Genomic DNA, 71,573 nt, shown 5'->3' with positions numbered 1-71,573 from the left:
TGCAATCCTTGCCATACACCACCTGGTCCCATACTTTGCCTCCAGCTCCTGGCGCAGCCAGGGCACCACAGGGTCAAGGAGATGCTCTTCTCTTTGGAAAAGTTCTGCCCACACACTAGGCAGGAGGCCACCCACAGGCTCTGTTCCTGCACCCCCGTGCTCTGCTGTGGGTAGTATCCTCCGTGGAACACGTGAAGGGGACTCCACAAAGGGGCTGTTTTTAACCAGCTGTCCTAGAGTTATTCCTGTCCAGCTGCTGGCATTTGCTGACTCTTCAGAGCTTGTGAAGACACAGTCTATATAGCTGTCTGTCTGCACAGAAAACCTGACACCCTCTGCCTGTTCTCTGCAGAGTGGGCACACTCTTTGCGTCTCTGCCCAACGCATGATGCAGGCCAGGCAGAACTGATGGAGACAGGGCATCACATAAGTGAGGTCATCTCGAGCATCGCGGCAGATGGGGCAGTTCCAGTCTGTTTCTGTGGCCCTGTCTCTGCCTTTTGGCAGTCTGCGTTGAATTAGGAATGAGAAGATGCTCCCCATCCCTGGTGCTGGCACTCCCAAAAGGTGCCACACACTGCAAAATGGAGACACCATAGTCATGAGCTGTCCTGGGAAGGAGGAGGAAGAAGTGCTCAGACCCCTCAAGAAGGACCCTCCCAGTTCCCCAAGCCTGAACACTCATTCTGTGGCTGCCCCAGGGGGACATTTCCCTGCACAACTCACCTCTGTGGTGTTCAGCTGGCTGAGCCAGGTAAGGCTGGGGAAACACTATTGAGGGCTCCTGGATGGGTACTGAGAGCTGCCAGTGGTAGCACCCAGCAGTGGAAAAAGCCTCGCTTGACTCTCCAGACCTCGTGGACATGCTCAACAGGAGTCCAGGCATAATCCAGAGTGCTCTGGCAGCACTCAAATGTACGCAGTAAGGGGCACAAGGAGACAATCCAACATGGTGATGTCACAGTCCACTGCCACTGATCAGCTTCCACTACTCTGTAACATCACAACGGAATGGCCACCTCCGTGGTTTTCAGACCAACACAGCATGTCAGAAGTTGGTCTCCATAGGTGTCCCAGTAATCCCCCAGAGAGGAGGTCTCCAGCCCCTGGACTCTCCCCAACCCTGCAAGTCCCATCAGAGTAGTAGTAGTGCTTTCTCAAGCAGACAGAACAATGGAAGAAGTTCTGAAGAAACACCAGAATCATGCTTATAGAGAAATCATGAGTGAAAGATTGGCTAGGCATTCCTCATGCAAGATGGGGAAACTCCAATAATGCCTAATACAATTTCTGCTTACCAGCACAGGGGCTTTGACTCCAGAAGTGAAAGTCTCTGGTAGTGGGATTGTGATTGCCAGAGTGGCTCCTGGAAGGTCAGACAGTAAAGTTTCCTTAATGCAGTTAGAGTTCAGTTTAAGGAGGGGAAAGAAAAAAACCCTATCTGTTAATTTAAAAATGAGTATTATAAGAAGAGAGAAGGAAAAAAGGGAAAGATATAGCAAATTATGGATAGGAAAAGTAGGTAACACCAAAAGCACTGTTCATATGAACACTACAGGTTTATTTCAAATAAATGAACAAAAACTGAAAAGAAACCAAAGCAAAACCAAACCCAAAATGAACCAAAATGAAAAAACCCAAAACACAGAAAAAGGGTTTATACACAATATTCTTTAAATTTGGAAACTGTTTTCAGACACATTCAGTTTATATAGTGATTGAGCCTTTTGTAGAGAGCAGGAAAAAAATATTAAAGGCAGTTGAAGAAGTATAGGAAAAGACATAATATTAAGCATGTCATGTTTTTGTTTCTGATATTTCTTCAGAGTACCTACCACAGGTAACTTAAAACAGAGAGAAAACCAGTGTAAGAGATACACTGGAAAAATTGTAGCTTTGCAACCTGCTTTTTTTTAGCAAGCAGTAAACACCATAACCGTGCAGCCGTGCTGCATCCTCATGGCCATTGACCCTTGTTGGCTTTACTGATCAAGTGGGCTGCTGTGAGCCCCAGGGTCACTCTGGTAGAGACATCTGAGCCATCTGTAGATGTGACTCAGCCCACAGGCCCTGAATGGCAAGAAGATGTTCCCAGAGGAGGTGAGCTCCCCTGGCCAATAGCCTCACCCAGACAAATATGGGAGCAAGGGTACAGCCCAGAAGGTGGCCGTCACTATCATCCCAGGAAAAAGCAAAGTGCCAGAAAGTAGAGGAGAGAGTAACACACACCAAAGCCCAGCTCTGCAGTGATACCAACTGACTTTGGGCACTCTGCTGGCCCTAGCAATAAAAGATGTCTTTGAGTGCAAAGGCTCTCATGCTTAGCCTGAACTCAATACCAATTCTCCACTTGAGAAGCTTAAAGTCTTGCTGGAACAGATGAGGTACTTCTCACCAGTACTTTTTCTGATGGAAAATGTAGTTTTCTGATAAATCACACATAATCATACAGAATCATCGAGGTTGGAAAAGACCTTCAAGATCATCTAGTCTAATCATCAACACAGCACCACTATAATCACTCCTACACCATATCCCCAAGTGCTATATCCAGATGCCTCTTGAATGCTTCCAGAGGTGACTCCACCACCTTGCTGGACAACTTATTCTAATACCTGACCCCTCTTTCAGTGAAAAAAAATCTTCTAATATCTAAGCTGAACCTCCACTGATGCAACTTAAGGCCATTTCCTCTAGTCCTTTCACTTGAGACATGGCAGAAGAGAAGGATCCCCACCTCACTACAACCTCCTCATAAGACATGTCTTCCTCAGCTCCGTCACTCTCCTTTGGAAACACTCCAGCACTTCATTTTCCTTTTATGAACTGAACACAGTACTCAAAGTGTGGCCTCACCAGTGCTTAGTACAGTGGGACAATCACTGCCCTAGTACTGCTGGCCTGTGCTGTATCCCCTTTCCCCTTCAAATAGGGTTTAAAGCCTGTTCAATCAGCCCTGCCAACTCATGGGCCATAATCCTTCTCCCTCTCTGCGACAGATGGACCCTGTCTGTCCCCAACAGGCCTGGTGCTGTGTAATCCACCCCAGGGTAATAAAACCCAAAATTCCACCTATGACAGCTGCCTCTAAGCCATGTATTAATCAGGCTGCTTTTTCTGTTCTTTTCAGTGTTTGCTGCTGATACTGAAGGAATGGAGGAGAATAAAACCCACTCTTTTGACCAAAAGCCCCAGTGCCCTGAAGTCCTTTTGATTGTCCTTTAATTTCATCACTTGGGCAAATAATACAGGCTAATAGTCAGAGGGTTGTACCAGATCAGGAATTTGCTTATGTCAGGGATTTTCTCGGGGATTACTCATGTGCTTTACCACAGTACCAGGGAGGCAGCAGACTTCGCTGTGGGATGGGCCCAGTTGGCGTATTGGGCCCTTTTTCCCCCTCAGAAAGGAGTGACCTACAACAATTTGTTTTGCACTTGCTCTAAAGGAAAAAGGAATTTTGTTTCAACATTGAAATATTTGGGACAATCCAAATTCGTGTTTAATTTTGGATGAAAAAAACCTCAGTCTTGGCGTCCCAAGGTGCTCCATATTATGGTGTGTTCATGAGGGAGAGATCTCACTTCCAGATGGGTATGACAGAAATAGTCACTCATATCATTCCAAAGTCAAGTATTTCAGGACTTTTTAAACAAATTCAATTACAAATTTTCCTTTTGAGATGAATATTCAGTCTTGATGCTAATCAGATATTGAAATCCTACTTAAGTGCTGTATAAATCATTCTAAATTCCTACTGATCAGAATGAAAGTTCAGTATAATCTAGCTTTTTCACATTTGGTTTTAACATCAGGCTCCATTGTTCAGTGATGTAAAGCAGCTTTTCTTTGTGTCAGAAACATTTTTTTAAAAGCCCCAAATCCAACAAAAAATCCTATTAATTTAACACAATTTTTCTATATCTATGATCTGTATATATTAACTTTTGCTTTGGCTGATTTTTGATGTAGATCATTAAAATTTGTTTTGTAGAACAACTTGTGCATAAAAAGACATCTGCCTGCTTATACAAATGGTAGAACTTTTAGTCCCAGGCTAAGTAAACCCTAGTTTATGCCCTTCTTCTGGGAACCATATAACAGCAGAACAATGAATTATGCTTTCTTTCGTGGTTAACTTTTTCTCTACTAGGCAGGTAAGAAACAACTGAAGTTAGCAATTAGAGAGTAATTAGACAGATTAGCAATAAGTTAGGAGCTTACGAAAACCAAATTTTCAGCCTTCAGCTGTAAAAGTTTAGATGTTGTAAGTGGACACCCTTTACCAGGCCGGGGCAGTTACCTCCACAGAATTTGTGATGGACTGGATTTTACATTTTCAAGGACTGGTATTGCAACTCTGTTTACACTACGAGAGTGCAAATCCTAAATTTCAAGAAATTTTGTGATTAGGTAAGATGAGGAGACAAGAGCACATTCTAAATCAATACTTCATGCTTTAAGAGAGTGGTTCTTCCTAATGCCTTCCAGTGAGTTCTGGATGCTCGTTATTTTCCTGTTTCTTATTCACAGGAACATAGATCATGCTACTGATTTCCACTTGAACATTGGGACATTCACTGTAACTCTTTCAATGCGGCCATCCAGCCAATTACTTATCCATTGACTAGTTCATTCGTCAAACTCATCTGTCTACAATTTAGCTGCAAGAATACTGTGGAAGACTGTGTCAATAGCCTAACAAAAGTCCAGGCAGATGACTTCTGTGACTTTTCCCTTTTCCACTGATGCAGTCATAGCATTGTAGAAGGCTACTGCGTTAGCCAGACATGATAATGTGTTGGGAGACCTTATCATTCTCTACAACTAACTGAAAGAAGACTGTAACAAGGTGGGGCTGAGTTCTTGTCCCAGGCTACCAGTGACAGGACAAGAGGACATAGCATCAAGCTGTTCTAGAGGAAGTTCAGGTTGAACATCAGGAAGAACTTCTTCACGGAAAGGGTTGTTAAACATTGGAACAGACTGCCCAGGGAGATGGTTGAGTCACCATCCCTGGAGGTGTTCAAGAAACAACTGGATGTGGGACTTGGTGCCATGGTCTAGTTGACAAGGTGGTCATCAGTCAACGGTTGGTCCTTTTTTTTCTCCTGGCACCATGCATCTGCAGGGGGGAGTATCTCATGATGACACCACTGAGTGGTAGAAGGTGACATCCCAAGTGTCAGACTGTGACATTACCAGGCATGGATTGTGACATCACATCTCTCACTAATTGTGTTTGTGCGCTGGCAGAACATGAGCCAGTCTGGCTCCAGCCTTGACTCCTGCCAAGCAAGAGTGCAAGGTCTGGAGGGTCTAGCCAGGCTTCTCGCAGTGCTGGGTGGTGTATTGGGGGCTGCCTTTGGCAGCTGTTGGTGCCCATCCGGGAGCCATCAGTACTGTTTCCCTGGCTCTGCCTGGCTCACTCACCTGGGCACCACAGGTGAAGGTTGGCTGTGCAGGAAAATGTTCCCATAGAGTGGGGAGGGTAATTGGGTTCGGGCACCCAGGATGGCGTCCCTCTTAACGGGGCTGGGCATTTCTTCTTCCCCTTCCTGGGACAATCAGGAGGGTTCTCATATAGTCACACACTGCTCTGTGTGACATCAAAGATGGGGAGCAGCTCTTCAACTCTCCCCAATGTGCTGCAGGGCACAGAAATGGCCATAGAGACAAAGTGGAGTTGCCCCATCTGCCAGGGCACACGGAATGGTATGGCTTCTGCTCTGCCCTGTCACCACTAGTTCTGCTTGGGCTGCATCCTGTGATGGGCACTGAGAAATCCATTCTGCCCACTCTGCAGAACACTGATAAGGTCTATCAGGTTCTCTGAGCAGAGTGAATGGGACTATCTCCAGAGAGTCACCAGAAGCCAACAGCCAGGCAGGAGGAGCTCCTGGAGAGTTGTCAGTGGCCCCAGTGATGGGGGAAAATCGCTGCCATCACCTTCTGGTGTTCCCTCCGTCTTCTCCACAGGAGACAGTATCCCCACCTCAGCAGGCAACCGCAGGGCCAGAGCCCGTGTGTGACATCCTGCCTGACGTATGGGCAGAACTTTTCCAACAACAAGAGCATGTCCTGGAACCCGTGCTGCCCTGGCTGTGCCAAAGGCTGCAGATAATATTCGGGGCAGGTGGTGGCTGGTACAGGCTGCAGAGAGCAGCATCCTGAGTGATCTATGTATCTATGGTCCGGATGTGGAGACCTTGGTCCTGAGGCTGCAGAACAGCCTCGGGGAAGGCACAACGCAGCTGGTTCGTGGCCTAAGCAATGTCATTGTGGGCCAGGGCAGCAAGGAGGCTCAGAGGCTGCTGCACTCCCATGCTGATGAGGAGGAGACCCATAGACCTTCAGCCAACACCAGGTCTGCCAACTCCAGCTCCAGCAGCTCCAGCTCCAGAGCTCCCATGAGGGAATTTCTGCCAGCAGCCTTACAAGCTCCAACACGGAGGAGGAAGCTGGTACATCAGAGGCTGCTGTCCATGGAGGTTGTAGTTCCCCCCCATCTGTGCCTGTCCCCACAGAGTGGGACCAACCCCAGGAAGAGACAGGGAGGGCAGTGGTGGCAGGTCCCTCTGCCCAGGGCTGTAACCACAGCCCCTCCACTCCTGGCCAGGGAAGGGCCTGCTCACCCAGGAAACCCCAGCATGCTCAAAAGAGACAGGCCCCTAGTCCCCAGATTCTCTTCAGTCCAACAAGAGGCCAAGGCAGGGACCTCCCTGAGCCCTGCAGCTCTCAGGGTTTCTTGTAATCTCTTCAGATGAAATGATGAAACCTGCAGCCACTGAAGTCCACAGCATCTTTGGGAATCAGACTCACCTTCTATCTTGGTTTAAGACAATTTAAAGGGGAACACTCCAAAATGAGTTCTCCCCCTCTGTTTTAACCAATCCCTTTCCATCAATAAGGGGAAAATAAATACAAGTAGATATAAGTGAAAAAATAGCAGTTTACTGACAAGCAAAATTGAAACAAGCAGAAATCCCCAGTAAATAAACACAGGATACAGAATTGCTAAATCTCACAAACTCCCCCAGAACAAAGAGAAACCCGAAATGGTGGCAATGCCCCTTTCAAGATGGCGCCTGCCACAGGGAGACAAAGGGAAAACAAGACGGCAGCCTTCATAGGTGACCACGTGGTCCAAGAGACAAAGGGAAACAGCGGCTGCAAAGCCTTCCGGGAAGGTGGGAGCAGTTCCAGTGGCAGATGAGAAGAGCCAGGACGTGTAGGGTCAGCACCACCACCTGCCACTTCCTCCTCCTGCCTGCAGGACTCTGCAAGTGCTGGTGCTGCTGTCCCTGCGGTGTGTCTGTGCCTGAGGGGAAGAAACCATTTGTCCACACCAACATGGGGTGGCCTGGCCCCAGGACAGCTCAAGCTTCACCACAGGGTTTGCAAAGGTCACTGTGGAACAGTTTCTGGTTGAGAGATGCAGTTTTACCAACTTGCTACGGTTGCGAGCCCAGAAAAACCCACCCTAAACAACCTCTGCCTTGAGCAAAATGACATCAGGCAAAGAGAGCCAAAAGGGAAGCCTCTGCCCAATCTACCTCAGCTCTAAGGCAAAAGCCAAGAAACAAGTGAGGCAAGAGGTAAGAGAGCGAGCCAAAAAGCAAAACAGGCACTGTGCCTGGGTGCTCCAACCTTGTTAAAGGGAGTAGCATCACCCCCACCTGCCCTGCGATTCTGGGTCCACCTGTGCCACTGGGCCTTAAGCACACAGTAGTAGTATTTGGGCACAGACAGATATGGAATACAGTAAGATTTTTGGTCACTCAGACACCTTCCCAGGTCTTGCTTCCGTAAGGTGCCTGGGGACACTCCCCCAGCATCAGGGGTCTGAGCAAATGTATAAATGTCCAAGTCCCTCAGCAACTGAGAGAGTTGGTGTATTGGGTTGACCCTGAGTTGATGGACAGTCTTTAAGACCAATTACGCTTCTCACAATTTACATATTTAAACCGCACAGAAAGGCGGGACTTCCCTTTGGTGGGAGCTCGCTTGCTGGGAGGTGGGGGGGGGGGCTCTGGAGCCTCCCGGCCCCGCCGGGCCGGGGCCACTGCCCCTTTCCCCCTTTCCCAACGCTGCGGCACGGACCCTGGGTGGCTGGGGGGGGACTGCCTCAGAGCCACAGGCAGCTAAACCCAGCCAGGGACTGCTCACAGCTAAACCCATCCAGCGCGGCTTCTGGGGACCGGCGGGTCCCTCTCCTCTCCATGCGGAGCCGGCGGAGTCAACGGGAGCCGGCAGAGCCTCCTGTCTGCAGCCAGCACACTTCGTGCTGAACTGAAGAAGACACCACGCAGCCAGCAGCACAAAGGGAGCGAGGCTTTCCCCACCGTAAAGCCCGAACAAAAACACCCTTCAGCATGGCGGCGTCAGAGTCAGAGAGAAAGAGAAGTGAGTCCCGTGGGACGGAGCTGGAAATGGCGGCGGGAGAAAAGAGGGCGGTGCCACGATTCTGGCGGGCAGCTTAAAAGAAACCTTCTTGCATGCCGTGGTAAGAAACTGTAATACCACAAACTGTTTGTCTCTTTAATCCATTTGAAGAACATGGGGGGATGGAGTATCTTCGTGTGCCTGTGAAGATTGTGAAGAATGCCGATGCCAGGCTTTATAGTAGTAAGAGGCTGTTAAGAGACTTGTGGCGAAGAAGAGCCTTTGTGTGCAGGCCAAAAGAACTTATCCTTAAAAAGATTAATAACCCCATGTGATGGCCCATGTTTTGCAGTGTGAAGGAACTGTGAGATTTTTCATGGGAGAGATGTTCTACACACAGCAGATTGTTTGTTTCCGGGCGGATCTGCTGTTGGTGGCAGTTTGGGAACCACGTGCAACTGAAGGAAAAACCCTTTTTTCCCTTAAGCATAAGAGAGAGACTTTTCAAGAACTGGAACGCTGACTAACATCCCATGTTCTGTTATCCCTTGTGTGAGCTAGGTAAAAGGAGAGAAGTGCTGGCTGGAGGGGGGGGGGGGGATTTGCTTTAATTTTGTTTTGTTATTGTCTCTTTACTTTTAATTCTATTAGTAATAAAACTCTTTCATTGTACTGCAACTGTTTAAGGTTTGTGCCTGCTTTGCTTTTCTCCTAATTCTTATCTCACAGAAGGAAAACAAGTAAGTAATGAATATTTTGAACCAAAACCACTACATTTAATTGGTGTTTTCTGCCTGGTTTCGAACTCAACCCGCTACAGTTGGACATACTGAAACATGAGCATACTTGAAAATTTAGTCCCAGGTACAATCTGGCTTGTCAAAGGAAAGTTTGGATCAAGAATCAAAAAACTGTGGCAAAAGTAGGGTTCTGACAAAGTTCTCAGTTCTTGCACCTGCAGTTACTAATTAGAATAGCACACACTGTGCTCTTGGGCAGAATCCACTTGAAGTAATATATTCCTCTACTGCATTAGAAACAAGTGACAATGTGCCCCATCCCTAAAGCAGTGGTATGGGAAGGAGGGAACATAACTGTTAAGTTAACCTTTTAAACATTAATACAATGGCTGATCATTTTGTAATATAACTAATTATTGAACAGCAAGGAGTTCACTCAGGTGGAATAATGGACATGGATGAGTAGTTTTTAATATTTTTTCACTTCTCTCAGAATCTTCCAGCGCACTTCCTCCCCTCCTCCTCATCTGTGAATTGCACATATATGGAAGACTTTTATTTTATTTTGAAACTGATGGGAGCTATGTTTCAAGGTGTGACTTGTGACCAGGATGTCTCTGGAGTCAAACTCCAGAGTCCCTGGGATACTTGATCTTATTTTTGAGGAATCCATCCACAGCAGGGATCTACCCTGGAGCTGTTGATCCTAGAAGTACGTAGTACCTTGGGGTGGTGTTTCAGAGGTCATTTTGTAATTTATTGAAGCAGACTAATTTCTTTTCAAGAACGATTAAATTTCTTGTGGACTCAGTCAACAAGGTGGAGCCATTTCAGACCTTTTCAAGAATAAGCCAGACATGAGAGTACTGCACATGTATATGGACAACTCATTTTCCTAAGTGATCACTTTCCTTGTCCAGTCTTACAGGAAAATTAGATTGCTGAAAAGCAATTGCTATAATTGAGCTGAAAGCCTGCTAGATAACATTCATTCTAAAGTATAAATTTAATAAAATTATATATAAAGCAAAACATGAATATTGCCAGAACATCTTTATAAAGCTATTCTACATGCTTTCTATTGCTGGGAGAAATTCCTGTGGTCTTTTTTCAGTCCCACAATTAGGAAGTATGCTATAAAGCAAAGCATAACTGAGTATTTCCATCTCATGCAAGAAATGTTATACAAAATAGCAGAAACGGTTGCATTCAAGCTGCATTTCCAAAGCAGGTGTTTTACTTCAATGCTTAAAGTCAAAGTAGGGGAAATGAGAGGATCTGTGTGTTGATAAAAAAGCTGTAATGGAACTCTGCTCACAAAGCAGAGGTAAATTTGTAGAAGTCTGAGAGACTCAGTTTGCGTTGGTAATTTCTGATTTTGAAAGGGGTGGGTTGAAAAGCCGCTCTTTACTGCTGTGACTCAGAATGGGCAATCTAATCCTGTGATGCCTTCGAGTCACCATTACTTGTGAAAACTGTTCACAATTAAAAATATGTGGCATGTCTTGGGATGCTAAGGCAAACGTATTTCCTATGCACATGCTCTCTTCAGCTGTTCCTCCTGGTGGGAAGTACAATCTAATTCTGCAGGAAGGATTCATTTTCATTCTTTGTAATAGGTAGGTGTTTCTTCATATTTCTCTGTGTAATACTCATTTCAGTGCAGATCAGTTTGTGAGTTGGTTAAGAGATTCAGTCTCCTTCTCCCTGTAAAAAGGGAAGGTGACATTTTGGTAACCAGCAACCAGGTGAATGATTCTACCGTAGTTTATATTACTGCAAGTCTGGTATCATTTCATGAAAATTGGTTCGGTGTCCATGAGCGCTCAACAGTGATTGAATTTAATCAATGATAACGACCCTAATTCATTACAATTTAACAGTTTGACGTCTCGGTAGAGTATTAACAATTATAGTATGCATAGTAGAAGGAGGGTAACATAACGCATTATTTCCACATGGGTCACTTTCAGCAGCCTGAGTTGAAGTTGGATGTTGTTGCACCTTCCTTCTCTGCTAGCTTATGACAGCTATCAACAGATGCAGAGACTCGACAAGAAGGTGTGTTCCCCCTCTCTGTACAGAGATGGTTTTGATAAATCTTTTGCAGGATCTGGGGCAGAACACTCTTATTTCAGGCAAAAGACAACATTCTTCCTAATGAAATCAACTGGCTTCCCAAGAACTTGAAGATAAAGTTTGTTCGTTTGCAGCACAAACTATAAAGAAAGTAATTCTTTAGCAGACAGGTCTCAAAATAATAAACTACGGCCTACTCTGGAGGGACAGTAACTCCAGCAGCTCCTTGCTGCAGATGTCGCACCAGGCTCCATCACATGTGCTTTTGAGGAACACTGGCTTCCAGAAGCATGGAGACGTGGTAAACAGAATGGGACCTGGCTGTCTGGGCAAGTGCCAGTGGGAGCAGATGGGGCTGTAGCAAAATGCCCCTTTTTGCTTTTCCCTGCAGTGAGGGGAAGACCCACAGGGGTAGGAGACTTTTACCCTGGGTAGGTCATTGACCACCCAGGTGCTCCAAATCCCACACTGGCATAGGGAAAGGCAATGAGGGGAGGAGGCTATATCCAGCTACAGGCAGTCCATGCACTCAGGAGACATTGGCAAAGCAACAGGAGCAGGGAAAAGACACATAGCCACAGAGATGTGACACAGGTGACCAAGCAAGACTGACACAAAAATTGAGAAGCTGAAAACAAGAAATGGTATTTCCTTTTTTCTCCTGGTTCCATGGACCTGGCGGGGGTGCGGAACATCTGTGGTCATCTAATGAAATGAAACTCTAAATAAGCCACTGCACTTCCCCTCACCCTGCTCTGATGAGAGAGGGACAATAGTAGATACTGCACATTGAGATAACAATTTACTGAAAGCGAACAGCAACAGAAAAAGAAATGCAAAAAACCAGCAGCAATATTAATAACAAAAGTATATAAAAAGAGGAGGTGCTTTACACACAAAGGATGTTCACCACCTTGATGAAGTACCATGCAGTCATTGTGACCAAGACAAGATGGCAAATTCTCAAGATACGTTGCACCATGTGGCCTCCTGAAACAAATGCAACATTGTGGATACTCCCTACTGTAACAATGGGGAACCAAGTCAACAGACCCCGTTGTATGTCCAAAGACATACCACTCTGCAGTGGCCTGCAGGTGCCGAGCCCAAAGAAGGCCTGTTTCAAACAGTCAAAAGCTGCAGCCTCACAGAGGTTTGCCCAGGCTCCGTGCTCCCTGTAAGATTCCTTGCAGACATTTGGATAGCCACGTCCCAATGAAAATGAGATGCAGTCATTCCCTTCTCTGTCAAAAGCTCCAGTTAAAGCCAGGAGCCAGCTTGAAAGAGGAACGAAAGTACTGAGTGGGAGAGGGAAACAAGTGCATGCAACTCCTCTGGAAATCACCTCTGCTTGCCCGTGGAATAATGACTCTGGGCTTAGCTTGCTTTTCTGGTGACTCAGCACAGACACGTCCTCTGCTGGTGGACAACGCAGTGTCTTTGAGGAGCTTCCCACTGGGCTCTTCACACCTCGGATGCTGCGGGTGGCATTGGAAAATCGATGCAATGGCTGAAAGGCCCAGCTGCACCTTGAAATTCTGTTGCTGAAAAACTGCAGTCGTTTACCAGGATAATTCCCCCAGTTGGAAAGCGTCTCGTTTTCCCCATCTCCTAGAAGGCTCACATCAACCAGCCAATTGTAGAGCTTACAGAAGGAAGAAGGACACCTTAGCAGGGAAAGCCGAGCATAGACCCTCCAACTCCCTTGAGTAGAGCGCTTTGGTGCCCCAAAAGGACACCAACGAGAGGGAAGCATTTGGGAGACGTGCTGTTTCAGCCCTCCTTGACTCTTCGATGCCACTGACCGCCAGGAAAGGGGAACGAGCGGGGCCTGGTCCCTCCTCCTGCCCCGCCATGAGGGGCGGCTGGTGCTGGGGGACGCCAGGGCACAGGGGCGGGGGGGAGGGGGCAGCATCTCCGCAGGGCGGGCAGGGCGGCAGCCGCCACGGGGCACGTGGGGCGGGGCAGGGCCCCTCTGTGAGGGGGGAGAGCTTTGGGAAGCAGAGCAAAGCCATGAACGGGACAGCCCATCCGGAGCGCACGGCTTCGAAGGCACTGTCCAGCTTAGGCACAGCGTGGCAAGGAAGGGAATCTTCCAGGCCTCTGGAGGTTTTTATTGGCAGCCCTGCTCTGCGCTTACAGGGCACAAAGGCCTCCTCAAGTGCAAGGATCTCCTCTCCAATTTTCCTGCAGTTTCTTTACTGACATAATCAGATCATCCCGGCTGGAGACAGGCTCACCTGTAGTCATAAATGGATGCTGCCTAATGGAATAGCAACAAATGAAGAAGCCTTTACTTTCCATGCTCACATCGTCACAGGCTCAAGAAGAATTCCTCTGGCTACCAGAAAGATGCACAAAGGGCACTGAGCACACTCTCTGCTCTTCCCTCTTCCTATGCCAGACCTGTCTTTCTCAATCCAGCGTGGCACACTATCCTCTTCATCCTTTATGCTGGCATCCTCCGGTTGCAGGGCTTTTTGCCCTGCCAGCATTTTGGGATTGCAGCTTGCTGTCCCAGGGCTTTTTTCCTTTCATGTAATTCCACAGACTCCCTTAGGTTCTTCTTTTCTCAAGACATGGGTATCTTAATAGCCAGAAAATATGAGGAGCGTAAGACGGTGCTCAGCAAATACCACTGCCTCTAAGAAATATTGCTTCCAGTAGGATTCAGGCTCATATCTTGTTCTCCACAGTGCTGAGGCCTAGGTTTTTTGCAGCAGGTCAAGGGCCAGCAGAGAAGTGTTGGAGTGCTGATGAACTCAGCTCTCACTTGCAGCAGGAGCAGTGTCCATCTTTCCACACCACTACTGTGCTGGCTGGCAGCTTCCTTCATTGCAGGAACAGCCGAGGAAGTTGCGTGTTCTGCGGCTCCTTCTCTGCCATCAAGTCCAGGAACAAACCTGCAGCAGTTCTCATCCATTTGATTGGGCCAGGCAGCAAACGGTGCTGGGGCAGGCCTGTCCAGCTGGCCCTGCTTCAGTGGCAGAAACCTCCCCAAGTGGGGCTTGGTGGCAGAAACCTTGAAGAGAGGGCCTGGAGGGATAAACTGGGGCCCCCTCTGAGGCTCACAGTTCATGGCCATTTTCATGCTACATTTTGAGGGATTTCCTGACAGATGACTACAACAAGATATTGACTGGGTTGAAATGATGCAGAAGGAGATCTGGCTTTGGAAGAAGAGGATGCCAGTGCAGAGGTCAGTTGGTTGCTGGGTTCCTGCAGTTCTCATCTTTGGTCTGAATGGAGTTGCTTGGGCTGGTGAACAGCAGAGAGGTTTTTTCTGCTTGTGCACAGGGGTATGCTCTGAGTCTTGGTCCCTTCTTTTCCCAAAACAGTCAGCCTGAAAGACAGAACATGCCACTCCTTATTGCATGGTATAAGCTGTAAGGTTTCCACCATCAGGGAGAAAATTGCTTTGTCTGATCAGGTTTGGCTAAAGAGCTAGGCTGCTTGTGCAGTCCTAAGCCAGGACGGCGGTAACACCTCAGTATGTGCTCACCACGCTTTTATCCACAGAGGAAATGTGAATTCCTGGCTAAATACCTATTGATTGGGGTTTTTTTGAGAGAGGAATGTGACTATAAACTAACAAAGTCTTGCAATTAAGACATTAGGGAAGGGGAAAATGTTTCTTTTGACTAATTAGACTCTAAATGAAACCTTTTGTCAAAAAAGGAGAGATATTTTCTTTCCATGGCTTGTAAGTCCAGAGAGTACAGCAGCAACTGACACCAAGGGGATCTCTGGGCAGTTTCAGAAGACTTTCCAGCACCCAAACTAGTTTCGGCTAATGAAATGAAGGCCAATAGCAGAAGTGGTAATATATGCTTGGAGGACATACTCAGATCCTTCTGCAGATTCCGAATGTTTCAAGTTCACTGGACCCAAGGTGAAGCTGGTGGATCTATCTCATTACATTGCAGCTCATTCTGACTCCTCTGGTGTCTTTCATCTTTGAAACCCCTGAAACTTTCATTTATCAGTGTTAACAAGCCTAACGCTGGTCCCTGACTCATTTCCACGAGCTCTGAAATGTCCTCAGTCAGAGGAGATGCAGCGTTATTTCTGTGATGTCTTTCTGGACCGGCTTAGCAGAAAAGCGCTGGCTGGGCGCGCATGCTGGTTCCTCTAAGGAGGAGGCACTTCAGGGACCTGATGGCCTGGGCTCGTGTTGCTCCATAGGCAAAGGAAAAGAGAGGGGCTTCTGGTCTGGCTTCTAACAGGTTTATTGTCAGAAGTTTAGCAACCAGAACATGGCAATGATCTTAATGGCTGGGAGGGTTTTCCCTCAGTTTTATAGGGGGTTTGAAAACAGTGGGGAAAGAGGAAAACAACCAATGAGTTACAAGCCAGGGGAAGGATACAAGTCAACAGGAACCAATGGGAGAAACTGGGAGGTGGGAGTTGTAACAAAGAGCCCATGAAGAAATCAGTAAAAGAGAATTTTCCCTAGCAGGGGGAGGCTGTTTAGATCTGGGTGCAGCCCAGGGGGACGTGGCTTAGGTCTCTGTGCCGTCCATCAACCCTCCCTCATTGTCACTGTCCTGGGTGGAGAATTCTACCAACAGGAGAGCTCTGAATTGATTGACATTCCCCTGCCCCAGCCCAGCAGTGGGCTGGGTCACAGCAACGCAAACTGACTTAACAAAAGCACAGCCTCCTTATAAAGAAAGATCATTGTCTTCAGAAAAACTGTAACTGGAAGATCAAAAGAAAAGAAAATAAAACAAAACATCAAGAGAGTGAAACGTACCTGCATGGATAGTTCAGAACTCTGTGTTTCAGAAAATGTTGCCAAAGCCATTGCATTTGTGTAAACAAAGATCTCAAAGAGGGAAGCCATTCAACAGAATGAAGAGTTTCACAGGCTTTCATTTACCTGGATTTTTCACTGTAGGACCTCCCATGAAGCATGAAATTCTTCATGTTTGGACACTACTTTTTCACAGTGTCTCCTTTCCCCCTCCAAGAACTGCCAACAAACTTACAGCTCCTTGTTCTGATGTTCCTCCTCCCATGGTTTCCTCTTCTCCTCCATGATCTTTTAGAAATGCTCAGCCTCAAGCACCTTCTGCATTGACAGTTCAGGCGCCTCACTCAGGCCTGGCCGAGCTTCATGGCCAGTTCCTTGCTGGCACTCTTCATAGAGTTAGCTGTAGCTTCATAGCTAGCTGGGATGTCATCTCTTCTACCTCAACTTAAACAGAACAAAGGAGTCTGAATTGTATATGTAATATTTGTTGCTGAATGATACTGCCACTGTATGTCATAACTGCCATGGACAATGAGTATGGACTGCTCCAGATACACTAGTCATGAGTTCCTGATACAGCTTGGAACCAGCCAGCAGTACACCAGCCCTCGTGCCCTGGAAGACATCTAGGATAAACTTAACACACAGACACTGACCAAAGTAATTCAACAGACATCTTGGAAAGACAGCTATTGTCTATGGAAACGATACCTGTGCTTGTGTATGTATGTGTATGCATATATATAGTTCAAAGGTGTAAGATCTGGACATGATGTAGATGGTCTAGAATAAGAAGTGGAAAGTATCCTGGTAGCCAAGGTGGGCGGAGCTTAGAGCTGTATGGGTAGGGCTAAGCTGCTATTCTACACCACTGTCATCATCGCTGGGGTCATTGCTGGGCTTTGGAGGGAAGAAAAGGTGAGAAGCAGCATTGTTTTGTTTCCCTCTCTTCCTCAGAGGGATTTCTGGGACCAACCCTATCAACCCTGTCCTACACAGCTGCTGTCTGTCCCTTACTGTTCTTCTGAGATACGGTTCTGAGGCAAACACAGTTGAGACTGTGGCTCTGAGACATGGGTACTAGACATGGCTCTGAAAGCAGCAAGCTGGAAGCAGCTGCAGGAAACAAAGTGGTGGCAGTGAGCCCAAGCCCAGCCAAGCCTGTGCTGAGTAGCGTGGAGTGATGCTGGAAGCAGCTGCACAGCATGGAGTCCAGCAGAACAAGTGAAGCGGAGAAGTCCAGCGCAGTCTGAAATGGCAGTGCTATGTGGAATTTGGACCAGAAGACTGGAGCAGCCCGAAGCAATGGGATGACCCAGCTGTTTTGGGGGTTTGTCCATCATAATATTTTTGTTGGCTTGGGCTCGGGGATGGGAAACACTAGCTGTGGGAGAACCCACCATTGTCCATTTTCAAGGTCCATTTTCAAGGGACCATAAAACATGATCCGTAGGATGTAGGATATGGGATTATCTTTGTTAAAATTGTTAAAACTTATCCTCACCAGAAGGCCCTCTGGGAAAGGCACAGCTGCGGGCTGGGCAGTTGGAAGATGGCTGAGGGGTGAGAGGCAGTAAGGAGTGAGGAGAGAAATGGCTGGCTGACAGCTGGAAGTGAGATTATGATTGGCTGGAGAAACGCAAGGACATCATATGACGGGGAAACTGGGTGATAGGATGCGTAGACAGCAGCACAGCAACTGAGCCAGCCAATGACTGCCTTTCTTCAGTTAAGTTCTGCTAAGTTTCAGTTCGGTTTCAGTTGTGTCCAGTGGAAATTAAGGGTATAAAGAGGGGATGATTTCTCACAATATAAGGATCTTCTTTGGACATACAAGGGAGATTGTTGGCTTTGTTCCCCATTGTTACATGTAGGCTCTGGTCTGCCCAGGAACTCCTGAAGGTAAGAAAAAGCAAAGCGGCACAAAGCCCTGCGAGCTGTGGACGCCTGCATGAAGGGCTGAAGAGCATTGTAGGCCACGTGGGCCCGGGCAAGACAGGTCCGGGACCGGAAGGCGGAGGGGCCAGTGGTGCCCTCGGTCCTCTTTGTGCGTCTTCCTGGTAGCAGAGGAATCCTGCTTGAGCCTGTTGGACGTGATCTTGGGAAGTTACGGTTCCTTTTGGTTTTGTTTTTCCTTTGGGCAGCATCCGTTTGTGACCTCAGGCGATCCTGCCTCCAGCCTGGCTGCTCTGATCATCTCAGCCAAGCAAGTGCAGGAAGACTGGAGAGGAGACGCTTGCACCTGAGGAGGCCTTGGTGCCCTGCCAGCTCAGAGGAGTGAAGAGGGGATGCACCGTGTTTTAGGAGAAGATTCGGCCATCCCCTGAGTTTTATAATGAGCTATGCCGTAGTTAGGAAATATGTGGTTTTGAGATTTTCTTAGCTTAGCTGGTTTTAGTTAGGACTCAAGACCCCGGAAAGCTTCATTAATAGAGCATTGATTAGCTAAGAGTAGAGTATTGTTGACGTAAGGAAGCTGAGAATTATCCTGGAACTAGAAACGGACGAATCGTCATACTAATGATTCATCTATGAGAGAAAAAGCTGGGACTCAGCAGAACTGGACCAGGCATCAGCTGTCAGCCTGAACAAGTCACCAGGAGGACAGAATGACGAAGATGAAGAAGTAGCCAGAAGACCCTTGGTTTCAGCCCTTGGTTTCAGCAGGACTGCCAATAAAAACTGTAAAACCTCCAGAGGCCTGGAAGATTCCCTTCCTTGCCACGCTGTGCCTAAGCTGGACAGTGCCTTCGAAGCCGTGCGCTCCGGATGGGCTGTCCCGTTCATGGCTTTGCTCTGCTTCCCAAAGCTCTCCCCCCTCACAGAGGGGCCCTGCCCCGCCCCACGTGCCCCGTGGCGGCTGCCGCCCTGCCCGCCCTGCGGAGATGCTGCCCCCTCCCCCCCGCCCCTGTGCCCTGGCGTCCCCCAGCACCAGCCGCCCCTCATGGCGGGGCAGGAGGAGGGACCAGGCCCCGCTCGTTCCCCTTTCCTGGCGGTCAGTGGCATCGAAGAGTCAAGGAGGGCTGAAACAGCACGTCTCCCAAACGCTTCCCTCTCGTTGGTGTCCTTTTGGGGCACCAAAGCGCTCTACTCAAGGGAGTTGGAGGGTCTATGCTCGGCTTTCCCTGCTAAGGTGTCCTTCTTCCTTCTGTAAGCTCTACAATTGGCTGGTTGATGTGAGCCTTCTAGGAGATGGGGAAAACGAGACGCTTTCCAACTGGGGGAATTATCCTGGTAAACGACTGCAGTTTTTCAGCAACAGAATTTCAAGGTGCAGCTGGGCCTTTCAGCCATTGCATCGATTTTCCAATGCCACCCGCAGCATCCGAGGTGTGAAGAGCCCAGTGGGAAGCTCCTCAAAAACACTGCGTTGTCCTCCAGCAGAGGACGTGTCTGTGCTGAGTCACCAGAAAAGCAAGCTAAGCCCAGAGTCATTATTCCACGGGCAAGCAGAGGTGATTTCCAGAGGAGTTGCATGCACTTGTTTCCCTCTCCCACTCAGTACTTTCGTTCCTCTTTCAAGCTGGCTCCTGGCTTTAACTGGAGCTTTTGACAGAGAAGGGAATGACTGCATCTCATTTTCATTGGGACGTGGCTATCCAAATGTCTGCAAGGAATCTTACAGGGAGCACGGAGCCTGGGCAAACCTCTGTGAGGCTGCAGCTTTTGACTGTTTGAAACGGGCCTTCTTTGGGCTTGGCACCTGCAGGCCACTGCAGAGCGGTAGCCGCAGGCTGCTGCCAGAGCTCCAACGCAACAAAACTGTGGCAGCCTGAGAATCACCGCACAGCTCTTCTGCGTGTTCTCCGACGTTCGGGTGCCAAAGAAACAGCAAGCAGGAAGAGAGGAGCTTTGTGTTGGGAGACGAGCCAACATCTCCCTGCCAGAAAGGGAGGTCAGGCTCCAAACTGAGGCAGAGCAAAGGTCAGCATGCACCTATGTGCTCAAGAAGCAGCTGCACACTGCAATACTCCTGGAAATTGATTTCCTTGGCTTCTTTTGTCCCCTAGATGTCATCAAAGCGGTTAGGCTTTCAGAAGCAACAAAGACACCAGCAGGAACAAGCACGCTTGCTTTTAGTCAAAGCTTTGGGGAGGAAAAGTCACGTTTGCTTGCATTTCTTGGGGGCCTGCTGGATCGGTGCATTTTCAGAGTTACCCCGGGATGCCTTGAGCACTGGCTTATGGACGGTAAGGATTTTTTCTCCTGCTTTATGACTGAGGAGATCTTCCCAGGTTTTTCTTTTGCCTCAGCTGCACAGAAGGTTCGGTTGCTGGGCGTAACTACGCCAACAGAGCCAGAGCGGCTGCTATTGTGACATCAAGGGAGCCGTGCCGTGTCACAGTGCTGTCAGCGCAACGTTGTCCCGGTGTGCGCAAGGCCTCGTTGTCCAGAGCAGCTCTTCCGTTTTATTTTAAACCTGTATTTGATTTTGTCTGAAAAGTTCAAATTTGAATGAGGTATAGAAAATTAGGCTCTGAATTTTACGGACTATAGACCATAGAATGTTTCATTAATACATGTTTGTTTAGCTAATGGTAGAGTATTGTTAACTTAGCATACCTGAATATTGTCCTTGAACTAAAAATGGATTAATTGCCATACTAATGATTAAGCTATGAGAGAAAAAGCTGGGACTCAGCAGTACTGGACTACACAGATGCTACAAGCTGTCAGCCTGAACAGGTCACCTAGAGGACAGAATGAGGAAGATGAAGATGTAGCCAGAAGTCCTCTGTTTCAACCCTTTATTTCTTCCGGATTGGCAATAAAACTCTAAAATATGCGGAGTGTTGGAAGTTTCCTTTCCTTGCCAGGCTGTAGATAAGCTGGACACTGCCTTCTGAGGTGTCAGAGGCCCAAAGAACCTGCTCAGGTGAGCAGCTTTGCTTACCTGAAATGGGGAAGGCCCACGAGCATTCAAGAGAGATTCCTGGGTAATGCTCACCAGGTAACGAGCTCACAGTCAGAACAGCACCAGGAGGCAGATGTGCAGTCCTTCCCAGGCCTCTTGTCCTGAAGATGTGAGGGTGATCATCAGAAATCACTGGTTTGTTCCTGCCCTCTTCTCACTGTGTCACCAATGGGACGTAATGGCATTCCTTTAGTGACATTTGGCCCTTGCTTCCTGCTCCTCATTTCCTCCCTTTTCACCCCAGATCCACCCAAGGGACCCTCTGGGCCAGCCTCATCCCCCACGGGTGTGTGTAGCTGCCAGGGCCTCCTGCAGAGCCCTGTTCCTGCACTGCTGCCTCCTGAGCCTCTTCTCACACCTGGGTCAGGCCGCTCTTGCCATGTGTTGGACACACATACAATGTGTCATGCCTGTCAGCAACCAGCGCCATGGAGGACCCCCTGCTACCTGTGACTCACAGCCCCGGCACTTTCCCCGCCAAGCTGTGGCTCCATTTTGACTCCATCTGCTGGGACACTTGAAGCGAGAGGCTGCTCATTTACTGGATGGGGCTGCTCATTTACTGGATGGGGCTGCTCATTTACTGGATGGGGCTGCTCATTTACTGGATGCTCCTTGAGTGGTGCCGACAGGCCCAATTTCCACCCCTCCACACTCCAACCCTAAGGATGCCTCAACCTTCTAAACACGAGTCTTCTTAGTCTAATGGCTTCTTGTGCTTTATTTAATGTAAGCAGGAGTAAATGTTTTTGATTGTCTTTATTCTAGAATTAATAGAAATAAGTTGAAGTCCTCCTATATTTTTGCCATTTAAAACTTGAAGCAACTGAAAAAAGTAGAGAAGCTTTCTAAGCTGCTTCTAAGTTAATTTGCAAGTCTCCTTCTTCTTTACTCAGTTTCAGTGTACCTGCTGGTTGTCCTTGGCTGTCATCTTTTCAGCTTCATTACTGTCTCTATAGATCTGTAAAAAATCGTAAACCGAAGGCAAATTCACTGTACTTTGTGTTTTTCCTCTTCTGGAAAGGCTAAGGCTCTTGTGACCTTCTTCTGTCAACTAGACTTCGATTCCCATCCTGCCTCTGACTAAGAGCAGGACAAATGTCATTTATTCACTGCTGGTAATATCTGCTAGCAAAGGTCACACATAGATCTAAGCATGATGATTCTCTCCCTACCTTTAATACACATCTTTGTGTCCAGGCATGGTCATTTGCAGGAGCACCTAAGCCACTGCCGAGGAGAAAAGTCTCACTATTGCTGGTTTTGATATTGATTTTTTGTGGGATTTTGATCAACATTGACGGTGATCTACAGGAACCGGATCTTTGATGTGAAGCGTCTTAAGCAACATTTCTAAGCATAGTGGGCAATGAAGTCAAGGTACTAATGAGTTTGTGGTTGTTTTAACTCTGTGTGACTGTCTTGGGGGTGACTTTATGATGTGTATCTGTATTGGGTTGACCCTGAGTTGATGGACAGTCTTTAAGACCAATTACGCTTCTCACAATTTACATATTTAAACTGCACAGAAAGGCGGGACTTCCCCTTTGGTGGGAGCTCGCTTGCTGGGAGGTGGGAGCTCCGGAGCCTCCCGGCCCCGCCGGGCCGGGCCGGGGCCACTGCCCCTTCCCCCTTCCCAGTGCTGCGGCACGGACCCTGGGTGGCTGGGGGGGGACTGTCCCAGAGCCACAGGCAGCTAAACCCAGCCAGGGACTGCTCACAGCTAAACCCATCCAGCACGGCTTCTGGGGACCGGCGGGTCCCTCTCCTCTCCATGCGGAGCCGGCAGAGTCAACGGGAGCCGGCAGAGCCTCCTGTCTGCAGCCAGCACACTTCGTGCTGAACTGAAGAAGACACCACGCAGCCAGCAGCACAAAGGGAGCGAGGCTTTCCCCACCGTAAAGCCCGAATAAGAACACCCTTCAGCATGGCGGTGTCAGAGTCAGAGAGAAAGAGAAGTGAGTCCCGTGGGACGGAGCTGGAAATGGCGACGGGAGAAAAGAGGGCGGTGCCGCGATTCTGGCGGGCAGCTTAAAAGAAACCTTCTTGCATGCCGTGGTAAGAAACTGTAATACCACAAACTGTTTGTCTCTTTAATCCATTTGAAGAACATGGGGGGATGGAGTATCTTCGTGTGCCTGTGAAGATTGTGAAGAATGCCGATGCCAGGCTTTATAGTAGTAAGAGGCTGTTAGAGACTTGTGGCGAAGAAGAGCCTTTGTGTGCAGGCCAAAAGAACTTATCCTTAAAAAGATTAATAACCACATGTGATGGCCCATGTTTTGCAGTGTGAAGGAACTGTGAGATTTTTCATGGGAGAGATGTTCTACACACAGCAGATTGTTTGTTTCCGGGCGGATCTGCTGTTAGTGGCAGTTTGGGAACCACGTGCAACTGAAGGAAAAATCCTTTTTTCCCTTAAGCATAAGAGAGAGACTTTTCAAGAACTGGAACGCTGACTAACATCCCATGTTCTGTTATCCCTTGTGTGAGCTGGGTAAAAGGAGAGAAGTGCTGGGGGGGGGGGGGGGGAGGATTTGCTTTAATTTTGTTTTGTTATTGTCTCTTTACTTTTAATTCTATTAGTAATAAAACTCTTTCATTGTACTGCAACTGTTTAAGGTTTGTGCCTGCTTTGCTTTTCTCCTAATTCTTATCTCACAGAAGGAAAATGAGTAAGTAATGAATATTTTGAACCAAAACCACTACATTTAATTGGTGTTTTCTGCCCGGTTTCGAACTCAACCCGCTACAGTATCCCATATCGCTGCCCTATGCCCAGAAATTAATTCCTGTGCCTTTCTATGCCTCTAAACTGAGCCTGAGAGGAGGAAGGAAAAACTGAGCAAAACTTTTTCAAAGCAGTTTGCAGCTTGTTCAAGGTCACCCAGAGATAGCGACTTTTTTCCCCAGCTGCGGCAGGGGAAGGAGGAAGCACCCGGCTTGCTGCTTTCCTGTCAGCTTTTGGCCAGTTTCAGCTTCTTTTTCTCTGAAGGGAGGCTGAGAGTTGAATTTTTTTTTCCTTCTCTGGAATTTCGGATTTTTTCCCTTTTTCTGTGGACTGCTTCAATATCAGAACACATCGGGAGGACTTTCCACTGAGCACAGAGGGCCTGGCCCTGAGCCAAGCCCCAGCTCCAAGGACACCAAAGGGAGGACTCTTAACACTTTCCCAGGTTTTCTCTCCACAGTGAAAGATTTTATCCTTTAGCATTATTTTCCTTTTCCCGTGTGTTTGTTAAATAAATAGTTTTATCTCCTTCACTTTCCTTCGAGGAAAATTTATTCCTTCCCGAATCTGGCAGGGGTGGGGTGGTGACCTGCCTTCTCTCAGAGGATATATTTCTAAATTTGGCCAAACCAGCACAGTGACATACAGTACATTATCACAAAACATGTTATTTTTCAGTGTTTCAGGCATTTAAAACTTAGACTTATTCTTGTCAACACTTTTCTTTCTTCCCTTCAGAAAGCTGCATGTCCAAGTGCTGGTTTCTGTCTCAGTTTGTTGAAGGTATACCAATATACGAGTTTTGTACTTTACAGTCAGCCACTGAAAATAAAAGGAACACATATGATGAAACTTCAAGTTTTGAAGAGTAGTGTATTTTGGGGTGGGGAGAGGGGGAAGATGGGAAATTATTAAAAAATAAATTAGATTTAAAAATGGAGCCCTTATCTGTAGATACTAAAAAGCTAGAAGCAGAGAAATTTTCCAGCTTTCTGCAGCATCCTGTGAAGTTTTCCTTTCTCATGCAAGCTAGCTGAAAACAGTTTGAGGTTCTTGTAAATCAAGACTTTATCTTGCACCTGTGAACTTGTTTTCCAGTTTTGTTATGGTACATTGGAAAGTTGTTTTGAAATGGATATTGTAGAGTCTCAGCCAATCGTACTGGTATGTGGTTGATCAAGAGACCAATAATGTCATGCCATTCTTGAGAACCACCTTATATAAACAAGTTTATAATTAATTAAATAATCCCATTTTACCCTGGACTTGAATTCTGTGTCGTTCTTCTTGCCATTCTCGGTACAATAGCGACACTCACCTAATATTCCAGTATTTGGATATGACACTAACTCTCCTCCTTTCTTTGACTATAGCAAAAAAAAATCATTTGATCCTTTCATGTTACGAGCTGCACAGAGGAGTACTGGAACTTTCCAGTGAATTTGCCAAGGCTTGCTACTTCCTTGAGGTCAGTTTTCTTCTTGAGAAAGTGATACCTTTGCTGGTATAAATCTAGCAGCTGGAAAAGCACTCTTTATTCCTTGTTTTCCCTCTAGGAATTCTGTGGAGGATCTACAAGGCAATCTCTGAGAATGTACCTCTTTGGTTTTGGATTGAACAGGTCCAGCCTTAGATATAAAATGCCTGTTGTTAATATCTTGGTGCTTAGAGAGTAGTGTTTGCTTTGCATCATTCTGATAAAAAATGGAAACCTTGAACTGAAAAAGAATTGAAAAGTCTTAGTGCAACATCAGTAACTTGAAAGTTAGTGACTCCAAAGTGTCAGTCACTTCAAATACCCACTTTGCAGACACTCAGGCTCAGAAGTGTTTATCCTGGTCACATTTTATCTAGTTGTAAGAATTTATCTTATTGTTAAATTTTTACAGTATATATAGGAAGTAAACCTACTAGAGATCCATACAGAATTTTCATTTGGGTAGTGTGTTTTACCTGTGACCCTACTGTTCAGTGCTGACTGGAAAAACAGCACGTTTTGCTCTTACTTGTCAGTGTAAAAAAGCCTTCATCCTCTGTGTTCCAATACATGGAGAATTGAACCTTAGCTGAAACTTAGCAGATTGAAAGATACACAAATGACTTCTTTATTCAAATTCTAATTCCATTTTATATGGCCCCTGATTTTCTTTTTTTCCCAGTAATTTCTCTTACAAATGTTGTAATTTGCTGCTAAAAACCATAAATGTGTATAATTTATTTTTGTGTTTAGGTATGATGAATGGATAAAGGCAGACCTAAGGAAAGTACCAAAAATTAAGGACAAAAGAAAATAAAGGTAGTTTCTCTCCCTTTTTTTGCTCTTGTTACCCCCAACTTTGGCTTGATACATTCTTAAGTACTCCCCATTCTGCTTCTTTTGATTGGTATATGAATACTTGACAGGACAGTTGTGGATGTCCCTTTAGACTAGACAGTCTACTTCCCAGCCTTTTAAAAATGAAAACTTTTCCCATAAAAATTTTGGGGTTTTCACTTTTTTTTTTTTTTTAATATTAAATTTACATATGACTTTATAGAAAACAAATGAGAAGAATCCATGTCATAAATGTTGGAAGCCAGTTTGATGGGGTGAAATTTGGAAGCTCCCTCTGCTGATTCTGGAGAGCAAACGGGACTAGTCTGTGTATCTCTATCATTTTATTTCAGAGCATTTCCTTCAAAATTCTTTTTTTTTTTTTAGACTGATATTTAGGCATAGGTTAGGTTCCTCAGGCGGTGGGGCTGCAAGGAAGAATTTCCTTCTGCCACAGGAGTCAGTGCTCCTGCTGCCCCACCTTCTGATGTGAAGGCAACGAGATAATGCTTGAGCTATGCAAAAAGCTGTAGCTATGCAGAAAGAAGTAGTTCCTTTGTAACACGGTATGCGAATGAAGCACATTTTAGAAATCACCACATACAGCAGAACAGGCTAACTGCAAAAAGCTGACCACTGGCTGTTTGAGCAGACAATCTTAGAGAGCATGAGCAGAAAACAGGGGAAAAATTCAAGCCCAAAGAAGACTTATGAGCCTTCATCAAAAATGACCACTGGGAGGCTGATGACCACCTTGTGCAGAAACCACACATGTGCTACAAGGGCTGACATAATCATGTGATTAGAAAATATGTTGCAATATGAAGGTTAGGAGCGTATAATGTGCACATTAAGTAAAAAAGTATAAAAGCTGGTACTGTGCGAAGAATGGACGAGTGAGTTTGTGGTGGAGCTATCCCCCTCACTCCCGGTGTCCAATAAAAAAATATCTGCTCTGTAGGCCTTATACTGTGGAGTACTGTTTTCTTGCCTAGTTTTCAGGCATCACTCTCCCTCCTTCCCCTGCATCATGGTGGAACCTCTGGAACCCCTGTGCCAAGGAACTGCCCAACTGCCCAATGGCCACAAACTGCCCAACGGCCACAAACTGCCCAACTGCCCAACGGCTGCTGTGCTGTGCCTGTCACCCTGTGGCCCCACTACTTCTCCAGCACGGGCTGTGTCTGCTTCCACATTTGTTTTGGTGTTGACAAAGTTCCTGTCTTCAGTAGAAGGGTCTCAGCATGGACTGCAGGAAGGTACTTGTCTTTTAAATAAAGAGTAGAGCTTTTGTCCTCCATCAAATGTTTAAGATAATTGTAAGGTCTGAATCATTTTAAGATTACAATCTTCTAATTGCTCAAATGAGAAGAGTTTTTCATCTGTTCTTTCACCTAGAATAAAACTGACAGAGAGAAGGAAAAAGAGTTTTCAATGTTAAATCCTCCTCCAGCTCCTGAGTCACCTTCCACTGTAGCTGTAGCAGAGTACAGTAACCATCAATCCACTGTCATGGTCTCTGGGAGTCTGCCACCAAATCAGGAAGAGATACAAAGCATTACAAGTGAAACGGATGGCACAACAGAGGCACAGAATGCTACAGGACAGCTGCAAGATCTCCAGTCTGAGAGAAATATTTCTTCGAAAGGTTTTCATGCCAGTGTCAGCTCCAGTAGTGGTAAACAATCAGAGCCAAAGAATGCTGAAAACGATAAAGGAAAGGGTAAAAAGAGCTGTCTTCAATCTAAGCAACTGTCATTTTACCACTGTGGATGTATCTTCATTCTCTTATAGTTTTGCTGCTGGGAAGTGAATTTTTGTAGGAAATAGTAGCTTACTGTCTGCTTCAAATGTGTGGAAATGGTGTAATCATCTAGTGAATAAAAATACAACTGCCAGGAAGTTTCTTGGCCTTTTGTTAGGAATTGTGATGGTTTCAATGAGGAAAAAAGTATATAAGAATGCTGTTTATATTGGACCTGACAAGAAAAGCCCAGAACAAGGTGTAATACATCATGTAAGGAATATTTATTGTAACAAGACAAAAGCATTTTGAGTGCCCTGCTTAAAAGGAGAAGATGCAGTTTCTTGCATAAAGCTTGATTCTCTGTAAGCTGTTTAACTTGGGAGAGGAAGTGCCAGTTATTGCATATTTCAGCAACCATTTCAAACTTGCCCCTTGTGAAACTAATGTTCTGAAAAATGGAAGTCAAGTTGATGTCAAACATTGACCTTCTTAGCTGGGTTTCATATTCAGATGTGATTTTGAGATTCATCCTCAGACCACCAGAGAACAGAGGATAATAAACACAGCCAACAGTTGTGCACATGATTTCAGTGTACTGCTGCTTGCTTTTTAACTGTTGGCAAGGCTGGATCCAAAAGCTTTTTTTGTGAAAGTGACTGTCTCTTTTGCAGTTCCACCAAAAGTACAGCTGCTTTCACTCTGTTTTAGTGCCTAAAAATTTTTTAACATTAAGGAAGAACATATGAGTCTGACTATAATCCTGCCATGACAGAATTGGTTTTTTCATTGCAACAGTTTCCAGTTAACAACTGGAGCTCCTCAAAATGCCCTTAAGATCTGTTACTACCATCATTCATCTGGAAGTGTTGTTTCAAAAGAGTGCAACAAAATGTGTTTCACTGAACAAAGGCAAGAGTTTGGGAGAGGTCAATAGGGAGACCTCAATAAATATACCTCTATTGCTTTGTTAATCTCAGGTGCATATACTTTGAGAAAAACACAGAGAACTGCAAGCTTTTTTGTTGTTGTTGTTGTTATTTCTATTTCTTTCTACTTTTGGGTTGGTTTTTTTTTTTCCTCCTTTATAGTGTTCAGAGGCCAAAAAAAAATTCAAGATGCTCAGGGAAGAGACAGCTCCTCAAAAAAGCAGAAAACAAGCCTCAAAACCTCTGTGAACATCAAAAAGAAGAATAAAAGTAGTAAGTACAGCAGATCAGTGTGAAATGAAATGTGAGAAAGTACCATGTCATTTGCTTGAAATGAATATTTTAAAAGGTCAAAAGGAGCTAGGATGTAATAATCAGTCTTGCAAAGTCTTTTAAAATAAATATAGCTCCATAACTAGAGATGTGGATAATTTTGGCACCTACATGAACACATTACAGTGCCTCTTTGCCTTATTTTCTGATGCAGGCAATTTATTTATGGCTGTGATTCTAAAGCAGTAAGTGCACTGCTGTCATGATCCAGTTGGAGAGTAGAGTGGACTGTGGCTATACGAGCCTTGAGCAGCTGGATTGTATTCAAGAATCTCCTCCCAGGAGGTGTGTCCCTACCCTGCCTCCTTATGCTCATACGCAAATGCTTTCAGTAACATACTTGCCAGTTTTTGGGATGGATTGTGGAGCCACAGTCTGCTACTTTTATCAGCCTTCTAGGTCTGTAGGACTTTGGTTCCCATAAATCCACAGAACAGATCTGAGTCTATGTGCACAACAACTAACTGGCCGGTGTTTCCAGTGCAAGGTTTTTCTTTCCCAGCATGCCAGAATTAGAGGGGCCCCATTACAGACCTGGTCTGTGGTCCTGTACCTGGGCACCAGTGGTGCAGAGAGCTGTGTGCTAAGCTGCTACACCAGGATGGATTCTGTCATGTTAGAGTGAGACAGCTCCTGGTAAGCTTTGGGTTGGGTGGGAAGGTTGCTTTGTTTTTTAACAATCTACCTTCTCACAGGAAAATGTGGGCAAAGTGGAGAGAGGGAGTCTGATCTAAAAGAACACGATAATCATTTGCCCAAAAGTTGCAAATGGAGTTTTCAAGTGTGTAAGTATCTTCTTTGAAACATGCCTCTTGTGGTCTTGAGATATGCTATAAGAAGGCTTTTGGAATATTCTGGTTTTGAGGGTATTTTCCTCTAAAACCATCCCATCCTCAGTTTACTTAATTTTGTCATAAATCCTGATATTTTTATTTCCTGCTCTTTTAATCCTCGTTCTATGTTTCTTGTTCAGCCTCTTAGATTATTGATTTTTGAATCTTCCCCTTCCATTTTGCCTTAATGAACCAGGATTTGTTTAGTATTTCTTGTAAGAAGACGTTTCAGTGTGTTTGTGTCAGTCAAGATTGTGATAATAAACAGCAGGTGCTGTTTCTCAGCTTTGCTGCCTGCTACATCAAAGCACATCACCAAGATTTGAGTACCTCCCCCTTTGCTGAAATTCAGAAGGCATGGGAAATGCTGCAATGCAATAATTAACAGAAACTGTTTAACTTGCAGCTGACTTGCAAAATTTGAGTAGCACTGAGCGCCTAACAGTTCTCCAAGCAAAAATGCAGGAAATCCGGAAACGTTACCTGTTGTTGAAAGCTGAGTTGGCTGCCATTGACCGGAGAAAGCACTTAAAGAAAAAAAAAGAGCAGGAAAGTAAGTGCTGGGAACTCACATCTACTTTTAGAGGGCTAAATTGCATGTCGTGTTACTAAGATTTTAACAAGAGTTGAATAATCTTTAGGAAGATTAGTGCTGTTAGGAGTGTGTTTATGCTTGCTTTTTTCTGAAAACACTGGATACAGTTATTTTATGACCTTCAGAAGGTCTGAATCAGATACCCAGTGATGATGTAAGGGGAAAAGCATTAACAAGGCAGTCAATCTAGTTAATTCTGTTAAGGCAGAACTACTTTATACAGGAAAAAATATACAGAAAATAAACTTTTCTAAGCAGCAAATAAGGGTTATTAATAACTTCTAACTTTTCATCAGGCTATGGATACATCTCCTGTAACATTGCCTGTGCACCTACTTAGTGCTTTCCACTTAGGATTAGAGATTTATTTCAAGAATGTAAGGGAGATAATCAATAAAATGTCTCATTTTTCTGAAGCTGCCACAAGTATTGCTGCAGGAAATGTTCTAGTGTGCCTTCTGCTACGAGTGTTAGAAGGATCATTTTCTCTACGTCTAGTTCATGTATGCATTTAAGAGTTCACTGAGTACAAGAAGAAAGACTGAAGATGCAGTAAGGTTTTATGGCTGCAGCCATTGCACGGGAACTGCAGTTTCTACGTGGTTGCCAGAGCAGGTGCAGATTCAGTGCTGGGACAGGGTCCTATCTCTGCCGACTCCCAGAGGAAAGAAAGAGAAGAGCTGACTTGTTCGTGCATCAGGAATGACCTCTGGTGTCCTCTGGTGGGACTCTTAATCTGCATGGCTGGTCAACCGGGGCTCCAAGGGGCAACAACACCAAAAGTAGGGGAAAGAGGTTTTTTTCTTTTTCATCGCTACATATGTCCTCATTTTCACCAGGACAGCGTTACTTTTTTGCAGTAGCCAGGAGGAAGCATGGCTAGTTTATTCGATATCACATCATTGCCAGGAGCAGGGAAAAGGGACTCTGGTCTGGAGAGAAGAAGTTCTTCTGGTCAAGAAAATGTGGCAGAGGAAGCTGTCTAATACAGTCTGTTATCTGGGGGTTTTTTTCCACATGAATTTTTTCTCTTCCTATACCCTCTGACATTAGCATTGTTGCTGTTATCATTCAGTTTTGTATCTCATTGCTGTTTCAAGTAGGTTGTTCTTATGTTAACCAATGATCTTTACTTTCCCTTCATCCAATTCTCCTCTCCAGCATACTGCAGCAGGGAGTGGGGAGCAAGAGAGAGCAGTGTGTAGTTTGGTAGAGTCTCAGTGGGGGCACTGAATTGGGGACTGCCATTCCTAAACCACAGCAGCCTCATTGGTCTCCCAGTGCAGGGCTTGAAGGGTTGAGATAATAACAGATCTGCCCAGGGTGAGCTGGAAATGATTTGATCTAAGCACTTGTTGTATTAGGTACAGAGCCACTGGTCACAATGGTTCTTGGTCTGTTCATGTGGGTGTGCTATGTAATCCTGTGGTGGGTTGAACCTGGCTGGATGCCAGATACCCACCAAAGCCTCGCTATCATCTCCCCTGCAGCTGGGCAGGGGAGAGAAAATATAACAAAGGGTCCATGAGCTGAGATAAGGACCAGGAAAGACAACTCACCAAAAACCATCACAGGCAAAACCGCCTAGAATTAGAGATATTACTTTAATTTATTGCTAACAAAATCAGAGAAGGATAACAAGAAATAAAACAAGAACACCTTCCCCCCACCTCTCCCTCCTTCCCAGCTCTACCTCCTCCCCTCCAGTGTCACAGGGAGATAGGGGATGGACAGCCAGTTCTTTGTGCATTTCTGCCACTGCTCAGGGAGAAGAGTCCCTCTGCTGCTCCAGCATGGGGGCCCTCCCATGGGAGACAGTTCTCCATTAACTTCTCCAATGTGAGTCCATCCCATGGGCAACAGTTCTTCACAAACTGCTGCAACAGAGGTCACTCTTCCACAGTGTGCAGTCCTTCAAGGACAGGCTGCTCCATCATGGGTCCCCCAAAGGGTCACAAGTCCTACCAGAAAACCTGCTCCAGCACAGGCTCCTCTCTCCACAGGTGTGCAGGTCCCTGCCAGGAGGCTGCTTCAGCACATGCCTCCCATGAATTCACAGCCTCTTCACGGCATTCACCTGAGCCCAGCTCTCCTTCACAGACTGCAGGTGGATCTCAACTCCCCCCCATGCCTCCCCACTAGCCTTGGTGTCTGCAGAGTTGTTCCTCTCAAGTATTCTCCTGCTCTTCTCTGGCCACCGTTGCATCTGTGCAATAACTCTTTTTTTTCTTTTTCTTAAATCTGTTAGCACAGAGGCATTACCATAATTTCTGATTGGCCCAGCCTTGGCCAGTGGCACATTTGTCCTGGAGGCTGCTGGCATTGGCTCTGCCAGACAGGGAGGAAGCTTCCAGCAGCTTCTCACAGAAGCCACCCCTGTAACCCCCAGTACCAAAACCTGGCCAGAAGAACTCAGTACATTTCCATATATGCACTATGTGCCCATCGTGTTGCTCTTTTTCAGAGCATGGAGAGGGATCAGGATTGCTCTGTTCCACTGTCTGATATCAGCTCATGACATGATAATACCAAGGGTCATAGGGGATGTGTATTCAGTGTTGCTCTCCTACCCTTACCAAAGGCGCTATCCTTGGGGAGTCCGTTATTAAAAGTATCCAGTCTATGGGGGGAAAAGAGGAGGATGATTTTCCCCAGCCTTTCACCCCCTTTTCCTCCTTCAGGCCTATTACAACAGCTTTTAAGAATTCTGAATTCCATTTGGATGTTAAGGAAAGCATGTTCTTGTTGCTAGGTCTGCCAGGTCTCCTCAGTGTGGTGCACACCATATTTAGAGTCAAGAAAGATTTCTAGGGAGGTTATTCAGAGATTTGCCCCGAAGTAAGATAGTAATGAGTGGCATGAAATGTGGGAGGATATAGGCCAGTGTTTGGAGGACTTCTCTCCTCCAATGGTTTGGCAGCTGACCCCTGAACAACTACAGGAGCCTGTTAAAGTGACGAAATATGAAACAGAAAAATGATGTGGTAGCTCCAGAGAGGCATGAACTCATGCAACGTGTTCTGTCCTGGCTGCTGTTTACTGGACACTTCAACAGTAGACATCACCCTCAGGGGGGAGAGAAAGAAAGCAGACCAACAGGCACCATGGCCACCCCTGAACCAGAGGAACAACCCCTGCTGGTAGCAGTCACCCCTATACAGAAAAAGAAATCCAATATGAAGTCAGTTCACTTGGCAAGGGATGAAGAGGAAACAGAGCCCTCAAAACAAGAGGAAGACGCAGGGCCAGAGATAATCACTCGATCCTGATCCCCAGGTGAGCTGTGACATATAAGAATAGATTTCAAACACCAGCCAAGAGAGCCCCTGGTGACCTGGCTGCTCGGATTCTGGGATGTCGTGGCGTGTGATATGAAACTGGATGGCAGTGAAGCCAAGCAGCTGGGATCTCTGTCCTGGGCTGGGGGCATTGACAAGGGGATTGGGAAGAGCACAGAAACTCTCAGCCTCTGGAGGCAGCTCCTGTCAAGTGTGAGGGAAAGGTATTCTCTCAATGATGATCTTGCCTGCTCTCTCAGAGGACCCCTCTGCTCTGGGACGGCTGAGGGTCAAAGAACAACAGGTACCAATGGCTACTACAACAGTGCAGTGTTGGCAATATCACACCAACCACAACTCCATGACCCCCATCCAGGAGATGATTTGAGAGCTGGAGAGCCAGGGAGTGGTCAGCAAGATTCGCTCACTCTTTAACAGCCCTATATGACCAGTGTGTAAGTCCAGTGGAGAGTGGAGACTGACAATAGACTGTCAGTGGTCTGAAGGAGGTCACACCACTACTGACTGCTGCTGTGCCAGACACACTGGAACTTCAGTACGAACTGGAGCCCAGGGCAGAAAAGTGGTACCACCGCTGACATCGCAAATGCATTTTTTTCCATTCCTTCAGCAGCAGAGTGCAGACCACAGCTTGTTTTCACCTGGAGAAGCGTCCAGTACACCTGGAACTGACTGCACCAGGGGTGGAAACACAGCCCCACCATTTGCCATGGGTTGATCCAGACTGCAATGGGAAAGGGTGAGGCCCCAGAACACTTGTAGTACCTTGATAATATCGTATGGGGCAACACAGCAAACAAAGTTTTTGAGAAAGGGGAAGATAATCCAGATCCCGCTGAAGGCCAGTCCTGCCATAAAGCAAAGCAAGCTCAAGGGATCTGCCCAGGAAATCTAGCTTTTAGAACTAAAATGGCATGAGGGACATTGTCACATTCCAATGGATATGGTGAACAAACAAGCAGCTATGTCCCCACCAAACAGCAATAAGGAAGCAAACCTATCCACTGCAGGTTTCTGGAGGATGTATATTACAGATTATGGTCAGATTATAATCCCTCTCTACATCCTGTGACATGGAAGAAGAATAATTTCAAGTGGGGTGCTGAACAATAACAGGCTTTTGAACAAACTAAATAGGAGATTGTTCATGCAGTAACCTTTGGGCCAGTCAAGATAGGAGCATGTGTGAAAAATGTGCTCTACACTGCAGATGGGGAGGATGGTCCCTCCTGGAGTCTCTGGAAGTCTACCCAGGGAGACTTCAGGATGACCACTGGGGCTCCTGACTCAGAGTTAACAAGAGATCTAAGGCCTGTTACATGCCATCTGGAAAAGAGATCCGGGCAGCTTATGAAGGGGTTTGAGCTGCTTCCAAAGTGCTTGGCACTGAGACACAGCGCCTCCTGCTACCCTGACTGCCAGCACTGGGCTGGATGTTCAAAGAGAAAGCCCCTGCCACACATCATGCCACTTATGACACATGGAGTAAGTGAGTTGTGCTGATCACACAGCAAGCACAAATAGGAAATACCAATTGCCCAGGGATCTTGGAAATCAAGGAAGCCAAAAATTTTGGACAGTCATCATCATCAGAGGAGGAAAAGGTAACATGTTCTAAGGAGGCCCCACCATATAATCAGCCACCACAAAAAGAACAGCATCATGTCCTCATCACTAACAGTTCCTGCCATATCAGGGGGATAAATCAAAAATGTGAAGATGCTATGTGAAGTATGACACAGTGAGTCACAGAAGCTACTGCAGGACAAGGTGGATCAAGTCAGGTTGCAGAGCTGAAAGCCTTCCAGATGGCTTTAGATATCACTGAACAAGAGACATGGCCAGTGCTCTACCTCTACACTGACCACCGAACAGCAGCAAATGCTCTGTGGGGGTGGCTGGATTGATGGAAAAAGGTAAGTTGGCAGCACAAAGGTAAACCCACCAGGGCTGATGAGGGTTGACAAAACATCACTCCCCAGGTAGAGAAGTTGGCTGTAAAAGTACATCATGTAGATGCACATGCACCTGTGAGCTGGGCTACTGAAAAATATCACAATAATGGACAGTTGGATTGGACTGCCAAGATTAAAGTGTCTCAGGTAAATTTGGACTGGAAAAAAAACGGGTGAATTATTTCTGGCTCGATGGGCCCATGATACCTCAGGTCATCAGGGAAGAGAAGCAACATACCAAGGGGTGGACTTAACCATGGACACGCTTTCCCAGATTTTCCTTAACAGTGGAACATGCACTGCAATCAATCACACCGAGACAAGCCTCTGTGGTATGAGGAACAATGGTCAAAATATAAATATGGGGAGGCCTGGCTGATTACACTGCACTCCCACAAACCTACCAAGGCAAGCAGTATGTGCTGACCATGGGAGAAGCACGGACTGGATGGCTGGAGACATACCCTGTGCCTCACTTCACTGCCCGAACACCATCTTGGGCCTTGAAAAGCAAGCCCTGTGCTGACATGAAACCCTAGAAAGAGCTGAGTCAGACAATGGAATTAATTTCAAAAGTAGTCACATAGACCTCTGAGCCAGAGATTATGGTATTGAGGAGGTAAATCATATTCCTTACCATGCACCAGCCTCTGGGACAGTTGAACAGTACAGAAGATTGTTAACAACTGCACACGGTTTGGAGACCCTCGGTGGGAGCACTGAACTGGGGAGTAACATTCCAAATCACGACAATATACCACTGCTTGTTGAATGGAAAAACATTTTAACTGCTTATTTATAACCGCTCATAATCTGTATTTTCCTCTTCCTGTGCAGGGGCTGCTGCCATGTCAAGTTCTTCACCTAATGGAATGCCAGGGGAATGCAGGTGACAGCAGGACTTGCCAAATCACTTTGCACTTAATGGCTGCGGAGGGCCACTCTTTTTAATCAGTCCTGAAAACAAAATATGAAGATCCATTAAAAGAAGCAAGCAAAAACAAACAAACACGCAAACAAACAAAGACTTACTAATATTTGCAGGTTTGAACTAAATTTAAAAAGGTAACTCTGGGTTTTAAGAACCCATTAATTGGAATGAAACTACAGTACTTTGCCATTTTTTCTATGGAACAGGTATTATAAAATTTTGATAAAATATAGTATAAAAAAAGTAAAGGAAATGGCAAGCAAACTGTATCAAGTATTTATATATGAAGATCATAATCTGCTTGCAGTGTTTCTTCATAATGGATTAAGCAGGTGTATTTTTGTGTTTTCTTGTAATTGTTTTCCCATTAAAGCAACAAATACTTCATTTGTAATGCTTATTTTGAACTTCTAGGAGAAGGCTTCAAGAGAATGTGAGCTTATAAAAGCTTATAGAAAAAGCCATGAAATGTATTTTAGGTTTTGCAGAAAATGGAGAGTTATGCAACATATTGTACAAATGTAAGCAAAGAGCTCTGAAATAAAATGGCATAGTTTTTGAATAGCTGATATTATTTCTAACAGTTTAATTAACCAACCGTAGTGTCCTCATGAGAGTGACATTAAGCTGCAGAATCTGTTGATAAATGATTAATTCAAATCCATCCTTTCTTTCAGCAGAAAGCAAAAGTGTGGCCTGGCATTAATGCAGCACCAATCAAAACAAAGCTGAATTTTGATTCCTGTTCTTTATGATAGTTTGAAAATGTCAAAGCAAGCTCCTGAAAATATTTGCTGACTCCTTGTATCAACTGCCTCGAGCTCAGATTCATTGGACCTGTAATAAATCTTCTAGCATTCTCTGCTTACATTGTGCCTGACTGTAGTTCAATTGACCAAAATACTGTTACACCTGCAAAATGACACATTACTGATGAGACTGGTAGATTACAATGATATGCTTTGGAAGCAGTGACTGTATTAAGAATTATCAGTGATCTGGGACTAACAGGAGTCTTTTTAATAATTTCAGTGAGGTTACTCAGAGGCTATTTACATCCAAACCAAAATGAGCAATTCTGAAATAGTAGGCAGAAGGGATCTTTCTCCATACTAAGATGGATAGCCAGGTAGTGGAACTAAAGATCATTGCAACCAGTGCTATCCTAAAGAAAAATAGAAAGTAAAACAAACATAAATCTGAATAGAACCACCACTGTGCATGTCATAACCGCAAAGTTATTTTAACCTGACAACTACCTTGCTCTAAACTTAAAGCCTCATTTAGTTCTCCATCTCTTTTAAGCATAAGGTTATTATTTTAAATGACCTACATGTGGTGGCACCCTAAATATTATTCTGGAGAACACCAGTGTCCACAAGAAGACAGTGCAGTATGATTAAGCACTTGGATTTCTAGGGGAGGAAGAACAAAACCCACCACGACTTACTGAATAGACAAGCTTATTAGCTGCACTTCCAAGGCAACAGGCCAGAGGAATAATGAATGAAAAGCAAGCCAGACACACCTGGAATACTTTGTATTCTTAGCTGACAGTGAAAAAATGTTTAATCTTAGAAAGAATTAACAGTGTTTGCACAAACAGACTGTCTCTAGGTGCATCTCTGCAGACCTGTGAATCAGGAATTAAAATGTCTTCCTAAAAGGTAAGTCCTAGCACTTCTGGAGTGAGTGGAACAGAACACAACCGGTCAAGCAGGAACTGAGGCAGTATCAAGTTCGTTTTTTTCAAGGCAACAAAATCCTGAGAGAACAAGAGATTTGTGCTGTTAGAGTGAAAGTTGCTTTTGAACCAAGATCTACTCTTCTTCTCTCAGAAGCATGACTGTTTTCAAAACACTAAGTAGAAATTAAGTGCCTACACTGGAACAAAACCATAACTTTATTCAACAGTACCCCAACAGAGTAGTGCTGCCCCGAGTACAAATCTTTGAAGTGTTCTTGTTTCTTGTGAAAAGACTTTTCTTATTTCTAGGAAAGAAAGTGTTTGAAGCAAACACCCACAGATGATGTGTCAATCAAACCAAAGTTTAAAAAAATGTATCTTTTTTAATATCTGTGTTAAAAAAGGTGGAGGAAAAAATGGAGACAGGAAAAAACCAAACATGTTCAGGGAGTAAATGGTACAGATTGCCACGACACAATCAAAACATTGCAACTGTAGATCATTTATTCAGAACACATGACCCAGAAGGCACACAGTCCTGGGGAGAGGGGCTCCCTCTCCCTTTTAACAGGCTACAGCAAGAGGTTCTCACTGCTTTGTGAGCTCAGATCCAGCCAGCAGAAGGCAGCTTTTCTGTCAGATTAAGCAAGGCAGAAAGATCCAGTACAGCACCTTCCTCGCAGCATCTTGCTCCTGAGCCCCCTTCTTCAACTCTTCTTTCTTCTGGTGATGGGAAGGCAAAGCACGTCCCAGTCATGTGAGCCAATGCTGCGCCCTCCTTGTCTACAGTGACAGCAGGCACGTGTGGTTCCTCTCCAAAGACATTTACACACAGAAGCCAGCTGAGAGGTGTACTATGGAAGCATAAGCTGCACTGGCAGCATGGCATCACAACAAAATAGCAATTCCTTACAGAAATTGTCCTAAAATAGTAGCTTGCAGTATCTGTCAAGCTTTTGTATCACAGGAGAACAGATGGAGCCAAAAACTCCTGTTTACTCTAAAATGAGTGTTCCAAACCATGCAAGCAGGCACAGGCAGCTCCCAGTTTTGAGTATACATAGCATCACTGAGTGGTGAAAGCAGCCACCACTGACATCAGTGGGGTTTGAACACCAGCCTTTGGGATTTTTAGCCCCTGAACATGAATTAGGTCTGGTCTGTCTGTTCTCACTTGCCAAGTGCCATTACAGGTCCTCTGCTGTAAGGAAGCACATCTGCAAAGCAAAATGGTCCACAAGAGCTAAACCTCAGACGCGGTACCAAAGGCTGCTGAGCATCAAACAGATGCACCCAGTCTGAAGGGCTTTCAGAACTCTACAGAACTCTGCCACATGGCTTCCAGTGACAAGCCTTTAAACAGAACATTCAGCTCAGTGCTGCCAGTGTGTCAAAGGACAGCAGCATCCTGGCTCATGACTTGTGTATTATACAGACTTGGGCCAGAAACAAATGCAACAGATGTAGAAAAACTGAAGACTGATGGCAACTGAAACATATTTGTCATTTTTCTACTCCATCAAGTAGTTACAAAACTATCTAACTTGTACACTTACATAACAGAACACAGTAACTAAGAAAGAAAAAGCCTTTTATTCAGAAGAGGTTCATGTGTCTTTACAAGAAAGTCATGATTTCAACTCACAAAGTCCACATTACCACCAGCACCTTTCTTTAAGAGTTGTCTTTTGTAAAATGTCAAGTGTGTAAGCAAAGCAAACAGACAATCCACACCAAAACACACTTCTACCCCAAGATCTCTATTTAGATTTTGCATATCTATATAAAATATAGATGAGTATCATGTCTTCACACTTCAGGTCCTTCTCCTCCAGGAACCAGCTATAAAAGAGTAAGACATTTTTGCATTAGCACCATACAGCTGAGTTTTACAAACCCATACATGACAGCTCTTGCATTACAACAAACATTTTAGGACATAGAGACTTCATGGTAGACCACAATTTTAGACTCTCCAATCAGAGGAAGTCAGTTATTGCCAGAGATGCACAAACCAAAAAGGCAATAGGGAGTAAGTCAGCACAGTGAAGGAAGCAAAGAACTGAACAACAGAAAAAGAAATATAAAAGGAAAAACATGAGGAGGGAAAAAACAAAAGTTTAACCACTCCTTTTGCTGATATCTTATAAGCAGCTGAGCACTTCTAAAGAGAAAGTGCTTCACTAGTTTTGGGACCAAAATAAGAAAAAGTCTTAAACACAGACTTCCTGATACAGGAAGATACTTCCCCAGAGACACGGGATCTAATGCAGAAACATATCTATGTCTTGCTGAAAATTCACCAGGTTCTTCTTCAAGGGCTACACACCACCAGCTTAACTGGATGGCAGGCATTTCACCCCACACAAGGAATCAGAACATATGCTGTCCTTTCAACATGAAGAACAAAAACCGAAGCAGAAAAAGCCGTAGAAATTAAGACAGGATGGCACTTGCTCAGACATACAATGCAGAGGTGCAAGATAGGTAAACAACAAAATGGAGAGAATTCCTCATTTATACAGAGCCAACTTCAACTCAAGTCTTCCCACTTGAGCCTTCCTCTTCCCACAAAATTAGGAATGTCCTTGTGTTGGAAGTCCAGGCTTTGTGGCCAGCTATGCAGACAAGCAAAAAAGCCACTGTAGGTCTGCTTTTGTGGTGTCTAAGAAGTTGCAGAATTCAACTCAAGGATGCATAATCACAACTTTTAATTACTGTTTCAGTACTGATCTGTATGTATCAGCACATGATAAAATCCTAGTGCTACTGATTTATGTAATCGAACAGACCTCCAGACTTTTTGGCAGAATGCATAAAGGTGCAGCTCTCTGGGCACCATGTGGTATTGTAATCTCCAGATGACTCAACGAAGCACCCAAACAGACACATTTGTACATGCAGGAAAGCAGGAGTGCTTGGCCTGTACACTCAGGGGTTAAAAGCCACTGAAGAGCCAGCCTGTGACTACTTAAATGAAGGCTGTGAAGTGTGGGTTGGCCTCTTCTCGAAGGCAACCAGTGACAGGACAAGAGGAAATGGCTTCAAGCTGTGCCAGGGAAGGTTCAGCCTGGACATCCAGAAGCATTTCTTCACTGAGAGGGTAGTCAGGCATTGGAGTGGACTGCCCAGGGAAGTGGTAGAGACACCATCCCTGGAACTGTTCAAGAAATGACTGGATACAGCATTTGATGGAGACACCATCCCTGGAATTGTTTAAAAAATGACTGGATAGGGCATTTAGTGCTATGGTTTAGTTGGCACGGTGGTATTTCGTTGAAGGTTGGACTTGATGGTATTGGAGATGTTTTTCAACCTTGGTGATTTTATGATTCTTACAAAGTCAGGGACTCCCTCACACATGTGAAGACCAGAAAAACATTCACCAAAACAAAATCAGGATCGGGCTCTTTTAATTATTCTTTTGTAAAATGCAACATACACTGAGTAAGGCAGTAAAGGTCAACTTTCCAGTATCATTCATATACACAAATGCCCCAGATGCTACTTGAAACTTCCTGATGTAACAGAAAGCGCAGCTGAAAGTAGCTGAATACAATCACTGATCAATTTACAGGTACAGAAAGTCAACACATGCCTTTGATGACTTACCATTGTTATGTTATTCCCATTTAGCAGAATCTGGTCCAGCTTTGTGATTCTTCTGCCCTCAGGTGTGATCTCGCTGAAGAAGAATTAGAAACAGCAAGTCAGACCACAGAACCAGGGACAATGGACCAGTTTTTACCACAGAACCAACAGAAATCTCTGCATTAAGGTGACCATTGTTGGAACTAACAAATAAACCAGCCACACTGCAGCATGATCTTAATAAATGAACCACCTAGGTACAGAAAGCTAACTGGCATCTAGAAAGGTCTCTTCTACTCAGTACATGGAGATGTGTATTCACCCTCTAAAGCTTGGCAATTTCTTGAATATGACATATCAACGTGGCATGACAAAATAAAAATATTTATCCTTAAGACTGCTACTTTGTTGAATCTTTGCCTAGGACTTAAGGAAGTGTAAAATCAAATTAACTACTGGAAAGTTTGCCACACAAGCCATGCAAAATTAAGACACATAGGATCCCCACACAAGCATAAATCATGCAATAGCTACTCTGTGACATGGCTGTCCCGAACAGATCACTTTCTGAACAGTTTTAAGTCCAAGGTTAAACTAGTCGGCTGGCAAGTATTCCAAAAATATAAAATCACTTTGCTAGCAGATCTTACACAGTTTTTTGCCTCAGTGAACCAAACACTAAATAGCAACAAGAGGCAGAAAAAATACTTACAATTCTGTAACATCTTCCAACACCATATCTGAAAATCCAGTCTCAAGGAAAAGAACACCCAGGATTTTAAAACAAAAGCATTTAATGCTATTTTCATTTTATACCAAAATGTGATTTTACCTGAAAATTGAAAATATCAGAATAATACAACTGATCCATATAAAAAGGTTCTATTCAGTGAACTCAAAACTCTCAAGAGCTATAAATTAATTAGGCCAAAGCATAAAGCATACAGCCTTAAAGTTCCATCAAAGGATACTGACGAAATCATCAAATCCTAGAAGTGTCCCAACAATTTCTTTGTCGCTCTTCATCACAATGTGAATGCGTGAGCCTATGCACTTGTCCACAAGTTCTGCAGATACACAGAAAAGAATACGTTCTACAAAACAAGTCTCTCGTGCCTTTTACAGAAACAGACTCACCCCATACACCCTTACACCCTCCCCCTCCATTCTCCGACACAAACCACCCTCTTCCCGACCTCGTCACACCCACCCCCACCGGCCTCCCTCAGACTCTCCCACACCCCCACACCCCACCTCAGCCGCACCCCCACACCCCAACACCCCCACACCCTATCCCCTACTCCACCCCCCTTTTCTTCCCGCCCCAGACCCCCGATATTCCCCCGGGCCGCGCGCGGGCCCCGCCGCCTGACGCGAGCCGCTCGCGCCCTCACGCTTCCCGCCAGGCGCCGGCACAGGGCCCGCAGCCGCCGCTGCCGGCCCGGAGAGGGATCCCGGGCTGGGCCCCGGCGGGGTGCCCCCAGCTCCGCATCGTTACCGAGTGGCAGGAGCTGGGACGGGTTGGACACCGCGCTGGCCGCCATGTCGGAACCGGACCTGGCCAATCGCCGCCGCCACTGCCCACACGCGGGGAGGGCCGGGCCGGAGGCCGCGCCGAGCGATCCGCGCCCCGCCCCGCCGCGTCTGCCGCGCTCCGCTCGCGGCGCAGGCGTGTGCCGAGGGCTGGTCTGTGTGGTGGTTCTAGGTAGAGACAAGACGTGAAAGGAGCCCCTTTTGCCCGCTTCCGTCTCGTCCTGCCGGCCCAGCCGGGCAGCGCCGCTGGGGCTGCCGCCGGTACCGATGTGCCCCCGCGCCAGGACTGCGGGCTCTGTAGTGTGCGCTGTAATGGCTCCGCTGTTACAGAATCACGGAAGCCGTCAGGTTGGAAAACATCCCTGAGATCACCGAGGCCACCCTGTGAACGAACCCCACCATGTCAACCAAAACAGCACTGAGTGCCACATTCAATATTTCCTTACACACCTCCAGGGACACTGACTTTACCACCTCGGTGGGCAGCCTTTCTGTGAAGAAATTCCTTCTAATTTCCAACCTAAACCTCCCCTGGCACAGCTTGAGGCTGTGTCCTCTCATCCTGTCACTTGCTACCTGGGAGAAAGAGACCAACCCCTGCCCGGCTACAGCCTGCTCACTTAGCTCCTCGTAGGACCTGAGCTCCAGACCTTTCATCAGCTTTGTTGCCTTTCTCTGGACTCACTCCTCAGTGTCCTTGCAGTGAGGGGCCTGTTGCCAGATGAAGAGTTGTTTGCGCCTGGTGGGTTAATACAATGCTTATTCTTCAAAAACCATTGACCTATGAAACAGCACAATGCTTACTCTGTAGGAAGAATTGGAAAGCAACCAGTGCAGTTGTGCCAACTTTTACCAGTTCATCAGGCAATCAGGTATGACTTTGGGGTCCCCGATCACCAGGGATCACCAAAGAGACCCCCAGGACAGAAGAACACATGCACAGAGGGGAGGGAACATACGTTAATGGCTTCAGAGAGAAGAGTATCATACCTATGTTTCTCCTAGGAAAACCTATCAATATGTATGTAAAATACAGTATATAAACTGGAGCTTTCTCTGTGCTCAGCATGAATGAGATTTTGGAGGAGATATCCCCTCATGCATCCACCTGAATAAAGAATGCCTGCTTCTTAAGTCTACATTAGTGTTAAGGAGTTTTTATTCTTACTGATTTTTGGTAACAGGCCCACAGCTGGACACAGGACTCAAGGTGTGGCCTCACCAGTGCTGAGCACAGAGGGACAATCCCTGCCTGGTCCTGCTGGCCACACTCTTTTATGTGCAGATTTTAATTTCCCACTTTTGTCCATTGACTCACTGAAGGTGGGTGCATGGAAGGTTTTTGAAGCATTTCAGTAACTTCATCCCACCAACATTCCATCTGGCTTCAGCTGTGCCCAGTGACCACCAGGGACAGAGACAGCCCTCTGGGCCTCCTGGGCATGGGGAGTGCTGCCTCGGGGCCAGTTGATACTGGGCAGAGCTGCACATGGGGTGCACTGGCTATGACCCAGCATCACAGGAAGCCCCCATCCCTGCTCAGAGAAGGAGGGGCTCACTGGAACTGTGGGCACTGGAGTCACTGGCAGTCACTCCTTCTCCACCTGCTCATGTCCTGCTGGGCACAGGCATCACAGGAGCTGTACCAGTGGGAATGGGTCATGAAGGCCCCTGTCCTTCTCCCGGGCAGCATTCCTGTAGGAGCAGAAGAGCACTCAGTGGACATGAGGAGTATTCTGCTGGCACGTGGGGAGGTAGGCGGGCATTGGCCAGAGCTTTGCAGAGGGGAGGGAGGGCACTGGCTACTTCCCTGCTATGAAACTGGCAGCAAGGTAACATTGAATCCCATTGATCCTCCATATCCCAGCTCTCGAGATGGCCATTATTCTTTGAAGGTGACCATTTCAGCATCCCTAACTTCTTTCTCTGGGCTCCATGTATGGATGTGCCAGCACCTGTAAGTTTTGCCCTGACACCAACATTTAATTTTGCATGTAAAAATGAACTGGCATTAGCAGTCTAACTTACTGTCCTTATTGCAATTTTTATTTTCATTTCCCTTCTGGTATTTCCCAAGGGGCATCAAACCCTAGCTATATCCTTTTATCCTGTTACTTTTTAACATCACATCAGTCTGCTCTGCATGCTCCTCTGTGCTTGTTTGCTTTCCCCCAGCTTCTATTTTAAATACTCCTCTGGGAGCTTTTGAATTTTTAGGGCCGGAAGTCTCACTTCATTAAGATCAAAGTGCAGCCTTCTCCTCTTGTTCAGACTCCACTTGTCCCTGAAGGCTTCCTAGTGCTCCATGGATCTAAGTCCTTGCTCTCTGCATCTCATTTGGGCACTAAGACTCTAGATTTCTGTATATCCCTGGCTTCATACATGGAATTGACAGTTTTTCCTAGAATTCAAGGTCCTCGTCCTTAGCCACCTGTCTGATGGCCAAAACCTGGCCCCTTCCATTTACCTGCATCAATGGAACAAAGATGGACCAAAATACCAATCTGTGACCCTGGAGCCTCTCATCCAGATGTTACACAAAGCCTGCTGCCTTTGTGCCCAGCAGCTGGCTGTCATCTAATTTCCCAAGCACAGGCACCCAGGTCTAGCAACAGAGTTTTCTGACAGCATCAGTTGCTTCTTGCTGTTCTTTATGCTCTTTGCTCCTCCAAGGTGTACTGCAATCCTTGCTCTCTTGTGCAGGAAACTCAGGCAGCCTCAGGAGAGCATAAGTTTCAGAATACTGCTACTGCCCTACAACTCTCCCAAAGTTCTCTGTTTTACTCTCAGCTGCTGCAAGGTGGAGAGCTCTCTGAGTAAACAAATACCCTCTCTGCACAAGCAGCAGATTCTTGTGCCATGGCCACCAGTAGGAAACTATCCCTTGTGAAGCAATCCCAACTCCTACAATACCAACCTTTAGGGGATTTCTGCCTTTTTGAGTGCCTGAGTGCGGCATCTGGGGAAAGCTTATGTTGGTTGAACTTCTGTAGTTCTGCTAATTCAGCTAATATAATTTCTATTGTCCTGTCTTTTCAGCTCTGCACCTTTCCTGGTGCCACAGCACTCACCCTGTTTGTGGTTAGCAGTGCTGCTCAGTTTCTGTCCTTTGCCTAGGTCTGGGAAAGATCTGGCCTTGCAACCTCAACACTGCCTATACTCATGTTCTCCATCTGCCCAGCCCTACACAAAACTGCCAGACTGACCTGTTCCCTTGTCCTTCTCTGCTCTCTAGAATGATGTTAAAGGCCTTCTCTTCAGGCTACTGATGTGGAAACACATCTTCCTTCATTTGGGTTCTAAATGCACAGCAATAATCTTACAGAAGTCTTACAGCCCAGTCACAGGGCAGGCAAAACTACAGTGAGGGCACTGTAGTTTGGAAACACCCAAGCCAACTTCAATGTATACACTTGTTCTGAGGGAAAATGGCAAGGGAACACACATAGAACTCAAAGTCAGAGCTACATAAAAACTGTGGAATCCTGTCTTTACTCAGAGTGCCTGGTGGAGCACAGGAAGTATTATTCCTTGATCTAGAAAGTGTAAAGATGTGCCCAGAGTACCCAGCTATTCAGCTTCAGGAGTTTGCTATCACGCTGTTTTGTCTCAAACACCTTGTTTCATGAGCCATCAAGCAACAGCTTTTGTTCTTGCAAGTTTCTCAATGTTGGCAGAAAAATAAGTAGATCGCTCCTTGCATCCACTTGCTATCCTGCATTAATAACGCTAGAGACCAAAGACTGGGTGTTTCTTTCACACCTGAAAGCAGTTTTTGGCAATGAAGATGTGAAGAAAAATCCTGACAGCCAAATCAGCCAAATGAGACAAATTGGAAGGTAAATGTACCGAAAATAAATGGGTTTTTTGAGGAGCTGGAATTAATGAGCAGCCACCTGCTCTGCCTTAAGGCATCCCTGGGATGCACCACTCTCCTCAGACAGGTTGTCCAGTGCTGTCTTCTGTCCTTTAGATGATGTTTCAACCTTTACAACTATGGCTCAAGGCTAGAGCTAGACACTGTGCAACAGTTTTGAACCATCATCAATTACCACGACCTCCAAAATGCTTTACATTCCTGCAGGCACCGGCAAGGTGCTGGGAAGCAAAGTGCTGCACCTCCCTTCTCCCTCTTCCCTAGCCTCCATGAACCTTCACTCCCACTTCCTAGTGATTTAATCCATACCAGCCATGCAGTCCTGGGTGGGCTGAAAGCATGAGCAAAAATGAGTCTGAGAGTGTGTAGGAGGGTTGCTGTGCTGTCCTGGAATCTGGAAGCCGAGATGGAGATGAGACAGTCTTGCTCCATAGCCCGACTCTGGTACTACCTGGGAGTTACTTCCACAAGCTCAATGATGAACTTGAGACAGAAGGATTTCCCTCCTCTGATCCACTGCCTAGTCTGCAGAATGGGGAAAAAAGAACCTTTCTTGCTCCAAATTCATGTAAAAGGAGCTAATCTTTGTCATGTGGAGAGGAAATACCCATTCAAAAGCACCTGTTTCTTCTGACCATCTTGTACCACCATCTGGGTGTCCACATCTGGGTGATTCAAAGATTGTGAAGGGCTCTGAAGGATAACCACAAAAAGTTTGAAAGCATGGAGTTGTGAATTGGTTGTGCAGAGCTGTGTAGGGTCTGCTATTTCCAGCAGAATGACCTGAGTGAGCAAGCCTGGGGATGCGACGGCCCTGGGTCTTTCAGAATTTCATTCTTTCCACTTTCTTTTCTATCACCAACCTTTGTTTCAGATCTACTAAAGGTTTTCCTGTGGACTACTGTCTGGGGAATCTCCACTGAGACTTGTGAGCTTGTATTTTAATGACAGGCCATTTACTTGCTATTAAGTGCTGAAGGCTGTAGTGGCTGGAGGATGTTCTTTGAGCCCTTCCTGCATAAATGCTCATTTCATGGTTGATGCATCTGAAGGAGATACGATTTAGTGATCCAAATGATCCCTGTTTTTATCTTGCCATATTCCTAGGAGCTCAGTGGAAGTGGATGGTTCTGTGTGCCATGAAATGCATAGATCTCCTGAGGAGGGATTAGGGCCTCAAGAGGAGAAGGCATACCCAAGTGTCCTAAGTGCCAGGCTAGCCCCACTCTCCTGGGGCTTTTGTTATGACTTCAGAACGGCTTTTGGTCTAAGCTTATTGGGAATTTGGGCTGTATCAGTATGCACCACAGGTATGACAAAGATGAAGGGGTTTGTCATTACCACTTTTTGAATATGAAAGAGCCCATCAGAGCCTTCCCTATCCAAACATACAAAGGCAGCGAGAGTGTCAAGTGACAGTTTGTATTCACCAAGCAGGGATCTCCTTACTACAATGCAGTGTTTGGTCTGCCAGTAAGTGGAAATGAAAGGCAGAGGTGTAGTTTCTGCAGTGACTTCAGACGTTGAAATTCTCATATTACAGCAAGACACTCCAAGACTGTCATTTCTGAATACCTTCCAATGCAGAACCTGGTTGCTATCACCCATGGGCAGTGGTTTTCTTTATGCATTTGTAAAGATGATGTGTTACCAATGAGCCTGTTAGCGCTCCCTGCTCTAAATCAGTCATCCTTCCCTGTATAGAGCTTTACCTCTATGACTGCCAGAAGTTCAATATTTCTATTTAACTTTTGTACTTAATTGGATTATTTTATCATGCGCTAGTGTCAGGATTTATGGTGAGAAAGGTTCAGTCCTACGGAGATGAGCTGAAGGTAGGCAGCAACGTTTCTGTCTTGGCATTCATGGAGCACATTAATTTACACTTTCAGACATGTGCCATTCATCCTGTATCTTTATTGCTGTGCATTCAGTGTACTTCCAAAAAAGTGCATCAGTAAAATCACTGCTTCCAGTGAAGTGCTCAGAAGCAATCCTAGTTTATAGCAGTCCTGCTTCCACACAAAGTCATGAGAAAATATTACGGAAAGGAAACAGATGTCCTGAGCCCAATCCTACAGAGTAATACAGATTCCCAGGAGACCCACGAGCGTTTTCCTCTGCTGTTAACTGCACTGGGTGCAGGACTCTTGGCTGCAGGAGGCCCAACTTTCACCTCTTGGGGTTTTGGGGTATAAGTAAGGGGAAGTTTTTGGTTTTGAGTATTCTTGCAGGAAAGTGTAGTAACTTGGAGGAAAGAAATGTTTTAGACATCCTGTCATGTGCTCTGTTCTAATGTATTGTAGGTCCTAACAGTCTATAACTGAAATTAATCTGCAGTATTTAGACTGACAAATGCCATATATTTTGCCTGAAAGCATTATTTTCCAATGTTTTTTTGAAGATCTTAATTGCATTTTGAAATTCAAGCAATTTCTTTCTAAGGTGAGAGTTGCAAGAGGGTGAAAATTCCATTTGCTGCACAATTTCACCTAATGAGGTGTAGTCACTAGGGGTTTGGCCTAGGAATTTGTGCAAGTCATGAAATATGGACTCATTTTCTGCTCCGTGAATTTTTGGATTCTGGGGGCTTTTGTTCCAGAGAAGAGCAAGTGTGGTGTGGGAATAAGTGAGCTCTTAAATGTCTTAGGCATCTCTGTGAGTGAAAGGGACATGCAGAACTGGTGGGCAGCTCGGGACAGTCCCTGACACAGAAATGCAGTCACTGGGGATTTGTACCACTGGATTAATGGCTCATTTTAGGTGAGGCAGAGTATGTCATAGGTGACAGCACCTCCTGGTTGTTACCATCCTCTATCCTTCACATTCCCTCCCCGTAGCAGCCACCTGTTCTTCCATCTTTCTCCCACCATTTGACACATCTTTCTTCTAAGTTCCCCTAGGGCAATTTTCATTGAATTCCTCACTACATGTGTGCCAATATGCATCAAGAAGAGTTGATTCTGGTGTGATTTTCAGCTGGTATTTGTAGATTGTGCAGTGAACCTGTACTGGGGGCAGCAGCCACCAAAAGCTACCAGCATCCCAGGAGAGGGAGCACCTCTTGTCCATAGGGAGCAAGGTGGACACTCCTCAAGCCTCATAAACCCAGCACAGAGCCCAGAAATGGGCTCCTTTCTCTGCTTTGTCCCATCTGTCCTCTCCCTTCTTTTTGTCATTTCTTACTCCCTAACTCCTCCTCCTTCTTTCCCCTCTCTTCTGCCTCTTTTACCCTCTCTTTCTGTCCCTGTTGAGTTACTTTCTTGACACCTAGTGGTATTGTGTTCTCCAAACATGAGAGCAAAAAACAGTGCTGTGCCAAAAAAGCTTGACTCATGTCAATGTTAACCTTCCCAACCCCTTTTTCCTCATGTTTGATTTCTTCCAGGAAGAAAATGCTTCCCTTTGGTTCTTCATATACTTTCTTTCCGATAATTTGTATTCATTTACAGTAAGGTCTGAACAAATCTGCTGTCCTTGGTGCTAGGAAAATCCCTGTACATAAACTTAGGACAGAATGTCCTATCCCTATAGGGATATAGATACCATCCCTAACATAAAGGTTCATCCTTAAGCCAGGAATACCCCATCAAGCAGAGGCCTCTCAAAGGTGCAGCTGCTAAAGGACCATATGCTGTTACATACTGTCTGCAGGAGGTCACTGCATCCTTCTGGGGGAAACACACCAAAAAATACATTCAGCTATGGAATGTGCACCTGAACAGTGCAGGCTATTGAAGGGATGGCATCCTGCTGTATTGCCTCTCATGTGCTATATTCTGAGCTGGACAGTATCTCACAGTGAGACTCAGATCACAAAAAGGAGGAAGTTCTGTTCAATGGCCTCTACTGATACCCAAACACACAATGATCAGCAGTGAAATTAAGGAACGTGGTATTCCTCTCAGGATTAGTTTCTGCACTCTGGTAAAACCACAGTTCAGATGACTCACTTGAGGACTTTCCATCCTGAACACAGGAGGCTGGCAACAAAACTACAGCGTAACTCATGTCACTCCCTTTCCTGTTAGTTCACCAGCAAAACAGCCTGTAATAAGAAACATAAAACATGGACACACAAGGCCATCCACTTGCTTAAAAGTGTGTTGCACACAACAGATGCTGGCAGGCCACTTGGACATGTATGTTGGTTCCTGTCAGCAGGTGGGGGAGAAGGTATGAGTGAGCCAAATCAATCTGCTTAGAAGTGTTGTGAAGTAACCACCTTAAGTTTACATAACATCTTGCCCTGTGGAGTGCAACATGGACTTTTTAATACAAATAATGAACCTTTTGACAGCTACCACTGTCAGAGTTTTTATTAAGCTAAGCTGAGTCACCACTTCCCCCTCATGTCTCACAACACTTAACTTGATCTAAATTGCTAGCACCCTCAGTATGCACAGAGCATAACCTTGCTTTTCTGGAACTTGATTTTGCAAGTCAAGGGGAAGAATGTGAGAGAAAGACTTTGCATCCATCTCATTTAGGGCCCGTGTTAAACTCTTGGTTTCCTCTCGCCCCTGAAGGGGGTGGTTGTGGTATCACTGCTGTACTTGTGCCCTCTGGTAGCCTGGCAGTCCGGGAATTGTTTAAATTTGTGGTGGTCCAGAGCACATTTCTACCTCCTCCTTGATAAAAGCCTTCATCATCATGATGCATGTCACTTGATCCACTGACTCATTTATTCACTTTGCCTTTTTTTTCTTTTTTTGGTAGGATTATCAGCTTTCAGCAGAAAAGCACTTCAGACCACAACTTAAGTTACTTTAAATCGTGGGTGCCATGCACCTGAAAAAGCCCCAGACAACTACCTGACCATAACAGCAACACATCACTGACAGAGCACTTACCCACTTCTAGACAAAAGCTTTTCTTAATCCAACTCCTGTATAAATAGTCTTGAAATTTTCTGAATATACAGCAACTGACTTAGGAGTAATTTTGGAAGGTGTCCACACAAAACAATGATGTCTACCATACCTATTCTTTAAACCTAAGCCATGCAATATAAAGTACCTCATATCACACAATTAGTTACTGCTTATTTGAAGTTCAAAACTCATAATTGGACAACACTAATTGAAGGCACCTTTCCAGGTCCCCCCATAACTTTGTATTTGCAGAATTAATGTGAAAGGATGCAGTAGATCCCAAATAATTTCTGGCACCTGCAGTTGAATTCTGCTCCAACATGAAGAGATTTATGATTATGACTGCCTGCATTAGTGACGTGCTGAGCAAAGAGCCAGTAACCACACTGCCTTGCTAAGCATGGCTGATTACAAACAGCAGTGAACCTTTGTGATATACAGCAATAGAAGTAATGACCAAGCGTCAGGGGGTAGATTAACCGTAGTATGTTAGAACACAAGTTGACTACTCAAATTATGATGGAAAGCTTTTTTGAAGAATAATGTTTCCCAAAACCATATGCAAACAAAACAATCAGACCACATTCATATATTAATTTTTTATTTTCCCATACAATATTCACAGGGTCTGCTTTTTGTCTTATTCAAACTAAATTTTTCCCCCCATGCCCTCAAACTAAAGAACCGACGTTTCAGGACACAAAAAGAAGTCTTGTAAACATAAAACATCCAACGCATAGCTGAAACCCAGAGCATTTAGCTATTAAAAACACAGTTATATCCCCTTTAACGCAGGGTGTTTTCTTGTGTATCACACCATTAACCAAACTGCTCATATACTAAAAAGGTGCAGCTTTAACCAAAGGTCACAATGCACTTCTTCACCCACTGCGTGTTAGCATGTGTTTTATTATATTCTATTCAGTCAGTTATTTTAAAAACTATATACAGCTATGTTTAAATGTGTATTTGTGCCATGTTTTTAACAACACAAAAAAAAAGGCATTGTTAAGCTGGTGCTGCATATTAGGCAGCAGGATGCCAGAGCATTGGTTCAGACACCTAACTTCAATGGAAAAGTCAAGTCTGCTAAACCTCTGCAGTGGGACTAATATTGAACAGTCCACTTCCCACATTCAAACATTATGAAAGATAAAGAGACATGCGATAGCTGATCATCATCAGTTTTATAGCACTATTTACCAATTTTGCCAGCACACAGAACAACTCAGTGGAAAAAAACCCCAACACAATTCAAGCCTTAAAACAAATGCCTTTGATGTGATTAAAGATACATAACTAATATTCAAACTCCAGAAATAGTGAACACTAGCAAACTAATCATGTTTTGACACTTGAACCAAAAGTGTACCACTTGCTTCATTATTGTGTGCAATGCAGCACAAAAAGTACTAGACGTCAGTTGCTGAAACACAAGAAGAAAGCATAGAGGTACAATCAAGAATGTTGTGTGCAGGCACAGATTTGTATCGCAAGACAAAAGCAAACTCTTTTGTTTTCTCATATTAGTGGGTCTAACTATTTCTGGGGAACCTGCATCCCAAAATGAGACTGCAGTATTCAAAATTCAGTACAGGACAGCAAAACTTTACATCCTGAACTTTACTTAAAAGATTTTTAATACCTCCGTGACTTTCTAAATAATCTTTGAGCTGTCTGATGTTTTCCTTCAGTTTCCAAAAGAGCAGTCATTCAGTCCACAACAGAGTAGGGACACTTTTATTTTTTTCTGCCATGACATGATTTTAAAATCAAGTCACCTTAGATCAATTCTTCAGACTGCTCAAGTGTCACCTGAACATGTAATTTCAAATTTTTACTAGAAATAATATAAGCAATTAATAAGGGTGTAGCACTCTTCCTCTGCTTGCTGAGCACTTGTACAAGAAGCATCTTTTGATTAAGCTAGTAATACATCACAAATTTTTCACTTTAATTTTGTGTGCATTTAAGAATTGGTCAGCCTACTTTTTCTTTCAGAGCCATTTGAAGGAGTTTAGCCTAACTATGACCAGCCCAATTCAAGCTATGGGCATGTACATATATTTACTACCTTCCACAACTAAATAAAACAGAACTTTACAGTACGTAAGCTACTGAAGACATGAGCAGTGAAAACAATGCAACTCTAATAACTCTACCAAAAATATAACCTGAAATATTTAAAACATTTCCTGACCACTAACAAAATAGAGTGGCAATTAGATGCACAAGGCCGTCATGTCTCAGTGCACCACACAGAGGAATATTTACAGCACTTGTGCAATAGTATCAATATAAAATTGCCCTCTTACTAGGAAAACAATTTAGTAAAAAGCTTTGTACGTGCCTAACACATAATATAACCTCAACCAGTGCTGGTGCTGTGCTGCTTAACAAACCAAGCTACTTCTGGTCTTAAATCCAAAAGGCAGCAGCAGCATATATGAGTACTGCACAGTTTCAATGACAAAGTTACAAGACTCCCTATTCTACTGCATGTTTTTTACATTAACTTGGAAGTTTGGATTTCTTTCGTATGCAGAAGTGGATTTCCTGAGTAGTCTCAGCTTACAATTTCTTCAGTAAAACAAACGTAGCAAAAGAGAAAATGTATTTATTTTAATACAGAAGAAATGTATGTTTAAGCAATCATAATGAAGTATAAAATTCAGCAAATTCTGAAGATGAAGACTTTCCAGGCTGATGAAGAAAGTGAACCACAATGTAGTGCCAAGCTTTCAACAATTTTACAAATAAGCAAGGGGTATGATTGCATTTTTTTAAAACAGCAAAATCAAATCAGTGCACTACAGTTAATCACATTTTCATTTTTATAATCCAAGATATTCAGCCTGAAAATTAAAATCAAATGAGATTTCCATATATATCATCTCTCATATCAGACACTAGACTGTTGGGTTATTTTAAAGTGTTATACTGCAGATGACTAATTGTACTGGTAAAAATCATACTTGGATTGGATTAGTATCAGTAGAAATAAAGAGAGACTAGACACTGACAGATATTTTAATATAGGAATTGAAACACTTAAGTGCCAAAGGATCCTTAAAAATTTCAAATTATGTGTCCCTTTCATAATGTTTTCTGTCTGTTTTGTGATTTTTAAGAGATGAGGAGTATACACATTTGAATGTTGCATATATTCAGACCTCTGTACCTACAGTTAGTTGGAGAACCGCTAATCTTAGTGAGTAACACACCTGAAACATTACCGCCACTGGTTACGATCCAACACGCGTTGTCGTGGTTCTTTTATCTGAGAAGAAGCTTTTAAGGAGAAACACCTGCCCGATACTAACAACAAGAAGAATGATTGCTTCCCCTATTGACCAGTAGGCCACCCTTGTGTTTAAATCCTCTGCTCTGCTGCGGCCCTGTGCTTCCCTCAAGCGGAAGTGAGTCTGATAATCAATGACAGACTTCAAAGCTTCATGAATTGAAACACACGCAGACTCCATCTGCAGAAACAAACAAATACACAACACAGAATTAAGAACACTTCTAGTGGTTTCGTGCTTTGCTATTTAAAATGAGGAGTCATGTGACTTTGCAAGCTAAGAATTAACTCAGACAAATGTCAGACTGAAATAGTGTAAATACAGTAAAATTTAACTTATACTGATCAAACTTTACACACAAAAATGTGGTGCTGTTAAATACAGAAGCAGATAAAACCACAGATCTAATAAAAAGTAAAGAGCTCTGAGAATTAATGAAAAAATTCTAAATTAATATCTGGATTTAAAATGAACATCAGAAACATTTCTGAAATGTCAGTGATCCTCCAGCTGTTAATTCCACAGGAAAACAAGCAGTTGCTTAGAATACTAATATGCACAGAGCATATATTAAATGCTTCTGTTTCACAAATATGATGTTCTTCATTGCTTCATTCTCACTCAAGTTGTACAATGTCTGTTCTGTTGTCAAGAGACTATTCTCTTAGTCATGTATACAAAAAGTGGTTAGGGAAGGGACAATTGCTATCCTTCAGTGCTCCTAAACACTCAGTACCATACTCATATAAAAATACTTAGAAATTTGCCCAATTTCATTGTAATTTTTCATTTTAAAAAAGCATTATTGGTTTTCCAATCCCTAGGTCATTTTTTATATAAATTTCCTGCACTTTCACTTTATCTTCTGTAAGGAAAAGTACTCCTCACTGTGTTTTGATCACCAAGAGATCAGTCAATGCATCTTCAATAGACTTATTTTCTACTAACAATTTTAGGTTTCTCTTTAATGGCTTAACATGAGTACTTCCTGAAGATCGAACAGCACAAATTATCATAAAAGGAAAGGTCTAACACCCTTATAGGGCTGTTCTCAGTCACTTATATTTTTGTCTCACCATATTTTCAAGTTGATGACTTTCAAGACACACGTCCGAACAAGTCTAAGGTAATCTGCTCAACAAAATTCAGAAAGAGTTTTCCCAAACTAAGTTTTGCTGTTGGTGAATTGTAGAAACAACCTGATCTGCACAAGGGATTTAAACAAGGTCACACTGGTTTTAGGGATTTACCTTTAACGACTCCCATGAAAGGCTGCCCAAATTTGGTCATGCCACAAGCCTGACCAGAACTGCACAAAGAACCTCCTTACCAGAGAAGCAAGGAAAAGATATTAAGAGATACAGTATCAAGAATCTGAACACAAAATATGTCACTGCAGGAATTCATTAAATGTTCCAAAGGAAGTTTTAATGTATTTAGATTGTGTAGAGGTGGTACATAACTGTAAAATCCTGAAAATATAGTAACAGTGATGCTCTGACACTTTGTAGATTTATAAAGATCAAATATCTAGAAGCCAGATGAATACAGCTGACATTATTAATTTATTTTGCTAGAATTTTCTTCTCCATTTAAAAAACAGTAGTTAAATGAGTCCTCCTCCTAAAAAAAGACTCTCCTGTTTTAGATGTAGAAACAATCCCCAGAGTTTCTCCAGAGCCTGGAAATTTTTTTAAACCCTATTCCACCAATATTTAGTTTGCGAATTCCACACATCAAGAGGGACACTGCTGAGGCATTAAAAGGAAGTTTCCTTAGAAACTTCAGAAAAACCCCACCAACCAAACAGAAAACAATCAAAAGAACTCCCCAGAAACCACCCAAACAAGAAGACCCCAAACAATAGTGGCCTTATGTTTCTGAACTAATTTCCTCTTAAGCATTCGATGATTGCTTCTCAGCTCTGTTTTGTGTTCTACAAATCCTATCATTACAAAGAAAGCCTATTTGTAGTAATTTAGAGTACTTTAAAAGCTTCAATTAATTTATTTTCAAAAGTGACATAGATAACGAATGCAGCTGAACTTGAAGAAAAAAATGCCTTCACCTAACAACTTTTGTCAAATACAACAGCATTTTACCTGGGTAAGTGCAGTTACTCTGTTCTCACTAGGAAACAGTGGTGGATCTTCTCCAACTTGGAAATCAAAGTATACAGTTTTGTGTGTGAAAGTAGAGAACTCATTGCTGAAGCAGAACTTGTATGTTCCATTTCTGGATGCAGTAAATGTGAAACTATCATATTGTTTCTTCATCTCTTTGTACAGTACAACGCCATCAGGATCTTCCAACCGACAGTCAACATCATAATGACCTCCAGTGATCACCTGGAAACAAAAACCAAGAAATTGTCTCTTTAAAAAAATGGACATTGATATATTTCTTCTAAGAAGTATGATCTGTCAGGTGGAACTGCAAAGCTTTTTGCTTTGATAAGTGTTTTAAAATATAATGCATTCATTTGAATGAGAATCTTTCAAAGCAAGTCTGCAAAATTATATTCCCATGGACAACACACAGAAGATAATTTAAAATGCTTTAAATTCAGCATATGCAATGTCAACTGTATTTTCAAACCCTTTAGGAGACCAATTTCAGTTACTTTGTTATTAATAACTGTACAACAGCAAAGGCTACAGTAGATGAAACTCAATGGGACAGCAAAGACATGACTGTAATGAGTCTGACATTTGTATACACAAGTCCTTCGTGGAATTGATTCATCCAGCTGAGACTGTGAACATGCAGCAAAATACTTCCTTCCTGTGTGGGCCAGAAGAGTGTAACTGCCCTACTGTATCAGCTGGGTTAGGCTGCAGGAATGGTGTTTGACCTGTAGAACAGGAATTCCAATCTGTCCAGTTTTCCTATCTGCTTCTAACAACAGAGCAACACTCTGGGAGACCTGTCGCCTCCCTCCTGCACAGTTACACACGGGAGTTCTTCCAAAAACCAGCACATCCGGATAATGCCTGCAACTGACTCAAAACTTCACTATTGTCCCAAAGGGGTTTTTGAGGCTTTGATTACTGTTGGTCTACAGTGTATTACAACCTGGATTCTACAGGAAGACTAATCAGGAGTTTAGGTGTCCACAAGGTGGTATTCTGATGACTCTTGCATAGCAGTCTTACACTTTATCCTTGCTGCAAATTTTTTACTTTTTAGATAAAGCATGCTGAAGGAGGAAGAGACTTATTTCATATGCGTGCAGAAATCACTGAAATATTTTAGTATCTGTATCTGCACTTCAGTCCAAATGGCTCATCAGTTTACTGAAGTACCAGATTATTAAAATGATGACATCAGTGGTAAAACTGAAATAACAGCAGACTGGAACAGCAGCTCCTCCACAAAGGCAAAGTTTTACAAGTATCCAATTGGCAAGCAATAACACAGCTCTTCATTTTTGAAATACAATCTACAATTTGATAAGGGTGTGCTTTTTACCAATTACATGGGAGTCACTTGCATTCAGCTGCACAGACACCCTGAAAATGTCGATTTACACAGAGGCAGTAAAGATTGGCCAGGGCTTTGAAGTTCCCCTAGGATTCCTTCCACAGAACTTGCTGTACCTTGTGTCAGCCCTTGAGACATACTGCCAAAGGACATTCACACAGCACTTCAGCCTGCCAGTGGCTGGTCAAATCCAGACTTTTCTTTTAGCAGTGCTAACCCTGTTCTGGTCACCAATAAAAGTGGCAACAGCAGGCTTATCTGTCCAGTGATTCCCACTTCAAAACTGCAGAGGAAAGTACTATACAGAAAAGACTTTAGAGAAGAAACAGTCAAGGACAAGAAATATTTGGGTAGGGAAAAAGATATCCAGGACCAAGAACATAGAGGACATAGTAACATCGTAATATTTGGCAACAACATTCCCCAAATATACTTTGATGGGACAGCAGCCGAGAAACTAGAAAGCACAGGACTTCAGGAAGAAAAGTCAGCCCAAAAAAATCACAGAGTCCTTTCAAAAGCCCCCAAAAGGTCATCAGGGATGACTTTTGTCTCATGCTGCTGCGTACTGTCACTGACTTCATCTACTGAAGTGACAGACTGAAAGGTTCCAACCCTGCTAATACACTCAGAGGCACCAAAACAGTGATGCTGTACTGCATGCTTGTCCTATCACCCTTTCACTGTTTAGTATGTAACCGAAATCTGAACTGTACTCTGGAATACCGAACATTAGCTCTTAAGATATACTATGCTCATCCTGGCGATGCTTCACAAACCACAAGGAAATTACGTCTCCGGCACCTTGTTGGTCAGGTGTGCTTTAGGTATTCTCTGCGCTGTTCAGGTGGGGCACTACGTGGCAGCGACCAGGGCACAGACACTGCCAGTTTGCAGGGCCAGCTCTGTGTCCCACTCAGCCCTGCACTACACGGAAGCCTCCCAGCCGCTCCCGCAGTTTTCCTTAGTCCAGCTGGAAACCCCTCATTGGATCCAGCCGCTGCTCCGGTGCCAGGCGCTGCTCCCAAATACTCCCTAAAGAAAGGGAGGTGAGGGAGAGCTCCCCGGCAGCGGCCTGGGCTCGGGGCCACGGCCCAGCCCGGCCAGCGCGAGGCCACGCCCGGGGCGGCTCCCCCGGCCCGGGTACCTGGAACTCGAGGGTGCACTTGGTGCCCTGGGCGATCTCCTCGTAGAAGCACTGCTTGGCGTTGTCGGGCAGCTCGAACGTGATCTCGGAGGCCCGCGCCGCGCAGGCCGCCAGCGCCCACACCAGCAGCAAGGGCGGCAGCGGCCCCCGGGAGCTCCGCGGCGGCATCACCCGGCGCGGGGAGAGGCGAGGAGGGCGCGGAGCGGCTCGGGCGGCGCGGGCTGCGGGGCTGAGGGCGCTGCGGGCGGGACGCGGCGTGGCCGAGGGGACGAGCAGCAGCAGCCGGAAGCGCCCGCGCGGCGGCAGCGCCTTCCCGGAGCGCTTCCGGGACGTGTGACCGGCGGGGAAGGGGGCGGTGAGGGGGCGGGCTCCGGCGGGCATGGTCTCGGCTTTCCCCCTATCGTGTCGCCGACTGGAGGTTGGGTGTTCGCTCAGCGCCATTGCCCGCGGTTAAGTTTTGGGAGGGTCCGTCTAAGCGCTAGGCCCTAAAGCTGGAAATGGCGGGCTGCTGTGGCCGAGCGCACGGGAGAAGCGACCTCCGAGAAGCAGGACACACAGGGAGGAATCTGGAGAGTTCTGCTTCGCAGGTCCTTAAATGTTCATTGCAGAGATTGAATAAGATGAATGAATAAACAGATATATAAAACATCGATCAAAATGCTCACTCTGACTGCAGGAGTGTCGGCCTTCAAGTTCTCTTCCAGTAAATGCAGTCATGGGAGTCATACAGGGTTAAGGGTTGGAAGGGACCTTAAGGATCAGCGAGTCCCAGCCCACCTGCCGTGGGCAGGGACACTTCCCACTAGACCAGGTTGCTCAGGGCCCCCATCTAACCTGGCCTTGAGCACTGCCAGGTTTGGGGTATCCCCAGCCTCACTGGACAACCTGTTCCAGTGTCTCACCACCCTCACAGTAAAGAATTTTTTCCTCATGTCTAATCTAGGTTTCCCCTCTTTCAGTTTGTACCCATTACTCTTCGTCCTGTCACTACAGTTCCTGATCAAGAGTCCCTCTCCAGGTTCCCTGCAGGCCCCTGCAGATACTGCAAGGTTGCCATAAGGTGTCCATGCAACCTTTCCTTCTCCAGGCTGAAGAGCCCCAACTCTCTCAGCCTTTCTCACTTATTTTTACAAACTCAAAAAAAGAAATCAAAGATGTCCTACATTCTTATTATATTAAGTTCGGTGGCAAATCAGGCAGAGTAGGAAAAGGAAAACTCAGCTCAAACCTCCCAGGCAGGAGCACGAGTTTGTAATGCAGTGGGTCTGGTCACCCATTTTGCTCCTCCGGAAGGAGGGCTGAACCTGCATGAAGTACCTCCTGCCAAAAGAGGCACCACACTGGGGTGCTGCTGCATAATCCTCTAGCCTTGAAGAGACAAGTCATGTGCTAGCTTGTGAAACGTGTGATTTTCGTCCTCAGCACTGCGTAAGAAACCTGGGCATCTGTTTGAGGACTGTGGATTTCACAGGACCGAGGTACCCAAAATTCATATGTTGGAGGCTCTGGTAGATTTGCAGGTGTGGATTAAAGTGAGATGGCAGATGCTTTACCAAGTAACACACCTCCCCCCCCCAGCAGCTGAGGCAGACATTATCCATCTACAATTAATCCTCATCCATACAATTAATCAGATACTTGCTGTTTTCATTTAAACACACTGTTTTATTTTAGATGGCATTTAAGTGTTGGCTGATAGCTGAGACAGCTCAAAAGCAGGTTATATATCTGGGCCATACGATGCAGCTCCAGCCATTTTACTGAAATCAGTGACTACAGGCTTGTAAGAACTGTATCACCTAATCATCTTCTCCTTCATGTGGAAGAAATACATTTCAGGAGGACTTAATCTGTGATTTTTCACAGGAACTGTAGTGATCATGTATGACTTACAGTTTCCTAGTTCATTCTTTCCAGCTGTTTTCTTAAAGTTTCCCTAAATGGGCAAAATGAAGCTTACCTAAGAAATGACAATTGGAAACCTGTCACCAAATAATCAGACAAGAAAACAGAAGGCTAAAAATATGGAGCAGGCAAGAAGGAAGTCTGGTGACACCTGCAGAATAAGCAAAAACCCAGAAGATATCCCAATCCCCAAAATAAATCAGCAAGAACAGATGAGATGACATCCTTTTCTTTTTGGAGGGGGGTCAGAGAGTATAAAGCATCAACTAAGTGAAGAAGGCAAACTGCTTGCAGGAAGCTCTCAAGCCTGGTCCCCTTAACTCTAGTGACTAAGGACCACCAACAAGCAGAGATGTCAGCACTAACTGCATAGCATCAACTCCATTGTATTGTGTGCTTGTAGCTCATCTGGTGTGGATTTGATAAGGATTAATTGTTTTATATATGCAGCAATCATGATAGTAACTGAGAACTAGCTACTAGCAATATGAACTGCTTATGAATTTCAGTAATTCTTTTGCAGCTTGAAACGGAAAGAAGTTAAATAAATATAGTAAGTTCAAGAAATCTGTTTTAGAGGGAGTCATAGGAAGAGTTTTCTTTTCCTACTAGACAATCTGTTTAAGCACCTCAAACCAAGGAGACTTGGTTTGAGGTGCTCTCAGCATAGTTCTTGCCTGAGAAAAATCTTTATGATTTTTTTTCTCTATTATGACAGAATATTTGCAAGCAGAAGTCAGTATTACAACTTCCCCCATACATGTATATACATAGACAATTGACTTTATTAATGATCCTTTTTACCTTATGTGCAAAGTCAAAGACTAGAAAAAAAACAAGGATTCATTTTATTTTTACATTGGTTTGACTTATAAATGTATGTTACCATTTTCTGTCTGTGGAAAATTAAAATTGTCAAAGACGTGTGTCTTGTGCAGACAGTTAAAACATGCTCTTCTGAAGACTGCTAGTGAACTGTAGTTGTACAAGCAGTTCTCATTCCTTCAAAAACACGTGGAAGCCACTGCAGAAATACCAAAGAAATCTGCAAAATACAGGATATTCAGGTGTTTGTGTTTCTTCTCTGCTTTGTAGCTGAAACAAGTTTCTAATCTTTTCTCCTGCGGTAGTTACAGACCTTTTACCCGTGTTAGAGGTTGTAGATATGGATGCAATTGCAGACTTATAAAATAAGGTCTTATGACTGAAATAATATTTCCTGTTTTTAAATAGTAAAACATAAAACCCCCTGTTCTTCACCTGTACAGTCCTTTAATATCTTTCCAGAAATCTGATTTTGTGTTACAGTTTAAAAACTCCACTTTATAATTTTAATTTTGTTCTCATTTAAAGCACATTCCACAGTATGCTTTATGTTGCTACTCAGACTACATAAAATGGTAAAGTTTCCCCATTTTAAGTACCTCAGCTTTAAAAGCCTTTGCTGTGGTCTTGCTTTGGCAGATTTTATATAAATAATAGACCTTGATATCAAGATATTAATTCCTCTTCCCAATATAGTGCTTAATTTTGGATAGGCTAAAATTACTGAAATAAACCAGACAGGCTAAAATACAAATTAATCTTTCTTTTCACTGTCCTTCGTACTTTAAAAAGCAGCCTTGAATAATGCTGGCACCTGCAAAAAACACTTGAAGGACAGTCAAGTATACTAACACATTTTCTTCACACTGTTTCAGTGTGATTTGTGCAAAGTCATGCTGTGGAGGAAAAAATCACCAGACCTTAAAGCTGCTTGGATTTATCCTTTTTTTTCAAGGTTCAGTGCATTTTCTAACCTCTGTTGTCATGTTTTCAAAACTGCAGTGAACATGAAATGAGCTTGTTTGAGTCTAAAAAGTCAGTGCACTACTGTCTACGCTCATGTTAGTTGATTACACAAAAGCCCAAACACCTTCAAAATATTAGACCAAGAAAATAACACATTGAAGTAAATGTTTTAGATGAAAACCAAATTTAGGTGCACCCAAACTTAAGCATTTACTGTATTTCCACAGGTATAGCTTCCCAGATAAACAGGCTGCTCAGTGCAAGGAGTTGGAAAAAGGGAGATTGTTGGGAAAGTTGTGACCCCTGTTACCATGTGAAATACCCCACACGCACTCTTGCAGAGTCCTGAGTCTTACTAACAAGAACAGTTTGTGAACCCGTATTCGTATAAACACAGTCCTTGGATTTTCAAAGATATATTTGTACGTAAAAAGGTCGAATGGATTAGAATTTGTTTCAAAATGTCCATTCCATGGTGGGTTTTTGTTTGTTTGTTTGTTTCTTGCTTTCTTTCTTTTCAGACAAGGTAGGGGACTCAACATAATTGCAAATGTTGGAAAAAGTTTTTACTTACCGGCCCGAGGCGAGACCTGCAGAGACTCGGACTGCTGCTCATTCTGTAACACACAAGAGGGAGCTCTTGGTCACCACAACCTTCATAGAGCCATAGACTCATGGAATGGTTTGGGTTGAAAAGCACGTTTGAAGGTCATCTAGTCCATGCCCCTGCAATGACCAGGCACATCCTCAATTAAATCAGTTGCTCAGAGCCCCATCCGGCTTGACCTTGAGTCTTTCCAGGGGTGGGGCACTTCCCGCTTTGCTGGGCAAACTGTGCCAGTGTTTGACCACCCTCATTGTAAAATTCTTCTTTCTTAAATACAGTCTAAACCTACCCTCTTTTGGTTTAAAATCACTACTCCTCTAGTTCCCTCTTCTCAGTTTTTGTTCAAAGTATTTTCTGTACGTAAGGTTTTCATCCTTTCAAATTAACTCTTTTCCTTTTCTTTTTAATTCAGTGATAAATGGATATCAAAATTTTTAAAAAATTAAAGTAAAACAGTGGCAATCTTGGCCATACATAAAGTAGGCATAGCTCAACAGAACATAACACTGAAGGCTTACACCTTGGTCTCACAGTGCAGCAGTGAAAGCTGCACATTGCTTTACGTACCAGGACTCCGTGCATATAACCTACAGAGATCTCCAGCAGTGAGGCTTACAAGCACCCATCTTCTGAGCAGGGAGGGAGCTGCAAAAGCTGCTTCATGGGAAATGAAGAAATGTTACCCCGTGGGAAATGTCTGACATTTCTCTGTTCTGGCATCTGTGGCCGATGTGACCTGCTCTCAGCATTAACAGTTCCCAGTCCTCTCCAGAGACAGGTGCCTTCTCCAGCCCTGTTGCACAGCATATAGTGCTGGGGTGTGACAGTAGGACCATCCCCAATTATTTTAGTTTCATTAGGACTTGGAGTGCTCAGGGTGTATGAAAGATCAATTCCTGTTAGTCCAAACCTGGAATTCAGTGGATGGTGTGAAGGGGAGGGACCTGGGGAAAGGCTGAAAAACCCTAAGAGACAATGAAAGGCTGGCTGAATTAGATAGGAAGCCCAAAGGATGCCCTGACCAGATTTTAAATGAAGCATTTTAAGATTCCAAAGCACTCCTCCCAGTGGCTCACCTTCTGTTTAGTTTTTTTCTCCCAGTCATGGCTGAATTTTGATAATCCTCTTACGCTTTACCTAATGAAAGAACGACTTGTGTTTTCATATGTGCACTTTTATTCCCTCAGATTTAGAGTACTTATAACATGTTATAAAATGTCTGGGATGGAGTTAATTTTCTTCACAGTAGCTAGTATGGTGCTGGGTTTTGGACTTGTCCTGAAAACTGTGTTGATAACTCAGGGTGTTTTTCTTGATGAGTAGTGTTTATGCAGAGCCAAGGCCTTTTCTGCTTCTCACCCCACCCCAGCAGCAAGTGGGCTGGGATGCACAAGGAGCTAAGAAGGGGATGCAGCTGGGACAGCTGACCCCAGCTGACCAAAGGGATATTCTATACCTTATGACATCATGCTCAGCATATAAAGTTGAGGGAAGATGAAGAAGAAGGAAAAGAGGGAGGTTCATAGAGATGGCATTTGTATTCTTAGGTCACTCGTATGCATGATGAAGCCTGGCTTTCCTGGAGATGGCTGAACACCTGCCTGTCCATGGGAAGGAGTGAATTATTTCTTTGTTTCACTTTGTGTGCATGTGTGGCTTTTGCTTTGCCTATTAAACTGTCTTTATCTCAAGCCATGAGTTTTCTCACTTTTACCCTTCTGATTCTGTCCCTTATCCCACTAGGGGCAAATGGGTGAGCAGCTGTGTGGGGCTGAGTTGCCAGCTGGGATTAAACCATGATAATACTTAATAACTTACTATCTTGACAGCTATGTGTAATGGGTCTAATAAAATACATCGTTCTCCCTACAGAAACTGTTTGAAAGTATTTGAAGCAATATTGTGGCTTTATAATAGTGGACACATTTTAAAAGACCAAAACCAATAATAATTGTCTATATTTTATATATTCCTCTTTAAAAAGGGACAGGCAGGGGAAATGAGCAGGACGTGTTGCCTTCTATGCCAATGACAAGCTCGGAGTGCATGGACTTCTGCCTGGGCATGGATGATGGGCCAGGATTAAATGGCAGGGACAGGGGATGTGAGTCATCTATAGGCACATAGGAATTACCTCATGTTCACAGCCCTGGTCCTCATGGGGGACTTCAGCCACCCTATCATCTGTTGGACGGACAACACAGCAGGGTATTAAGCAACCCAGGAGTTTCCTGGAATGCCTCTATGGTAACTTCCTTCTCCAAGTGATAGAGAGGCCAGCAAGGAGAGGTGCTGTGCTGGACCTTGTTCTCACCAAGAAGGTGGGGCTGGTGCGGGATGTGAAGCTCAAGGACAGCCTGGGCTGCAGTGACCATGACATGGTGGTGTTGAGATCCTTAGGGCAGAGAGGAGGGGGCAAAGCAAGCCCTGGACTTTGGGGGAGCTGTCTTGGCTTAGAGGGATCTGCTTGGTAGACTGCCATGGGATAAAGCCCTGGAGGGAAGAAGACCCCAGGAAAGCTGGTTAATGTCCAAGGATCACCTCTTTCAGGCTCAGGAGCATCCCAATGAAGAGGAAGCCAGGTGAAAACGTTAGGAGGCATGCACAGGTGAACATGGAGCTGCTGGACAGATTCAAACACTTAAAGGAAGCCTACAGAGACTTGGAGCAAGAACAAGCAGCCTGGGAGGAATATAGAGAGATTGTCTGAATACCCAGATTGGAAAAGCTAATAGAGAGAATTAAATCTGACTGGGGACATCAAGGGCAATAAGAAAAGCTTCTATAGGTACACTGGTGATAAAGGAAGACTAGGAAAAATGTTATGGATATAGGAGACTTGGTTACTCAGGGTATGGAAAAGGCTGAGGTACTCAATGACTTTTTTGCCTCTTTCTTCACCAGTAAGTTCTCCAGTCACACCACCCCAGTTGCAGAAGGTGAAGGCAGGGATTGAGAGACCCTGAACCACCCACTGTAGGTCAAGTTCAAAAATATCTAAGAAACCTGAAGGACCCAGCAAGATGCTTGTGTGGGTCCTGAGTGAACTGGTGAAGGAAGTAGCTAAGTCACTACCCATCATACTTGAGAAGTCATGGCAGTCCAGTGAAAAAGGGGAAACATAATCCATATTTTTAAAAAGGAAGGAAGATCCAGGGAACTACTGGATGGTCAGTCACCTCAGTACCTGGCAAAACCATGGAGCCAAACCTTCTGGAAACTAACTAAGGTGCATGGAAAATACAGAGGTGATTGGTGACAAACTTCACTAAAGGCAAACCATGCCTGGCAAATTTTGTGGCCTTCTATCTCAGGATTACAGAGGTAGTGAATGAGGGAGGAGTGACTGGCCTCCTCTACCTGGACTTGTGCAAAACATTTGACACTCACACACAACATCTTTGTCTGTAAAATGGAGAGACATAGATTTTGCATCTGGACCACTCAAAGGATAAGGAGATGTCTGGATGGTTGCACTCAGAGAGTTCCAGTCAACAGCTCAATGTCCAGGTGGAGACTGTTGACGAGCGATGTTCATCAGGGAACCTTGGGACCAGCATTGTTTAACATATTTGTTGGTGACAAGGGACAGTGGGATGGAGCGCACCCTCAGCAGGTTTGCTGACAACACCAGGCTGGGTGGGACAGCTGTCATGGTGCAGGGAAGGGATGCCATCCAGGGGAACCTTGATAGGCTGGAGAGGTTGGACCATGTGAACATCATGAAATTCAACAAGGCCAAGTGCAGTATCCTGTACCTGTCAGGGCAATCCCAAGCACACATACTGGCTGAGTAGGGAATGAATTGAGAGCAGCCCTTGGGTGAAGGTCTTGGGGGGTTATTGGTGGGCAAGAAGCTGGACATGACCCAGCAATGTGTACTTGCAGCCCAGGAAACTAGCCATATCCTGGGCTGCACCAAAAGCAGGATTTCCAACAGGGAGAGGGAGGTGATTCTGCCCCTCTGCTCTGGTGAGACCCCACCTGGAGCACTGTGTACAGTTCTGGAGTCCTCAGCACAGCACAGGAAATACACGGACTTGTTGGAGCAAGTCCAGACTGGGGCCATGAAGATGATCAGAGGAATGGAGCCCTCTCCTATGATGACATGCTGAGAAAATTAGAGTTGTTCAGCCTGGAGAAGAGGAGGCTCCAAGACAATTTTCTAATGGCCTTCCAGTTTCTAAGAAGGCCTGCAAGAGAGCTGGAGAGGAAATTTTAAAAAGGATATGTAGTGATGGGACAAGAGGGAATGCCTTTAAACTGAAAGGTATGTGTTTAGATTGGATATTGGGAAGAAATTCTTTACTGTGAGGGTGGTGAGACACTGAAACAGATTTCCCAGAGAAGCTGTGTATTCCCCAGCCCTGGAAGTCTTTGAGGCCAGGTTGGATGGGGCTTCAAGGAAGGTTTTGAAAATGGTGCTTAGTGGAAGCGTTTCCTTCCCATGGCAGGGAGGCTAGAACTGGATGATCTTTAATATCCTTTTCAGCTGAAACCATTCTATAATTCAGTTTTTCTTTTCTGCAATATAGCTGAATGGTTCTTCCCCATTCATAGTGACTCCAGCAAAATAATCAGATCCACTGGGAATCAACTGGAGCTTTGTTTTGTGGCTTTTCTCACTTGTTCTGTATGCCTTGCTGCTTTTATTTGAGATACTGGTGCACTCACGTATTCTTACAGGAAATAGAAGCCTTTGGAGAAGCAATATGTTGTCAAAGTGTTTAAAAAATAGGAGTTCAAGCCTGGATGTGACAATCTGTAACAGATTAAGTCTAGGCGAAGATCACCCATTAAATGATTTCAGGATAAAAACCCCATGTAGCTGTGTGGAGAGGGAGAGGAAGAGTCAGAGGCAGAGGAATTTCTTGAGGTGAAATGAGGATGGGGAAAACAGGATTAAGGGGGAAAAGCAAGCGTCTTAGGTGGGATTGAAAATAATAACAATAAAGCTGCTACCCAGGAGCTTGTAGCTGTTGTAAAGTTGCCTTGTGCAGAACAGGATAGAGGTGAATGTGCATTTTGGGACTTACAGTTAGATGAAGAAACATGGGATCCCTTTCTAGTCTTCACTCCTTTCTTTTTAGCTGGAAAAGTAGCAAGTGTAAAGTGTATATTGCAGCAAAAGGCACATACAGTTTTTATATGATTCACCAAAGCATTCAACAAAAATAGCTGTCAGGTAAAGGCTGGCTAGAAATGCTTCAAACTTGGGTGAGAGATGATAACTTCTAAAAGACAGGAGTGGTGATCTACCATTGTCACTAATAAAATGAAAGAGGGATACTCTTTCAACAGTTACACAAAATGCTCTATGAACATTGTACTGATACGAGTGCACCCAAAAATTGTATTTCTAAAGAGTGTCTCAGTTTGTAGACTTGTGCAAAGACATTGCAGATACTTAATTCTGCAAGTCATAACAAGAGAAGTGGAAAAGGATTAGTAAAACCCACACGACTATTTGGCCTCTTACATGTCCACAAAAGGATGTGGAACATGGTGACTATTTTAGAACACAGAGCAACCTTGGATTTCACATGATGACATTATGGCCGTGACAGAAAATGAACTGTTGAATCATGTGTTCCTTTTTTAGAAAGAAAAGCTTAATGTGTAAACACCATTTTTTCACCCATTTGTACAGAGTAAAAAGATGAATTAATTAACTAATTAATAGACAAGAAGTGAAAGAATGCAGTTTGCCACCCTGATTTGTTCTGCAATTGGCCCACATAAAGAAATAGAGGTATAGAAACCTAAGAATAATTTCATCTGCATCTAAATCTAAAGCCTAATTTCATGTAAATCTCAAAGAATATGCTAGTGCAAGGCAGATAATGAAGATCTTCTGCCCAGAAGACAGTCTTTCAGAAAATGGTTCTCTGTAGCACAGATTGACTCTGACTGGAAGCCTCTAGAAAAGAACAAAAAACAAACAAAAAACCAAGCAAACAAACAAAAACAAAAAAAAAAACCCCAACAACAACAACAACAACAAAAGAACACCAAAAAACAAATCCAAAAAACCGAACAAACAAGCAAAAAAAAAAGCAAAAAAAAAAAACCAAACAACCAAACCAAACCACCCCACCCCCAAACCTTACTGCAGACACAGAGACCTTTCTCAGTGCAGATTGCTCAAGAGTTTGGGCTGGAAGCCTGAGTCAAAACTGAACAAAAGCTTGTCTGCTTAAGAAGAATTCACTTCCAGCAACCTCTGTTCCACAATGGCAAAGCTCTGTCAGCCACATGGGGCACAGCAGGAAGAAGAAGAGAATCCAAGAGGAAACTTTGCTTCATACCTATTGCAGCCTTTATCACCCTTTTTGAACAGAATTCAGCTGTCAGTCATGTGGAAGACAAACACCTGTGAGGAAGTATGGAAACAGCTCATATTAGAGATGATATTACAGCCAGCATCTGCTGCTTGTCTGCCACTCTGTTAGGAGAAAACAGCAATGCAAGTCCTGTCATAAAATCTTATGATTGCGATGAATGAGGACACTGGGCAACGGGGGGAAATATTTTTTGAAAGAAAGAACAGGAATGATGCCAGGCTTTTATGGACTGATTGTTGTTGCTGCTGTTCTTTACTGGATCCTGGGCACAGGGAGATAGTTATACTGATGGACAATGAAACCTGTTCCCTTTCCCTCTCCTAAGGCTTCTATTGCAATCTCATATTTTCTGTTTCCACTTCCTGAAATTTCTTGGGTTATCATCTCATCTGGCCCTTCTAAAGATATTTTCAAATTATTTGCATAAGTAATCCACCTAAACTTGTAATGTTTATTATTTGTCTCTATAAGGGGTACTGTCTAGTCTGCAGGGCCTATCACATTCATGTAAGACAGGTAGCTATCACTAGGTTAATGGATAACCAGTTTTATACCAGTATGGACTATGAAACCAGAGAGATTACCATGCTGTATTTTGAATTACATATTGAAATTTTTGGTGCTGGCTGGTACTTAATCACAGACATGTAAAGATGATGTCCTTATGCCAGTCTGTAAAATTACTTGTATACCCACAGCTGCCTTCAAAAGATGCTCCTAGCGACTTGATAATTTTGCAATATACTTTTTGTCCCAGATGCTCACAGGTTCTTTCAGGGCACAAGATTAATTTGTTTTGTTAGCAAAAGTGGTAAGCAGATAATCTGACAAACCTGGTCTGGTGTGATACAGGCATTTTTAAAGCAGAGAGGGGAGAGTTTTAAAGCGGCTGT

The 71,573-nt window shown here is 44.5% G+C and overlaps 2 protein-coding genes across 2 annotated transcripts; both read right to left on the bottom strand.

Moving 5' to 3' along the window:
- Window positions 1–39,800: 39,800 nt before the first annotated feature.
- LSM5 (LSM5 homolog, U6 small nuclear RNA and mRNA degradation associated) lies at window positions 39,801–43,442 on the bottom strand. Its single transcript, XM_082302271.1, has 5 exons — window positions 43,316–43,442; window positions 42,789–42,884; window positions 42,530–42,557; window positions 41,839–41,911; window positions 39,801–40,068 (listed from the first exon to the last, which is right to left on the bottom strand). The coding sequence occupies exons 1-5, from the start codon at window positions 43,359–43,361 to the stop codon at window positions 40,036–40,038; spliced, it is 276 nt and encodes a 91-aa protein (XP_082158397.1). The 5' UTR covers window positions 43,362–43,442; the 3' UTR covers window positions 39,801–40,035.
- Window positions 43,443–52,685: 9,243 nt separating this feature from the next.
- LOC309584821 (transmembrane emp24 domain-containing protein 7) lies at window positions 52,686–60,335 on the bottom strand. The gene is made up of 3 exons (XM_082301119.1): window positions 60,034–60,335; window positions 57,506–57,751; window positions 52,686–55,583 (listed from the first exon to the last, which is right to left on the bottom strand). Exons 1-3 carry the CDS (start codon window positions 60,199–60,201, stop codon window positions 55,347–55,349), a joined length of 651 nt encoding a protein of 216 aa, XP_082157245.1. The 5' UTR covers window positions 60,202–60,335; the 3' UTR covers window positions 52,686–55,346.
- Window positions 60,336–71,573: the final 11,238 nt, after the last annotated feature.

The sequence above is a fragment of the Coloeus monedula genome (assembly GCF_965178545.1).
Source record: "Coloeus monedula genome assembly, chromosome: Z".
In the NCBI taxonomy this organism is placed as follows: Eukaryota; Metazoa; Chordata; class Aves; order Passeriformes; family Corvidae; genus Coloeus; species Coloeus monedula.
The sequence above is the reverse complement of the archived record's forward strand: the minus strand, read 5'-3'. Positions and strand labels throughout refer to the sequence as shown.

What these genes read in the sequence shown, in the direction of transcription:
- LSM5 (XM_082302271.1), bottom strand. Translation starts at nt 43,361, where the DNA reads ATGGCGGCCAGCGCGGTGTCCAACCCGTCCCAGCTCCTGCCACTCG. An exon ending in GTCCCAGCTCCTGCCACTCG is followed by an intron (nt 42,885 to 43,315) that starts GTAACGATGCGG and finishes GTGTATCTGCAG; the next exon opens with AACTTGTGGACAAGTGCATA. An exon ending in TTGGAAGATGTTACAGAATT is followed by an intron (nt 41,912 to 42,529) that starts GTAAGTATTTTT and finishes ATTCTTCTTCAG; the next exon opens with CGAGATCACACCTGAGGGCA.
- LOC309584821 (XM_082301119.1), bottom strand. Translation starts at nt 60,201, where the DNA reads ATGCCGCCGCGGAGCTCCCGGGGGCCGCTGCCGCCCTTGCTGCTGGTG. An exon ending in AGTGCACCCTCGAGTTCCAG is followed by an intron (nt 57,752 to 60,033) that starts GTACCCGGGCCG and finishes TTTTGTTTCCAG; the next exon opens with GTGATCACTGGAGGTCATTA. An exon ending in GAGTAACTGCACTTACCCAG is followed by an intron (nt 55,584 to 57,505) that starts GTAAAATGCTGT and finishes TTGTTTCTGCAG; the next exon opens with ATGGAGTCTGCGTGTGTTTC.